This window comes from Lethenteron reissneri, chromosome 27 (genome assembly GCF_015708825.2).
Source record: "Lethenteron reissneri isolate LAM-NWPU_2019-01 chromosome 27, ASM1570882v1, whole genome shotgun sequence".
Lineage (NCBI taxonomy): Eukaryota > Metazoa > Chordata > Hyperoartia > Petromyzontiformes > Petromyzontidae > Lethenteron > Lethenteron reissneri.
In genome coordinates, this window is record NC_083805.1 from 15967738 (window position 1) to 16039826 (window position 72089).

At 50.2% G+C, this 72089-nt stretch overlaps 1 protein-coding gene across 1 annotated transcript; it reads right to left on the reverse strand.

Annotated features, from left to right (window-relative positions):
• Nucleotides 1-13573: 13573 nt before the first annotated feature.
• LOC133348648 (barH-like 1 homeobox protein) lies at nt 13574-46761 on the reverse strand. Its single transcript, XM_061561580.1, has 3 exons — nt 45884-46761; nt 25288-25654; nt 13574-19079 (listed from the first exon to the last, which is right to left on the reverse strand). Exons 1-3 carry the CDS (start codon nt 46650-46652, stop codon nt 18692-18694), a joined length of 1524 nt encoding a protein of 507 aa, XP_061417564.1. The 5' UTR covers nt 46653-46761; the 3' UTR covers nt 13574-18691.
• Nucleotides 46762-72089: the final 25328 nt, after the last annotated feature.

Genomic DNA, 72089 nt, shown 5'->3' on the forward strand with positions numbered 1-72089 from the left:
GGGCAGTGTTGAGTATATGGTGCAGTGCTGAGTCTATGGGCAGTGCTGCTCAATATACAGGGTAAGTTGAATCCAGTGGAGGGATGCAAGGAGAGAGAAAGGACGGAATCGGGATTGGGCACAGGCAGAATGAGGAACAGAGAGAGGGAGAGAGAAGCCAGGGAACGAAGATGACGAGAAGAGGGGGCATGGAAGGAGATGAGAGAGGCGAGATGAGGTGGGACAAGGCCATAGCGACGTTTAAAGATGAGCGTCACGGATTTGAAAAGACAGCGGTGTAGTCTACGGGAAGCCAGCGGAGTTCAAAGAGGAGAGGCGAAGTGTGATAATTGCAGGGAGATTGACAATAACTCGTGCAAGAAGCATTTTGCATTTGTTGGAGGGAAGCGAGGGCAGAGGCCAGGGAGACCGAGAGGAAGACAATTGCGGCGCCCCAGACGCTCATGATCGGCATGGCCCACCCGAGCGCCGTGAACCGGACAAGGCAGTTGAGTAGCCGTCGAGTGAGCGCAGGCGGTGCAACTGCGCCGGAGTTAACGAGGGCGCCCGCAGAGAGGCGCAGATCGCCTCGGCTACGAATATGGGAAGGAGCAGGGGGGGGGGGGGGATTTGACAGCGGCCCCAATTTAATTTCTTGCACCAGGGCCCTTGCCGACCACGCTAAGCCACTGCGACAGGGGCCGATTGAAGAAGTGTTTGGTGTATATATATATTGTTCTGTACACATTGGGTCAGTGCTTTTTAAGCAGCATATTAATAAGAATATTGTCGACGCAGCGCCCCGAGTATCCCGGGACATCGGTGTTAAGGGGCAGGTAGACTGACCAGAACGCGGGTGACATCGCCGTGGCCGGGTGAAATCAGCACACAGCGCACGCTGCGAGGAACACGCACGGCGAGACGATGTGTTGTGTGTCCAATTACATTAGCAGGCTGTGCAAAGGCCCTGGGGCTAGGGGCAATATTTTTATTTTTTTTAGCTGTTTTTTTTCTCCATCCCAATTATATTCCATTTGTGCCGCTATGTTGTCATGAGCGGAAAACATTTTCACTTCGGACCCCTCGCAACGAGCAGCGTGACCAAATCGCGCAAAGGGAGCAGCCCTCGTCGGTGTGTGACGTCACAAAAACCACTCCTCATTCACTGCCTTCAACAACACTGTGTAGCAAACAAACAAAACAAATACATTGTTCCTGTATAGTAAGTGTTATTTTCTAATTGCTTATGCCTCAAACGTAGAGAAAATGAGTATTATTCCCCACAAACTTTGCTTTTGTGAGCAGGGCAGTGATATTTGGAAATTTACCTATTTTCAATGAGAAAACGTGGTGTGCTATTGTGTCATTCCTTTCACGTAAAGTCCTGGTCACAAAAGCAAAGTTTGTGGGGAATAACAGTCATTTTCTATATTTTTGAGGCATCAGCAATTAGAAAATAACACTTACTACCCAGGAACAAAGAATCGTGTTACATCGTGAAATAACTCATCTGCCACTATAAGGACATACCGTGGAATTCGCTCTGTTAAGAGTTGACGCAAACTTCATGAAGTGACAAGACATTTTTAATGTCACGATGAGGGGGGGCGGGTGTTGTAAAAACATTGATGACCTGGTGACATTAAAAAAATGATGTTTAGTTGCATCTGTATATTTGTTGAGTGATTAGTTTACCTTTCTTATACTTTTCACTCCGATCGTGTTTTATTTGTATTGTTTGTTGTTGTTCCGTTCCGACCACGTGCCCCTACTAGACATCTATGAAAAAGATCTGCACAGCTCATCGGATTCCTCCAGTCCAATAAATATTCCGATTCTGAGATCATCCACTCGCTACACTCGAGAACCCGGTTCGATCACGGGGTAGTTGAGAGGGCCATACTCGAACCCAGGTTCTTAGCAATGCCGACTCGGGTGTGTCTGGCACAGCCACCACGAGCCCCCCACCCCCTGAGCTCGGTAAGAACACGTGACATGAAGTGACGAGGCCCCGGTGGTCGAGGCTAACGACTGAGTAGCAGCCAAAGAAACAATCGCGTCTCCGACAGGACGCGCACGCGTGCAGGCGCCAGACCAGGGGATTCGGCAACCAAAATAGCAAGAAGGGCCATTTTTACTTTCTAACTCGGTAACTAAAAAAAGAGCCGTATGGATTCCTGCAGCCACGAAAGCTTCAAATGCGTATGATGAATACGAAACGTTGACGCCTTAATAAATAACGCGGCGACGGCTTGGGAGGCCTTCATCCAGCAATCATGGGCGGTGCTGGTGATGATGATAATGAGCCACCCGGCCAACTATGGAGGAGAGGGCAGTGTTTGGAACGCGAGGAGCCTGCGTCTATGCCGTTTAGATTTCATCAAGGCCCAGAGTGGGCGGTGTTTGTACGGGAGGCCACGCGCGCTCCCAGAGGCTTGCGCGGGGTCTCGCGGTAGAGTTCGGAACGGGTCCAAGTGTAATGCGAGCGTAAACAGCCTCGCGGATATGACGTAACAGGGGGAGGAGTTGGGTCACGTGGGGAGAGAGGAGAGCTTTTAAGGGCAGGAACCGGAAGGGCTGAAGGAGAGTGTGGGAATAAAGACAGGAGGAGGCCACGCAGGGCAGGAGGTGGAAAGTGGCGCGATCGCCACAGGTCGAGACTCGGCACCGTTGGCCAGCGGTGTCTGGGCACGGAGGAGGCAGAGAGCCAGCAGCGGGGCTGCACGGAGAGCAGCCGTGGGGCTGCAGGTCGGGGACAGAGAGGCTGAGTGAAGAGCCAGCAGCGGGGCTGCATAGTGAGCCGGCAGCAAGTCTGCAGGAGCGACGGCAGCAGTGGGGCTGTCGAGCGGGAGACGGAGGAGACTCTGAGTGAGACGCCGTGCGGGCAAAGTTGTGCGAACCACAATAAAGGACAACGGAGACAGACCCAGTGCAAGAGTCCTTTATTACACAAGTACAGAGAGCTCCACCTCCAGCGGCCCAATTGCTGCTGGACAGCCAAGATCAGTGGCCATGGAGCCGTGCGTCATGCGAGTAAAAGTTCACCCCAGCGATTCCATGAAAGGTCAACGATTTGAGGCTGCCAGTTGATTCGAAATTCATCTTTTTTTTATGTATCACGATTTTAGTTTGTATTGTTTCTAGTTTTTTCCGTCCTGTTTGTTTCTTTAAGCCTCGATAGCGTGAAAGTAACAAGTGCATCGAGGTGCATACATGGTAGTCGATTAGTCGTTGTCCCTTATCTGGCCACCACTCCTCCGTCGTTAGTCTCGACCACCGTCGATTACCCCTTCCACAGAGACGTCTCCTGGTCAGGCCCCACGACTCACCGATCTGAACAATCGATGTTGACGCGTTTAATTTGCGTATGCTCTCTGAGTCGTGTGTTCCTCTTTCTGTCTCTCCGTGTAATTCTCAGGATGGACCTCTCCCTGAATTTTGTTGCACGATTTCGACCTTTAGTCCGACCGTTTTTGGTCAAAGTCCACGTGTCCACTTCTTATGCGCCTCGGTGTCAGAACCGATAACTCCCACTCGGTCGACCAGACTGACTGTTTCGTCTCAGCCACACTGTGTTCAACCACCGCACTGTAGGTCACAAAAACACATTCACACACCCACTAAACCACCCACCCACTCACTTACCCACTCACCACCCATCCACCCACTAACCACCTACCTACTCATTTACCCACGAACCACCCACCCATTAAATTTCGATTTAAAGCTTTCGTGACTGCAGGGATTCATATTATTGGTTCTTTCGGTAAAGTCACGTAGAAGGGAAATAATAAAATAATAAAAATAAACCAATAAAATAATTGCTGTAGTTTCACACCTGATGATGATTGTTTGTGTTGCAATCGAAACGTCGTGAGAATTTTTTTATTATGTTAAATTTTTATTATTTCATTATTTCCCTTCTACGTGACTTTACCGAAAGAACCAAGAATATGACAACCACCCATTAACCACCCACCCACGCACTCACCCACTAATCACCCACTCACTCCACCACTCACATACTCACCCTCTCACTCACCCACTCACCACACTGCAGGTCACAACGCTTATATTTCTACTACTTACATTTCACCGCTCCACTTTGGAATTCCTAAATTCTAACTACTTTTTCTCAATTCAAGATACGTATTAACCCGTATCTACTACACATTACATGATGCTATTTGTTGCTAGCCGCCTGGCATATGAACTCAGCAGCCGTGATGCAAAAAGACTTGTCTTTGGGGCACATTGGTATTTTGCTTTGCGTAATATTGTGTATGTTTCCTTCCCAATAGCACTCAAAACTGCTGTATTCCGCCTGTTCAATTTCCCTAAACGGATTCTATTTCGCCATAGCCGGAGCTTTTCTGACCATGATGGAACCATGACAACTCAGGTGGCACAATCATCGAGCTCACTATTGTCCGTCGGCATTAGACCGGGCCCCATCGCTGTCGTAACCTCATGCTTGAGACATCACTGTGACCACTCTGTGGAACGTCAACGATGTTTGCAATGGAGTCAGTCACGTGTGTGCGGAATTTAATTGGGGGGAGGTGGGAGTTAGGGGAGGTCACGTGATCGGCATTGAAATGGGCACCGGAGAGAAGTTGGTTTAAAATGTCAAGACCGGGAAACCCCTTCCCGACTCTTCATCATCAGGGTTCTGCATCGGAATGTTTATTCCTTCTCATTGAAGGAGTGCTTTGCATGTGTGGAGCGAACCAGAGTCCAGTACTTTAGTCGTAGAAAACCCCAGCAAATTATACACGACGGTGGTTTAAATCACTGCCGGACTTTTGTCGATGAACATTCATCGGTGCAATATGACGACAACAACAACAACGACAGCTTCAATGACAACGCCGTGAGGCAGCCGTGCAGGCGGATGAGTTGAGAACGAGAACAGATCGCGGGCAATGAGGCGACGCGGTGGAGTCGTGAAGGAGAATGGTGATGGAAGTGTCTTCGGGTCCACGCGCCATTGTGACATCATCGATATCATGATCTCCATCATCATCATCATCTCCTTGCAACGTGATTGTCGCGACTTCAGTACTTCCGACAGACAAACGCGTTTCGGGAATCGTCACAAGAAGCTACGCATGCGCAGGGTTATTCTCCCTTTTTTATACAATAATTCCTCGTTTAACGTGGAAGTGCCGGATTAAGCGAAAAACGCGTAAAGCGAGGAATTGCTGTTCCTGAATCACATCTGCGCTATGCAGTCAGCATGTGGTCATCCCATGGCGGGTTAAATAACTGAGATGAGGTACTGTATCATGCTGCGTACTGTATCGTACTGCTCAGCCGCGCACTTCAAGAAAGTAGTTCGTCGTCAACCGCTCAGAGACCACGTTACAATGGTGCATGTTCCCCATTATAACGACAGACTTGACTTAAACAACTTTTATTGCCGCCTGCAGCAAAAGCACTGGAGGCGATTTCGATATGAAATACACAAAGTTACCAGCAAACAAATGAAAATAAACGCTACAAATCCACGCGCTGTGGTGCCAAATGCACCGCGCACAACACGAAAGAAAAGTCACGTGGTGGTGGTGGTGGTCATCGTGCACGCCACGGTGACGAGCGAGCGCTTCAGAAGGTGAACACGAGGGTGCCGTCCACGCTGGTACAGAGAGAGGCTTTTCCGGCTCCCCAGCGTTCGAAGAAGACGTGCACATCACCGACTTATAACGACAGAAGAACCTCGTTCCTGCGGAATCGCGTTTTGTGAACGCGCATCAAGCGAGGACTCACCCGACTTGAAAACTTTGGCAAAATTTTGTATCTCTCTCCCCAGCCCACCGCGCACTCCCCCACCGCCCACCAAGCAAGATTAGGGCGTCCTTATTTACACACCAAAATAGAGTCACGCCTCATCTCCCACTTCATGGCCCGTGTTCGCGGCTACTGCACCATAACTCGCAACAGAGGGAGTCGCGCTTGTGTTAGGATAATGAGAGAGAAAGAGAGTCTGGTCTGGGGTTGGTTCAACTCTGCATGTGTTTGTTTTATAGCAGCGCTTAAACATCTTCATTACAACTCCTCTCTCCAGCAGGAGCCAGGCGTGGCGGAGGAGCCGGGAGGGTTGCAGGTAGGGATGAATGGCGCGCCGCGTAAGGAAATAATGACTCCGCTGCCGCCGATATCCCCCGAAAGGGCCTTGGGTTGGAATGGAGTCAACTCTTGAGTGTGGCGCGTGGCGGCGGGTGGCAAGCGACTCGTGCGAGGTTCGATGTTGTGAGCTCGGCTGGCTGACCTCCGACTGCGGAGTTCGCGCGTGGTCCGGGTTTTTTTGGGTTCCTAGTTCAGGTTCGTGGGTTCGTAGTCAATCCAGGATTGTGAGTTCATAGACCAGGTTTGTGGGTTCGTGGTCCGCCCATCAGGATTCTCAGTCCGGTTTCTGCAGCGTGCAGGGTGTTCATGGTGCATCGAGTATGATGTTAACAGTGCAGTCTGTAGGGTGTTCATGTTGCAGTGTGTAGGGTGTTTCGTGGTGCAGCGTGTAGGGTGTTCGTGGTGCAGCATGCTGGTCGACGTTGTGTTCATGTGGAGTGCACCGTGAACACCATCCGATAAGAAAAGCGTTGCTTCCTTTCCTTGTTACATTCTACGCGGGTCTCTTTGTCTTTGTGTGTGTCAAACTGTGCATTTCGGGGAGCAGTGGTGTGATGGTTAATGCACTATACCTTACGACCTCGATGCCATGCATTTTATTTCCCTGCCACGGTTAACATCGCTGGGTTCTGCGTTTCCTCTTCGCCGAATCAGCCTTACACGAGCACTTGGTGAAGTTTGTAAACATCAGCACTCGGGAAACAAAGACGGCCGTGCGTGGTGTTCGCCACACCACCTCAAACGCCATACCGGCCTTAATAGGTGCTCGCTAACAATACTTGCATCAACAGTCCGTACGGCTTAAGGGGGTGGGTCTATTTATCTCTGGGAGACTGTGTCAGTATATAGCCACGTGTCACAAATGCATGGTCGTTTCCACAACAACTTGGAACCGTGCTGTGCAGGCCCTGGAATAACAGCCCAGGCCATAGCTCATTACCCCCACAGAGAGAGAGAGAGAGCGAAAGCGAGACTGGGCACAGGGCAGCGGAGGGACGGCAAGAAGATAGGCAGCTTGTGACCGGAGCAGGCGTGATGGGACATTTAAGGAAATTAGAGAAGTGAAGGGGGAGCCAGTCCAAGCAGAGCTTTGAAAACAAAGGTGAGCGATTTAAAGAGACAGCGGTGATGGATAGGACGCCAGTGAAGGTAGCGAAGGAGAGGGAAGCAAAGATAGGTGAAAGGAAGGTTCAAGATGGCGCGTGCAGCTGAGTTTGGAATTTGTTGTAGAGGGGCAAGGGCCTAGGCACGGATGCCGACCAGGAGCGAGTTGCAATAATCCAGACTCGTGAAGACTAGGGAGTGCACAAGAAGTTTGGCAGCGATGATAGTGAGGAGGGGGCGAATTTCCCTGCTATTGAAAAGATGGAAGCGGCTTGTGCGAGTGATGTTGGCGATGTGGACAGTGAAGGAAAAGGAGGAATCAAAGGTGACGCCAATAATTTGGACGGAAGCGATCGAGGGGAGACTGAGCGGGGGGGAAGATATTGAGGGGGGCAGGAGGGTGAGAGCAAGAGATGGGAAAGTAGAGCACGTTGGTTTTAGACGGGCTAAGAGAAAGGAAATATGGCGTCACCCATGCTTAGATGGCCAATCGGCAGGTCGAGATGTGATCGGAAAGGTCAGGGGTTAGTGCCTTTAAGGACAAGAAGATGTGCGCGTCGTCGGCGAATAGGTGATACAAGAGATTGAAAGAAGAAAGGATGGGCTCCAGGGGAGACGTGTAAAGGGAGAATGGGAGAGGACTCAGTCAGATCCTTGGGGGATGCCAACCGTGACGGGGGAGGAAGAACCATGGTTAACATAGACAGCAGATGAACGAGAAGTGAGGTAAGAGCAGAGCCAAGAAAGTAGGGTGCCGGAGATACCGAGGTTAGACAAAGTGGATAAGCGGATGGGGGGCTCAAGGATGTCGAAAGCCGCAGACAGATCGAGCGAAATTAGCACAGAGAATAGTACCAAGTGACATGAGATAGTTAAGTGGTTGTGCACGTGGAGGAGAGCGGTTTCCGTGTAATGGAGTTCGCGGAAACCCGACTGGTGGAGGGGATAGACTTGACTTTTAAACAACTTTTATTGCCGCCAGCAGCAACAGCACTGGAGGCGATTTCGATATGAAATACACAAAGTCACCAGCAAACAAATAAAAATAAGCGCTACAAAGCCACGCGCTGTGGCGCTAAAAGCACCGCGCACAACACGGAATAAAAGTCACGCGGTGGTGGTGTTCATCGCGCACGCCGCGGTGACGAGCGAGCGCTTCAGAAGGTGAACACGAGGGTGCCGTCCACGCTGGTACAGAGAGGGGCTCTTCCGGCTTCCCAGCGTTCGACGTGGAGGGGATAGAGAGAGTGAGAAGCGACGTAGGAAGATAGGCGGGTGTGATCTAAGCATTCAAGGAGTTTGGAGAAGTAGGAGAGTAAGGAAATAAGGCGATATTGTGCAGAGATGGAAGGATCTATGGAAGGCTTTTGAGAAGGGGTAGGATAATAGCGTTTTTTAAAGGAGTTGGAGGGAAGATGTCAGATGAGAGGGAATGGTTTAAGTGAACCAGGAGGAACGGGAGGATAGTGGAGATGGCAGATGGAAGCAGGGAAGGCGGTAGGCGATCAAGGGAGGAAAAGGTGGGGTGAGTTTTGGTGGCGATGTTTGACAGCTCCAAGATTGAAGCGGGGGAAATGGTATTTAAAGTAGATGAAGAAGTAGGGGGAGGAGGAGAGGGACAGGTAGGTATGGTGCTGACAGGAAGGAAGGGAGGTAGTGAGGTGGATAGAACTAATTTGAGTAATCTTACACTATGAGATCTCTTTTACCAGTGGCAAAATATAGTAGTAGGTTTTTACCCTTTAAAACTGGTACAAAACTGACACCTTTATTCAAGGCATCATGTTTGCAATAACCACAACACAAGTCAAAAAAGCAAACAAAAAGAAGCAACTCTGATAATGACTGTGTTTGAGTTATACGCCTTCTGGTGTCATCTGGTCCAACACCAATGGGGACTAGGCTCTAAAGAAAGCCGTCTCGGGTGTGGACCAATCAACTTCAAGGACAGTGCATATTATTATCATTATAAGAGTTGCTTCTTTTTGTTTGCTTTTTTGACTACTTGTGTTGTGGTTATTGCAAACATGATGCCTTGAATAAAGGTGTCAGTTTTGTACCAGTTTAAAAGGGTAAAAACCTACTACTATACTTGAGTAATCTTCTCCAACAAATAGTTGTAGAGGACTACAGGGGAGGGGGCAGAAGAAGAAATGGCAGGTAAGAGTGGAGAAAGATGTAGCAGAGTATTTAAGGTAGAAAAAAGCAGAGCACGGTGCACGGAAAGGGAAGAAATTAGAGATATAAAATAGGATTGGCAAGTGGCCTCCAGTGTAGAAGTAAAATCGGAAAGGAAACGTAAGTAGAGTGGGAATCAGGCGTGGGTAGGGTCTTCCAGGTTCGCTCGGCTTTGCCTACAAGGCAACGGTGAATCTTTAGCCCAGGTGTCAGCCAAGGCCTAGGAGGATGATTCGTAGGGGTGAAGGGCAAGCAGAGGGGCAAGAACGTCGAGTGAATAGAATGGTGCAGAATGTAGGATGGATGATGCTTTGTCTGGGTGGAGGTCGGCGAAATCAGATAGGGGTGGAAGGTAAGCGGAAACCAGAGAAAGAAGTGCAGAGTCATCAACGGAGCGTAGATTTCGGCGGAGGCGAGGGGAGGTGAAGGAAGGGCTCGAGAGTGAGGGGGATGGAATTGAGAGTGTCATGGTTAGTAATTGGTGATCGGATGGAGGACGAGATATACTAGGGCATGGGAAGCTGAGCAAGCAGAAATGAAGATAAGGTCAAGCGGAGGAGAGGAGACAAGGTGTAGGTTGAAGGAGCTCGTGGGAGACAATAAAGTCGAGGACGTAGATGGGGAAGTAAGGTTGAGGTTCAAGTCTCCCAGAAGAATCAGCGGAGATGAGATAGGAAGGATTGTGGAAAGAAGGCAACCCAAGTCGTCGAAGAACGAGGAGGGCTGACCAGGGGGGGGGGGGGGGGGGGGTAAATGATTGGAAAGAAAAGCGTGAAGAGAAAGATAGTTGAAATTCGAAAGAGGGAAAGGATGGAAAGGCAGCAGATGGAGGCGAGGGGTTACAGGTGGAGGAGAAGAGCAACCCAATGCCACCACCGAGCTTGCCAGAGGGTCATGGCGAATGGATTAAGTTGGTGCAGGATGTGGAAAGCGCAGCTGGAGTGGCAGTGTTCAATGTGGATATGCAGGCTTCTGTAATTGCTAGGGCTTGAAGGGTTTTTTTTAAGGCGTCTAGGGTGGATGCGGGCTTGTTACAGACTGAGCGGGAATTCCAGAGGCTTAGGTGAATGGAGCTGATGGGTGGAGGGAGCAGGGAAGGGGAGTGGGGGGGCAGGGGTTGTTCAGATCGTGGGGGGATGGCGATGAGTTTAGAGTCACGTTTCGTAAATACGGGTGGCGTATAGAGGGTGGCCGATGGCGGGGACGGGTGGTAGGAATTTGGGGATATAAGGGAGTAAGCGATTTAGGCGGTGTGGCAGTAGCTGGTGAGGATCGGGGCGTGGAGTGGGCTATCTGCAGCGGGAGCCATCGTGCCTTGTGACGTAGTGTCTTGTGACATCATCTCTTGTGACGTCGTGCCAGCGAAGGGCTTGCAGGTTCATGCAAAGGCACGTGGAGAACAAGCGTATTTCGGTGCCGCGGTGGCAAGATGTTAACTACCTCACCTGGTATACAGGAGGCCGTAGATTCGATCCCTACCATGATGCCTGTATATTAGGAGTTTGCATATTCTCCCCATGGTCGCGTGGATTTTTCTCCGGGTCCTGCTATTTTTCCATCCGCATTTAGAATCAGCATGTGTTTAGAGTTTTTGGTTGCTATAAATGTTCACATGAAGGGCTACTTCGTTGAGACATCTTTTGTGGCCAGGTATCTTCTGAAAAAGAGCTACATAGGTTAGTGGGCCTTCGCCTGGTAAAATAAAAAGTTAAGTTTATACAAAATAGTTTTCGTTTTTAAAAAATTGTTTTAGTTGAAATCTCACACGCCCATGGGTGGAATTCTCACTAGATATTTTCTGGAATGCTCCTTCTTGGTTGTTTCGGTAAAGTCACGTAGAAGGCAAATACTAAAATAATAAAAATAAAACAATAAAATACAAGAGAATTATATTTTATTATGTTTTACTTTCATTATTTCCCTTCTACGTGACTTTACCGAAAGAACCAAGAAGATGAATCCCTGCAGTCACGAAAGCTCTAAATCGAAAAATTCCGGAATGCTGCTAGGCTGGTGTGGAATAGGGATAATCAGTGCAAAGTATGCTTATCTATAGTAATCCTAAATTATTGTACCCTCTATTCCTACAATCCCACGAACACGTTCGTAAAACATATATACATATATACGCAGTTTCATGAGGACAATACAAGGCGAGATGGATGTGGCGTGCCAAACATACTTCCCGCGATATCATTCCCTACTGTTCACTTTATACATGCACTTTACGCGCGCACTAAGTCTCTGAAGATCAGTACGAGTTCGGATTGCCTGGGGCTGTGCAGCAGTAGCAATAATTGCATCAACAACTGCGGTAATAGTGACTGCAGAAACATCTACTCCTACATTGTCAACAGCGTCGGCTTCTACATTATCTGCAAGACAATTATGAGCTGCAGAAATTGCATATGAAGCGGCAACATTTGCAGCATTAGCGGGATCAGCAGCAGTAACCTCAACAGCGGCATCAGCAACATCATTTTACGTAGTTTTTTTTCAGTACGGTAAGTGGCGGAATGTGCCCGTTATAACGTGGACGGTGCCCGTTATAACGCGGTTTTGGAACAGTCGACGACAAACTACATTCTTGAGCTGGTATCACACAGTACGCGGAATGGTATCCCTCTCTCATCTGTTCCTCCAGCTGTGTGTGTGCGTACATCGTATCTCGTCAAACTTAATAATTATAACGTATTATACATTATTCATGGGGAAACAGTGTTAGCTTAATGCGTGTTTCGCTTAACGCGGCCCTTTTCAGGAACGCATGTACCGCATTAAATGAGGACTTCTATATATATAAAATCTCGAATCTGTCTGTCTGTCTGTGTGTCGCCGGACCATACGCAGTTTCATTGGACGGCGGTTGCCCCTGGCAATGGGTAGCGACGCCTTCGCCGCGGGGTGGACGCCATTTTTAATTCCCGTTAAAAATAGGCGCACGCATTAACACGCGACTCTGAGGTAAATTCATCAAAGTTTCACGTCCTCTTCACTCCCCCCCCCCCCCACCACAATGTGTGCAATTACTATTATAGGGTCGGTAGATTATAAAATTATAGCGATTAGACAGTATTATTGTAACGCGGGGGGGGGGGGGGGGCGGCACCCGTACCCAGCCTCAGCCGAGTGAGCAATTTAGGCGAGGCCGGAGGCTCTGCACGGTGCTAGGCCTCGACACCCACCACGCGACTCTGAGGTAAATTCATCAAAGTTTCAAGTCCTCTAGAGAGTGGTGAGGGAGGGAGAGTGGTGAGGGAGGGAGAGTGGTGAGGGAGGGAGAGTGGTGAGGGAGGGAGAGTGGTGAGGGAGGGAGAGTGCTGAGGGAGGGAGAGTGCTGAGGGAGGGAGAGTGGTGAGGGAGGGAGAGTGGTGAGGGAGGGAGAGTGGTGAGGGAGGGAGAGTGGTGAGGGAGGGAGAGTGGTGAGGGAGGGAGAGTGCTGAGGGAGGGAGAGTGCTGAGGGAGAGTGGTGAGGGAGGGAGAGTGGTGAGGGAGGGAGAGTGGTGAGGGAGGGAGAGTGGTGAGGGAGGGAGAGTGCTGAGGGAGGGAGAGTGCTGAGGGAGGGAGAGTGCTGAGGGAGGGAGAGTGGTGAGGGAGGGAGAGTGGTGAGGGAGGGAGAGTGGTGAGGGAGGGAGAGTGGTGAGGGAGGGAGAGTGGTGAGGGAGGGAGAGTAGTGAGGGAGGGAGAGTGCTGAGGGAGGGAGAGTGCTGAGGGAGGGAGAGTGGTGAGGGAGGGAGAGTGGTGAGGGAGGGAGAGTGCTGAGGGAGGGAGAGTGGTGAAGGAGGGAGAGTGGTGAGGGAGGGAGAGTGGTGAGGGAGGGAGAGTGGTGAGGGAGGGAGAGTGGTGAGGGAGGGACTCAGCCTCAAAACGAGTAACTGGTGTGGCGTATTAACATCGCCACTGAGGAGACAAAGGCAGCCGGGCGTGGTGGATCCAAGTCCCGGGCGAAGCCGGGTAGTACAGCTAGTTACTGTATAAAATTCAGGAACAACAAATGCAGCAGCGTTGACATAGCAGCATCATCAGCAGTAAGCCGCTGCCGTGTCCCTTCCCTTGAGAATCGTTGAGGTCCCGCACCGTCGTGGAGTTACACGTGGACAAGATCAGATAAAGAAAGAGAGGCGACCACCAATGATGAGTTGTACACGCTGCAGTTTATTGGACGAGTGCGTGAGCGCCTCTTGCGTCTCACTCATGGGGCCCCCACGTGCGGCTGCGATGAAGAGTTCGTGACGCAGAGACTCATCATCAGCAATACAGAGCCACGTCGTCAGCAATACAGAGAGAGAGCAGGAACTGAAATCACGAGCTCTCTAACAAACCCAGGGGACCACGCATATGCCATTGATTCATTCATCCAGGATTCAAAAGAGAGGCGGTGGTCAGTAGTGTATCGCTTTGTGGAAATTCCGAGGACATTCTGGCTCTTGCCGTAGGAATGTAGAATTTCCACCGCTGCTTTGAGGCGCAAAAGGGGATGAGTGCCACCATACAACCATTGGAGGAGGAAGGTGGGAGATCCACATTTCACATTCTCGTGGCGGGGGCTGTTTCATTCAGAGGACAACCAACGGTTGGGCTTCCCGCAAAAAGGTACTCGTTTTAATGGCATTAACGGACTCATGGGCCGAGTACATCTTTGAACATGACCACAGCCCCAACATAAAAAACTGATAAACACCAGTCGTTAGTTTGACACATTCAGACACGGCGGCAGTAAACAACTCTCACGCGTATCACGGGCATGAGAATCAGGAGGTTTTTAACATCGAGATACCTGGTGTACCGGGGCTCACACAACCATGAGTCAATCTCTCGCACTGCCCATCGTTCAGCTGGAGTTGTCTCTTCACGGTTTGGTCTTCATAGCGACTGAAATGCGACTATGACTTAAGCGAGAATCGATGCACATCCACCCCACCCGCCCCTCTCCAATCCACCCCCTTGCGATTCGATGCCACGTTTCAATGATCGAATCGATAATTATGTTCTCGTTATGTGTTTGGATGTCGTGTGGGGGACACGGCCAGGGTTGAATGTCGGGGTCATGCAAGGGACCACGCCAAGATAAATAATTAAATGAAGGCGCTGGGAAAGAAAGGTGCGAACAAGGAGATTGGGGGAGAATCCCCAAAAGATACAGAATGGCGGGAAAGAGCAGTGAACTGGTGACGATAGGTCCACTACCTCGTACAGGATGCAGCAGCTCGTGGGTTCGATCCCGACCCTGACCACCTGTTGTATATTTGGAGTTTGCGTGCCTCTCTCTCTCATCATCATCATCACGGTGGCTAGGATATGTTAACTACCTCGCCTGGTCTACAGGAGGTCGTGGGTTCGATCCCGACCCTGACGCCTGCTGCTGTATATTTGGAGTTTGCGTGTCTCTCTCTCTCTCATCATCATCACGGTGGCTCGGAGATGTCAACTACCTTGCCTAGTATACAGGAGGTCGTGGGTTCGATCCCGACCCTGACGCCTGCTGCTGTATATTTGGAGTTTGCGTGTTCTCCCCGTGGATTTTTCTGCGGGTCCTCCGGTTTTTCGCTCCAAATTTAGAATCAACATCACGCGTTTAGAGTGTTTTGGCGGCTATACATTTACAGGTGATCGGCCACTTCATTGAGCTATCATTTGTGGCCAAGTCGCTTCTGAAAAAATAGCAATATAGCTCAGTGGGCCTTACCTGGTAAAATAAAAAAAAGAGTTTATAGGTGAGGGACAAGGGCTCGGGGCTATGGGAAGAAAAGGCTAAAGTCACCCATAGTGTCCGTGCCCTGCACGAATCCTCGCTGTGCCTGCCCTGCCCTGCGAGTGTTCATGTTGTTGGTGTTGAACGGAAACAATCCAGCTGCCTTACCAGGACTACTCGTGTGGACTGCATTTCAAATGCATTGCCCGTCTCGTTTAAGACTGTCTCGTATGTACTGTTGCGTTTGTGTCGTCTTGTTTCATCGTTTGTACCGTCTTGTCTGTATCGTCTCTATTCCCGCTCGTTCGCCCACTCATTCGTTCCAACCGTTAGCCTGAAGGATTCTTTTCCCTATATAGTTTTCACCGAATCGAAAATAGTCAATTCTTACACCCACGATCTGGTGTGCGTATCGTGAGTATAATAACCGACTGCATTGAATGCATCAATTATACATTAATACCTGTGAGTTGACATTCAGTCTCTTCGTGGTCTCCTGCTCACCACCGCCATCAATGTTTTGGCTTCTCTGCCCACTCTCTTTCTCAGTGCGTGTGGAGTCTACGCATTGACCTGTGGTATGGACGGGAGTGAATTGATTGTGAAGAGTCTATGCACCACACGTAAGTCCGGTCCAGAGTCGAATCACGCACCTGCTCATTTCTGAGTCAAATCAAATGTTCTGTGGGGTGGATTGAGGGGACTTGAACCCAAGTGCCAAGCTTCCAAAAGACCCATTGGTTTCATGGTTCGTAGTTAGATCACGTCGGGAATTCACAGTTCGAGTTGCACCAGGCGAGAGTGGCGGTGCTAATCCGCTCAGTCACTGCTGCGTCACCATTCGGAGTGATCACCAGGGCTTTACGCAACATTTTGTGTGCGCGTGTGTGGTTATCTCTGACTGACGTGGAGTGGGGTTTCTGAGCTTGTATTGGTGCTGCAGTTGAGGTCACAAATGTCCCGCATCAGTCACCATCCAGCAAAGTTCCAAGGGGATGGCCCCGTACCGATACAGAGCGGTGCCTTCAGTTGCAGGGCAGCGCGTGCTGCAGAGGCCAAGAGTGGCCAAGAAGTCCGCGGTTGTCCGTACGTTGTTTCTGTTGGAGCGGGTGGAGCACAACCTCTTGTAAGCCTGTGTCCTGATGTTAACTTGTTGACCGAATAAACACCATCGTGACCTGCACCAAACGTTACCGACGTTGCGGCTTGTATGAGCCTGCTCGTTGCTTTATGCAAATTCAAATCGAAATCTACAGCAAATCCCAAATAACTTAAGACATTTAATAACGACCATCACATCTCGAGTCCCGCATAATGTGAAACAATCTACAAACACTACCCCCTGCTTACGAAATACACTCATTTTAAATTAAACTGTTCAAACATAAGTTGACGGTTTGGTGTGTAGACCCTAAGCATATATGTACCCAAGCATATATGTAGCACGGTTGGCTACGTACGGCGCGAAAGAAGTTCAACATACATACATACGTACCCGTACTGATCGGCACCATGTTACGGCGCCATCTTTGATGAACGTATCTTGGTTACCATTATGAATCTATGTACACATTTGTGTGTCCTTCGTCAATGCTGTACATTCCCTTTGCAATACAATTGCCAACTTAAAGGAAGACGCGACCCATTAAACTGCCAGCTGTTGTTTTACAGACAGGCCTGCACATCTAGGCTTTGCAGCCTTGGCTGCCTCGCGGTTTAACGTTCTTAATGCGAATACAAAACAAAAAAATTCACAGCCACGTGCCTTTCACGTGTCTAACGCCCTCTAGTGACGTCACAGCCGCAATCGAGCCCCTCGTCGCCTACGTCAGGATGCTCGCTGCATGCTCCACGTTCGTCTGCCGAGCCCAGCTCAAGGAGGGGAATTTGAAACCCATACTCATGGCACACGGAGATGTGTCCGGATTTGATGATTTTTTGGGGGGGTTATTTACAAAGCAGATTTCAACCACCTTATTACCACGAGTAGACATGGTTACTATAGAATAATACAATAGACATTTGGGTTGGGTCTTCCTTTAAATCAGCTATGATATATTCAGCTACATTACATCTGGGCTAATGAGCTGTGGGGGTAATGGCCTGGACTAGGCTAGACTCGCTAGCTAGATTTGAAACGCGTGAGTCACATAAATAGGCTACACATCGACACAGAGCCCAAACAGACAACGTAGGGTTGGTTATGCTAGAGGCTACGTCATTACCATCACACACAGGACCACACACACACCAAACTCTATATTTTTCTAGATCAACTAGGTTACACTATAAATCTTTTAAACATATATATTTTTTCAAGGGTTACACGTCCAATTTACAGCTTCAATACACTTGAGAAATTAATGTCGCCCAATGTCCAGGGAAGTCTCACCAAATCTCAAGACTTTTATCAGGAAGAGCTTGCATTGAGATGCTTGGCCAATTCCAATTTTAGTCTCGCAGAACGCAGTGCCATGCTTATGTGTATGAATATAGAGTAGAGCTGGCGCTATAGTTCATTTTTCAAACGGGCCAAGCCTTCCTTGAGCGAAATGAGACCTCGTTGACACCACGCCAGGTGGAGCGCGGCTCAGCTGACAAGTTAACAATAGCCCCTTAGGCCAGTATACACATCATCATCAGTAACTATCACGTATATTCCCACCACTAGCTCCTCCAGAAAATTCTGATTTCTCTCCATAGGACGATCACTGTTGACTTCCTGCAGCATAGTACGTTTTTATCGACCACAGAGGGATGATGACGGGTTGAGTCGACACTCGGCTGATATTTACACTCGTGATCTTCAGGTTGTGAGCCGAGTGCTGTTACCGCAGTGCCGCCCAGCCGCGTTGTAACTTTTAGGGCCAATGTACCAGCTACTACTATCGACGCACCTCTGCCTCACCGATCTGTCCTCCTCCTCCTTGCAACCTTGAGTTCTCACACTCCTTGCCCATTTTGCGCCTTATAACCATAAATACCAAGCCCATTCCCTCTCCATGACATTCACGGGTGACGTGTCCCAGTCACGAAGTCCCACGTTGCTGCCGAACACATCTCCTGGGTGTTGGCACTCGACAATGAGAATTAGTCGCCTTTTCATGCATGGGCTTGCCCCCTGCCTTCATCTCTTCCCCTCTCTCATTTCGCTCTGTCCTTCCAGTGCCACTGTCGTCCAGCAATTAAGGCCTCGTCTCTAGACCCTACCAGTCAACATCTGCTCAGTGGATGATGGTTGCTCCTTCGCTTCTGCTGCCCCCTTTCTCTGGAAGTCCCCTTTTGATCGTAATTCGAACTACACCCTCCACGATTCAAGTCCTGGCTCGAGAACTTCCTCTTCTGCACCTACGATTGTACCGCCTCTCCAACCAATGTCGTCCGTGCTATTCTCATTGCACCGTAGCCGTGCCCTTCTCGTGTCTGCCTCCGTGCTCCATCGCCCTCCTCCCAGTCCTCCCATTCGCCAATTCCTCCGCAGTAACGCACGGCGCTCCACGCGAATCCACGCGGTGCACCGTCGACCGCACCGTGTCGCAGTGTTACCGTGTTCTGTGTTTTAAACAGCCATCGCCGTACAGTGGCACTGAGCGGGCCTGTACCGTCCCGCTAGTGAGGGTGCCCGGGCAGGTGGCCCAGGCCCGCGCCATGGATGAGGACACGGGGCGAGCCGAACATGGGCCGGTGTCCCAGGTGCACATGCGCCGAGTGCTGCGCCTGGGCGTGCGCGTGCGACACGTGCTGCTGCTGGGCGTGCGATGGCCCGGCCCGGTACAGGTACATGGCCGCGGCGGCCGCGGCTGGGTCCATGGCGGAGAGGTGCGGTGGGTAGAGCTGGAAGGCGTGGCCGCCCGCGATGGCGGCCGCCGCGGCCGCGGCCGCCGAGAGGTTCGTGGCGGCGCCGGGGTTGTTGGGGAAGAGGCGCTGAAGGGCGCCGTACGTCCCGGCCTCGGCCAGGAACTCCAAGCCCACGGCCGTCTGACGTTTCCACTTGGTCCTGAGGGGCAGCCGGCAAGGGAAGGAAAGAAGGAAGGTGGACATTTGAAACAGCGATGGTCGGTTGCGCAGCAAGGTGATTGGAACCGCGCACTCGGGATTGCGACGAGCTGTCATCGTTCAAAAATGTTGCACGCGGATGAAATACGTTCCCGAAAATCACCGAGCCGATCGATCGCTTGAGTAGTCAATTCTGTCTCGACTGCAATCAACTGGTTGTGCAACTGCTTGCAACCGGTTATGATTCATTTGCACTCAACCAATAATGATTGTGTACGAAATATTCTTATTTGTTACGTGGAGAAACAGATATGTGATGGAGACGTATCGTATGCGTATATATTTGTTACTTATATTCCCCACAACTGCGCGAATGGTGCTTTCAACTGATCGTTACGGTGTGGAAACCCCAACTTTATATGTTGGAGAACCAATCAGGTTTGAGCCCAGCACTGGCACACACCATCACCACTCCTCGCCTTTGATTTCCAACAATTACACATTCCTGCAGAGGGAGCTGGTAGGAACGTTGGGTTGCTCAGTCAATGGCCAGGGTCAACGGCAGCGTGGTGTATTCCGCAAATATGGCCGACTGTGAGGGCGGGCACAAGACGGCGTGAGGAGGTTAAACGTTGAGTTTTATAAGGGCACCACCGGGTGACCAGCCCCTCCCCTCCCCACCCAGCCCTAGCCCTCCCACTCCCCACCCAGCCTCACCATCCCCACCCAGCCCCTCCCCACCCTCCCTTCCCCACCCAGCCCCTCCCCACCCTCCCCACCCAGCCCCTCTCCACCCAGCCCCATCCCTCCCATTTTTGGATGCACGACGGACGGACAGACGGACACAATAATCCCCTGTGGGCTGGTGGAACCAGGTGGTTCCTGCTTGATGACAGAGGCTTGTGTTGCCTCGGAAACGTCCTGATTTAGTTATGTTTATTTTATTTTCACCTACGTGACTTTACCGAAAGAGCCAAAGAGTCTGGGTAGCCAAGATCATTCATGAAGGTCATTGGGCCAAAACTGCAAATGTCCTTGCTGTGGCAGCACCAACGTTTTGGAACAGCCTTGTATCCTCCCTTAACATCATACATCTTCCTGCAATAATATTATGAAGCAGTCGATTAGTGCCAGATAAAAGGCACCATTTGCCAATGTGATTTGTAACTTTGATCCTTCACCTTGTATCGATAGTTACATTTTAATGTGCAATATAATTGACAAACTGTGTTGTTGTCTTGGTGTGGTCTGGGACTGTTGTTGTTTTGCTGCCTTGCCCCAAGCATGCATTCTGTGTTGACAAATCGGCAGGAATGTATGTGCTTGTGCAACTTGTACTTCTAGACTTTATATTCATTTATCTTCAGTGACCTCACTTTTTCTCTATCTTGCTCTTCTTATATAGTTTATTTTGTATTCTTTGTTGATGTAACTTGCTGACCCGCCCCTACTGGACATTTGTGCAAACGAGCTTCCGAGCTCATCAGATTCCTTCTCCTCCTCCAATCTAAATGAGATTATGAAAATATGATAAATTCTGGCTTGTACCCAGATGTTAACCTTGAGTGTAGCGAGTTGATGTTCTCAGCCCCGTGGCTGCACAAATAAACATGGAACATTTTCGATTTAAAGTTTTCGTGACTGCAGGGATTCATATTCTTGGTTCTTTCGGTAATAAAATAATATAAATATAATATTAATAATATAAATATTATATTTATATTATTTTATTATTTCCCTTCTACGTTACTTTATCGAAAGCACCAAGAATATAAACATGGAACATTTGGTTTTTCGTTCATGTTGTCTTCTCGGAGTAAAAAGACAAGCAGTACTCTGATGTTGATTTACGAAAGCTCCGCTGAGTCCCAAGGCAATTTTTCAGAGGGGATGGGGGGGGGGCTCTGCATTGGGATGTTTGGCCAGTTCTGGAAAACAACCCAACTCGCGAATGAAAGGGATAACATTCAAAACTGCTGCACAGACCTCCTGTCCGCCTTGCCCAGACCATTGGGATTGGTGACTTTCACAGATCTCTACGTGATTCAATAGAGTGCTGCGATTCAGGGTCACAGTGAATGCGGATACAGTAGGTTCGAGTGGCTTTGCAGTGGTCACGTGAACACATTGCACACGAACTAATATGGGAAACATTGATCCGGCTGTTACAATGCCATAGTCCGGTGGTAGGGAACAGTCTGTCTATATGACGTCCACTGTTTACTCACAAAAGTGATCATCGATGTGTTGACCCTGAAGCGATGCTGGTGATAATGATTGAGTATCCCCCGATATGGTATTATAACTCATAAACCTTTCGATTGTATCGCTCTAAGCACAGTGCACCCAGACACGCACGCGCACAGCTTAGCAAATGTCAAAGTGTGAGTGCGTGTGAGACAATGTGAATGCATAGTGGGGAGCGGTAGTGCAGTGGTAAGCACACTGCGCTACGAACCCTGCCACCCAAGTTCGATTCCCGCTCACGGCAAACATCGGTGACGAATATCTGAACCCATCGTCGACCTCACCTAGGTCGACTCAGCCTGAAATGAGTACCTGATGCGTGATACTGGCCACCCAACGCCCCTCGTACGCCGTGCGAGCCTTCGTAGGTGCCCGCTAACAGCACTTGCGTCAACTGCATTTGTCGGCTACATGGGGGATATTTGTCTGCGTTTACATGTGTTGAGGAATGGAGTGCTGACGTCAGGTCACACTCGCCTCTGGGGGAATGCCGTCAAGGAAAAGTGACGTCATGCCCCCCCCCCCCCCCCGGGGTATTTGAGGGGAGACCCGTGACGTAGACGGGGTCTTCGCCGTGAGCCAGAGGAGAGTGAGTGGTAGGGGAGTAGGGGGCTCCGGGATAGAGGGTAGAGAGCCAGGCTAAAGGGGGGGCTGCTTTACCCGGCTGGCCGAGTTGGCTGAACCCTCGGCCAGTGCTGTGGGAAGAGCCCGATAGCCTGGTGGGGTGTAGGGAACTCCCAGTACCCTTCCCCTGGGGAGATTAGTTACTAACTCTGTGTTAACCCCTTCCCCTGGGGAGATTAGTTACTAACTCTGTGTTAACCCCTTCCCCTGGGGAGATTAGTTACTAACTCTGTGTTAACCCCTTCCCCTGGGGAGATTAGTTACTAACTCTGTGTTAACCCCTTCCCCTGGGGAGATTAGTTACTAACTCTGTGTTAACCCCTTCCCCTGGGGAGATTAGTTAAGAACTCTGTGTTAACCCCTTCCCCTGGGGAGATTAGTTAAGAACTCTGTTAACCCCTTCCCCCGAGTTAGGCGCAAGCCCTTAAATAAAGAGTTGGCGTCAGCCCCTACACGACTGGCTTCAGCGTCCTTCTTACCACACAACACATGTGAGGGGCAGTGGAGTGTGTGTGTGTGTGCGTCAGGGCTGCAGATGACACGGGCAGCTCAGGTACAGGGAGCTCAGATAGGGGTGAACTCGATGGCTCGGTGTTCAGCGGCTTCACTCGACTGATGAGAAGTGCGCAAGGATTGAGGGGAGAACATTGGGTCACCGCGGACTCGGAACGCTCGGAGCTGATGAGAGTGAAACAGCGGCTGCGAACGTGCGCCGTCTCCGCTTAGAAAGTTCAGAAACACGAGCCAGTTCCCCATCTTTATATCCCCTGATTTTCATAACCGGTTCGGCTTATGGTTAACGGTGTGTGTGCGTCACAACGTGATATATCTGGCCCGCATATTGCGTCAATAAAAATACATGTTTAAAAAAAAGCGTTCAGAGGCAATAACAACGCAGAGACACTAAGCGCTATAAAACTGTGCAAGGATTATGCTAATTATTCACTCAAGAAAAGGCCCAGCCAGGGTTTTTCAACTCGGGTTCTGAATTGCAATATTTGGCCAAATTCATCAGTGAGTGTTTGGCCTCACGTGAGGGAGCAAACAGCAAACCCCGGAGAAACCTCCAGCCATGCATCAGAGGGGATGACACTCAGCGCTGGGTTCATCTGACCACATCGCAGCCCCACAGCCTACAACGACTGGCAATCCCTGTTGGTCACCCATCCCAAGCTCAAGCTTGCTGTAGGTGTGAACACGTGGAAAGGTGGCGTAGACGCTCGTTCGTCCAATGAGAGGGCAGGGTTCTGAATATGCATGAGGTCGAACCCATAGACCCCTCCCCGCCCCCATTTATTCACAACTGATTTGGGGATTATCCCCAATGAATTCACAGAGACTCCCTTCAATACCCCCCACCGCCTACCTACTACAGTTGCAATGGCACGGCCCACTGTCACACACACACGATGGATGCTCGTGTTTCGTGTGTGGAGATGTATTCGTTTGTCGTAGGTCTTGAGTCCAACGCAGGCAGACGAATTTCATCGCGAGTTCAATGCTAGAAGACAGCTGTGAAAAGTGGTTGGTGTTGAACCGAGAACTTCTTTCGCGCCGTACCTTGGCTCCTCCCACCCTCAGCCAGTATATATACAAATACGGTTTTCTTGGAATTTCTCTCACTTGATACAGCTATCGTGCTGTGACTGTTCCACCTGAAGACGGAAGCTTGTGTTGCCTCCGAAACGTCGTGATTTTATTTAATTTTTAGTTTACTTTTATGAATTTTAAGTTTTTTACCTACGTGACTTTACCGAAAAAACCTAAGAATATGAATATATATCCACATTTATTTGATATTTTTCTTCTGCAGTTTTGATTGAAAATGCAATATTTGATATCTCCAAAACCTGATGCGATAGACAAAAACTGATGCCAGATTTGGAATCAGCACCCCAAAATTACCTTAAAACCGTTGGAATACCCTATGCCAGAAAAAGTGTGTTGACCAGTGAAATCCACAGTTGTGCTGTACGATACTTCCCGCAGCTCTCTGCTCCCCCCGCGTTAACCAACCCACATTTAGCAGCGTGGTGAATAAATCCGATTCCACAACGCCGCCGCGCCAGCACGAGGAGACAAGAGGCCTTCATCCAGCAGTGGAGTGACACGGGGGTAAACATGTACACGCGTGCAACCCCCACTCGCGCTGAACAGGCCCCACCTGTGCCCAGCAGCGGCAGTAGCAACAACAGTCGCCATTCGCCACGAGACGTTCTTTAGATTGTTTCGCTGCGACACATTTCCACGTGACAAGCCAATTTGTGGCCAGGTTGCTTCGAAAAAACAAATTAATGCCTCGGTGGGCTTTACCTGATGAGATAAAACATTTTATTTAGTTGTATTTGTATATTTTTAAGCGATGCGTTTACCTTTACGATACTCCGATCGTGGTTTTGTATTGTTTATTGTTGAAACGTCCCGACCCGCTTCGACTGTATATATCTGTTTAAAGAGCTTATTAGCTCATCGGATTCCTCCAGTATAAAAATTCTGAAGTGGCGGTGACGTCACCATGGCGGGCCAGGTGCACTCCGTGGCCGCGTGTGGAAGGCTACCTGATAGGTCACGGGACTGACCCAGCAGGTGCCATGGGTTGACTGGTTTTAGCGCCCGGCGCTCCGCTCGTTGTTGTGAGCGTCGCTCCTTTGCCCTCCGTTGTTGTTGGGAGGGCGAATGCCTCCAACTGCCCAGTAGCGTCCTTCACGAGCCTCCTCCATAGAGGAGCACACAGATAAAGTCAAAGGTCGCCCGTATAGCCTGAACAGACTGTTGGGTCAAGTGCTGTTAGCGAGCACCTATGAAGGCCGGCACGGCAAACGAGGCGATGGGTGGCCAGCACCACACCCGGCCGCCTTTGTCTCCCGAGTGGCGATGTTTACATACCACACCAGGTACTCATTTGAGGCTGAGTCGACCTAGGGGAGACTGTACCGATTCAGATCGCCGTTACTGGTGTTGATCGGGAAATAGAACTCGTGGTCGCCGGGTTCGTAGCGCAGTGCACTACCGCACACGTGCACACACACGTGCACACACACGTACTCACGTGCACACACACGCGCACACACACGCGCACACACACACGCACACACACGTGCACACACACGTGCACACACGCGCACACACACGCACACACACGTACTCACGTACTCACACACGTGCACACACACGCGCACACACACGTGCACACACACGTGTACACACACGCGCACACACACGTGCACACACACGTACTCACGTACTCACACACGTGCACACACACGCGCACACACACGTGCACACACACGTGCACACACACGCGCGCACTGCACCCGCAGCGACGGCGCGTCACTCACCTGCGATTCTGGTACCAGGTCTTCACCTGCGTGTCGCTGAGGCTCAGCGAGCTGGCGAGCTCCATGCGGTCCTGCACGCTCAGGTACTTCTGGCGCTCGAAGGAGCGCTCCAGCTGCGTCAGCTGGTGGTCGCTGAACGCCGTGCGCGCCTTGCGGGGCTTCTTGGCGCGCGACTCGCGGGGGCTCTCGCGAGAGCTGCTTGCGCCGCTGGTGCTCGAGATCTCGCGCTCGCGCTCGGCGGCAGCAGCAGCAGCCGCAGCAGCTGCTGCCCCGGCCGGGTGGGTGAGCCGCGCCACGCCAGACACGGCGGCCAGCGAGGATGAGGAGACGTCGCGGTCGAGCGGGTGATCGAGAAGCTTGGAGGAGCCTTCACGAGGGGGCAGGGGAGTGGCGCAGGTGGGAGGGAGGGAGGAGTGAGTGAGGAGGAAGAGGATAGGGAGGAGTGAGGATGAGGAGGAGGAAGAGGGGGAGGAAGGGGAGGAGAGTGATGGGGAGGAGTGAGGAGAAGGAGGAGGAGAGGGAGGAGTGAGGATGAGGAGGAGGAAGGAGAGGAGAGTGATGGGGAGGAGTGAGGAGGAGAAGGAGGAAGAGGGGGAGGCGCGCGCATTATTTTCACAATAGATCAGCAGAGACAGACAAGATGAGAAGCAGCATACCTATATTACGGACAGCGGGTGCAATTATATCTAAAAGATTACTTCGAAAAAGTCAGGGTTAGATGTATTGGACATTTGAATGCGAAAACAAGAGTCTGAATCTTAACTATGGCTCTGTTTGGGACAATTAAATGCACCACAAGAAGTCGGGGAAGACGGCGAATTACGTGACACCCTGAGCAGTTTGAACAACTGGTTGCAACTCGGAGGAGAACTAAAAATCAGAGAGTCTGAATATTTATTTATACTGGAGGAATCCAATTAACAACACAACTCTTTTTCACAGATGCCCGGTAAATGCAAAGCGCTTGAGCAAGACAGCTAAGTGGATGGAAAGCCATAAACACCGACGTCTTTGAGAAAAGACAAGGAGGCTCGCAGAGAGAGAGATCAGCAGGCAATTCTTGCCTGGTCTCTCCGCAGCATTCGGTCTCACGAATAATTACACTGGTCAACACAAAAATAAAAATGTTTCTGGCCTGGACTTTTGCAGATGTTTTAGACTAATTTCAGGGTGCTGATTCCAAATCTGATATCACATCTAATTTTATGCTATCGGCATACCCCATTTTCATTGATTTTACCCGAAATTAACTCTGTCACTTATGATTGCAAGTTGTTACGAGTCAGTGACTGCTTTAGTGTTAAAATATGGTGCTGCATTTTTAGGATAGTGTGTTTATAATATAATTTTATGTAGATATCCACATTTATTTAATATTTTTCTTCTGCAGTTTTTATTGAAAATGCAATATTTGATATCTCAAAAACCTGATGTGATAGACAAAAACTGATGGCAGATTTGGAATCAGCACCCCAAAATTACCTTACAACCGTTGGAATACCTTATGCCAGAAAAAGTGTGTTGACCAGTGTTATTCACAGTCTCCATTTCCATTATGGATCCACTACTGGATGAAGCCCCCCCACCCCTCCACCTCTCCCTCTGCTCTGCAGTGGTCGGTGTGGGGGTTGCTGCACCACACCAGCGGTCAACATCACGAGGCGCCACAGTGGCTAGGAGATGTTCACTACCTCGCCTGGTATACAGGAGGTCGTGGGTTCGGTCCCCACCCGCATGCCCTGTAGATTTAGAATTTGTGGTGTCTCTCTCTCTCATCATCATCACGGTGGCTAGGAGATGTTCACTACCTCGCCTGGTATACAGGAGGTCGTGGGTTCGATACCCACCCGGATGCCCTGTAGATTTGGAGTTTGTGGTGTCTCTCTCTCCCCATGGTCGCGTGTATTTTTCTCCGGGTCCTCTAGTTTTTCCCTCCACATTTAGAAATATGCCTTTAGAGTACTTGCCTGCGTTCAATTTCCACTTAATAAGCGACTTCATTGGGCTATCATTTGTGGCCAGGTGGCTTCTGAAAAAGAGCTATGTAGCTACCTGGTAAAATAAAATAAAAAGTCTAGTTTATCACTCGCGTCTTTGCGGAGAATGCAATTAACAAAATAAACAGGCAGACTGTGTTTGCTGAACTAATTTCACAACATACGTAGCCAACCGTCCTAATCGGAGGTGCAGAATTATTCACGCCCAAAGCTGTCTCTACACACAAACAAACAAACGTGTCCTTGGTTCTTTCGGTACGTGACTTTACCGAAAGAACCAAGAATATGAATCGCTGCAGTCACGAAAGCTTTAAATCGAAACAAACGTGTGTTTACACCCCCCCCCGCCCGCCCCCCACCATTAGCTACGTCAGGAAATGCATCATTTAACCGTGGACCGGTTCCAACATTCAGTATCTCATCAGCAGGACCAGTGCGGGCTGTTGAAGGTGGCACAGGAGGAGGAGGAGGGGTCACGCTCGGACCGACTCAGGTAGAACTCCCAAGTTAACCGTGACCTGCAATCGAACTCAGGTCAGCAGGGTTTCGAGTATTCGGCTGCGATAAATGCCCACACGATAAGCCACTTCGGTGAGCTATTACGTGTGTGGCCAGGTCCATTCTGAACAAGTAAACCCGTAAAAACAAAGTTTTTCACTATAAATCCTTTATATGCGTGGCATCGGGGCGGCTAGAGTCCTCTCGTCCTCTGGCTTGAGATGGCTGCCACCTATGGGTCAGATGATTGTCTGGCAGCATTAAACAATTCGTAATGAGATATTTATTTATTTTTCCCTAAACAGGGTAAAATTTTGGAAAAAAATTTTCACGAAAATGCATTGTCACGCACGACGAGTCTGTGTGCAAAATGTCAGCTCCATTGGATCACGGGAAGTGGGTTAAAAAACGACCGAAAGGTTTGCACGGTCCTAAGCAAGCAAGCGAACTTAATATAAAGGATTTAAAAAGAGCTTTCTATGTATCTCGGTGTGCCTTACCTGGTAAAATAACACATTGTTTAGTTCCACACTCGCGCCGTTGTGGAGAATATAATGAACAAAATGAAGCAGACGGTCCGCTTCATTCCCAGAGCTGCCAGTAATGCGGTTCGCCAAACACTGCGCCACCGCTCCCCTCCGCAGGGGAGACAAATTGAAGACGAATATTGGTTCTAGATTTGAAGCTTTCGTGACTGCAAGGAGTCATACTCTTAGGTTTGTTCGGTAAAGTCACGTAGGTAAAAATTTTAAATGAATAAAAGTGGCTGTGACGGTTCCACCTGAAGACGGAGGCTTGTGTTGCTTCCGAAACGTCGTGAATTTTTTAATTTGTTTTATTTTACTTTTATTAATTTACATTTTTTACCTACGTGACTTTACCGAAAAAACCTAAGAGTACGAATATTGGTGCCACTGAGGCTTCTTGGCAAGAGTCGTGCCTGACCCCCCACCCACCACTCCCCATTTAGCCTTTTAGAGAGCACAAATAGGAGCAGGTGCTGTTGGCGAGCACCTGTTAAGGTGCCAAGGTAACGCACGTGGGAGTCGTGCCGCCAGTCCACCTTTGTCTCCCCCACCCCGCCCCCTTGCGCTGGTGTTCCCACACTGCGACCAGCTTCTCATTTTAAGGCTAAACCCGACCTCGGGGAGACTCTGTGTGGCTTCCCACCACACGACATACTGATGTTACCTACCCCCCATAGACCGGAGCGCGCACAGCGTGAACCCCCAGCTGTACCGTCCAGCAAAGACACATCCTCCGTCGAGCCTTAACAGACTGTTGGGGCACGTGTTGTTATAGCGAGTAGCACCTATGAAGGTCGACACAATGTACGAGGGGGTCGGTGACCAGCGCACCACGCTCGACCGCCTTTGTCTCTCCGGCGGTGATGTTTACACACCGCACCAGGGACTTATTTGAGGCTGAGTCGACCTAGGGAAGGCCCAGGACCGGTTCAGATAATATTCACTGTTGTTGGTGGCCGTAAGCGGGAATAGAACTCAGGTCGTTGGGTTCGAAGCGCAGCGCACTGACCACTAGACTATAGCGCTCTCCACACACACAGACAAAGATCCCCCATGTAGACAAACAGGCTATTGGGGCAAGTGCTATTAGCGAGCAGCACCTATTTAGGCCGGAATGGAAACACGAAGCAGTGGTGTGGCCAGAGCCACACCCGGCCGCCTTTGTCTCCCAAGTGCGAATGCTACTCACGTTAAGGCTTGGTCGACCTCGGGGAGACCGAACTCCGGTTCAAGATAGTCGTGATTGATCCCAGCATGACAGTGTGTATTTATCAGAAAAGAATCCGAGGAGTTACTGTCGGGGGAAAATGCGTTTGCTCTTTGTTCTGAGTTAGGCCTTTAAGATTCTGGCAAGCCCTTGATGTCTTTGGCCGCTCTTCTATTGGGTAAATCCCTCACAGCAACACAACTTTATACGCCAATTCAGTTCGTAATAAATTATATATCTGTGGCTGTCTTCATATGTACCGCAATGGCAGCACTCGTGCCTCGAAGCAAGAAGAGCCTGGGTTTGATTCCCGACTCGGGCACCTTTCTGTGTCGAGTTTGTATGATCTCCCCCTGTTCTGCAGAGTGAGAGAGACGTGAGTGGAATTTGTATGATCTCCCCCTGTTATGCAGAGTGAGAGAGAGAGTAGAGTTTGTATGATCTCCCCCTGTTCTGCAGAGTGAAGAGAGTGGAGTCTGTATGATCTCCCCCTGTTCTGCAGAGTGAGAGAGAGAGTCAGGAGAGTTTGTATGATCTCCCCCTGTTCTGCAGAGTGAGTGAGTGGAGTTTTATGATCTCCCCCTGTTCTGCAGCATGATAGAGAGTGAGTGGAGTTTGTATGATCTCCCCCTGTTCTGCAGTGAGAGTGAGTGGATTTTGTATGATCTCCTGTTCTGCAGAGTGAGAGTGAGTGAGTGGAGTTTGTATGATCTCCTGTTCTACAAAGTGAGAGTGAGTGAGTTGAGTTTGTATGATCTCCCCCTGTTCTGCAGAGTGAGAGTGAGTGGAGTTTGTATGATCTCCCCCTGTTCTGCAGAGTGAGTGAGAGAGTGAGTGGAGTTTGTATGATCTCCCCCTGTTCTGCAGAGTGAGAGTGAGTGGAGTTTGTATGATCTCCACCTGTTCTGCATTGAGAGAGAGAGAGTGAGTGCAGTTTGTATGATCTCCCCCTGTTCTACAGAGTGAGAGAGAGAGAGTGGAGTTTGTATGATCTCCTCCTGTTCTACAGCATGCGAGATTGAATGGAGTGTGTATGATCTCTCCCTGTTCTGCAGAGTGAGAGAGAGTCAGGGGAGTTTGTATGATCTCCCCCTGTTTTGCAGAGTGAGAGAAAGTCAGGGGAGTTTGTATGATCTCCCCCTATTCTGCAGAGTAAGAGAGAGTGAGTGAAGTTTGTATGATCTCCCCCTGTTCTGCAGCATGAGAGTGAGCGAGTGGAGTTCGTATGGTCTCCCCCTGTCCTGCATGTTTTTTTCTCCGCGTTCTCCGGTCTTCTGGCATAGCTAACACAAAACAAACAAACCATACAATGTAACTGGTGTTGGCCAAACACATTCCCAATGCTGAAAAATGCCCTTCAAATGACTCAACGGGGATTCTGGTTAATCGCCTGATGGGGATGGTTATTGTGATCACCAGCGAAACGTCGACATGTAAATGTTGTGGGTTTACTCTCCAACACACCGGTGTGCTGAAGTAGTAACTAATTAGCACGTTTTGTTTACGTGACAAACCTTCGTAATTGTTTGCGTTGCGTGGTGGTGGGTTTAACGAAATATTTATATTTACGCGCCCTAACCCAAGTTTTTTTATTTATTATGGATAATTTTGGTCGCGAAAGCCTCCTTCTACGCGTTAAACTCAACTGGGCTTACACACACACACACAGCAACAACATCGCCCCCTACTGCGACAACATTGGTAGGACCCTCCTTAAAAGGAGTTGTGGTACTCTGTGAGGCTTTTCCTGGCTCACAACGACGCCGACGATAATGATGATAACAATAATGGATAGTCTGTGCGAGATACAACGTGTTGCACACAAGACACGCTGACAGGACCGGAGCTCATACGACATTCACGTTTGCAACCTATATTTGAAAGCATTTTTTCCCTAAACACGTCTTAGAGTATGGTTTCGCGATTCGGAAATCGCCACGTCGAACGGGAACAACTGAAAGGCCGCGTGGTCGTGCGGAGTCTGGAAAACCTGCCCCAGACTCGACGCGAGAGAAGAGAGCGAGAGAGAGAGCGACATGGAGTAGTAAGAGAGAGGGTGGCAGAGAGGGGGTAGAGGAGAGCAAAGCGAAACATATTTGTGAAATATTTCATTAAAAAAGGGGGGAGGAGGGTTACGTAAAGCAAAACATAAAAAACCGAAATGATGAACGAAGCAAAGTGCCGACTACACCGATCATCTTCTTGTTTCCTCTGATCGTAAAAAAGAGAGAGAGCGAGTGATAGGCAGAGTCTCCATTGCGAGAGCGGCTACTGCCGCTGTTGCTGCTGCTGCTGCGATTAACACAAGGCGCTGGCAGCAGTACAGGTGAATTCCATAGTCACAGGTGAATCACACAGAATAATCTCACAATCCCAGGTGAATCTCAAAGGTGAATCTCACAGGTGAGTTTCACAGTCACGGGTGAATCTCATAATCCCAGGTGAATCCCAAAGGTGAATCTCACAGGTGAGTTTCACAGTCACGGGTGAATCTCATAATCCCAGGTGAATCCCAAAGGTGAATCTCAGGTGAGTTTCACAGTCACGGGTGAATCTCACAATCCCAGGTGAATCTCAAAGGTGAATCTCACAGGTGAGTTTCACAGTCACGGGTGAATCTCATAATCCCAGGTGAATCTCAAAGGTGAATCTCACAGGTGAATTTCACAGTCACGGGTGAATCTTACAATTCCAGATGAATCCCAAAGGTGAATCTCACAGGTGAAGCCAACAGAGACGCAGGTAACTCTCGCAGTCACAGGTGAATTCCACAGTTGCATCCCAGTCACAACGCCACCCCGCAAATAAAACCAAAAACTTGCTAACGGTAGCAGTCTCATGAATGGACCTGCCGCCGCCATGGCAATGTGGAAATCCCTACAATTGACTCCAGTACACAAATGGAGATGCGCGCCGGCCCAATGCGCACCCGGTGCAGCACCTCAAGTTGGGCCGGATTCACACGGCGACACCAAAACGGGCAAGTTGAGCCATCGATGGCCCTTGAGATGTTTCACCATCGTGTGTGATGGCTGATGGAGACGCCGGGCGCGTTGTCGTCCAGAACTCGTCTGGCATAGGAAGCAAGGGTGGCACAATCGGGTTTTTCACAATCGGGTTTAATTGTCTTTTTATATTAAACCCGATCATCTGAAATTGGGAGAAATCCGGTTGAATTGGTTCTAATTGCAGAACCGCACTTCGCCAACTTCTCAACGATGGGCTTCATCCATTCCAAGCTAAGGAACTCACTGGCGCCCACGATTGTGGAGAAGCTCGTGTTCATCAAGACCAACCTGCCCGCCGCATTCTACGACTACCCCGTGCCCGACGGCCCCCCGAGTACGATAGCAGCACCGACGAGGAAGCAGCCTAAGCCTTGGATCAGAGTTTCGTATTCATTAAACCAGGTTTTAATTCCCCCAAATCGGGTTTAATTGTATTAAAGAAAAAACCCGATGCCTGCCGCTGGAAAATTCGGAGTTTTTTCCACCCATGATAGGAAGGAACGTTCGTCAACAACGGGTGACGCGGGTCCCAGAGTGTCGTCAAGTTGGAGATGAGAAATGTTTCGGCGACAGATAGAATGTCACGCAGCAGCCTTCCTGGTGTGTCCGCAGGGTGCATTTAAACGCGTGCGGTTGCAGTGTTCATAGTCCCGCAGGGGCTGGCACACGGACGAACGGACGAGGTGAGAACGTGGCCACCCTAACTCCTGACTTGAAAGTTTGGAAAGTGAACTTGACACGGTCGAGTTCCAGAAAGTGAAAAGTTTAGACCGGTGCCGCGTGACCAAATGTCCTCTCAGACTTCAGCAGCAGCAGCAGTAGCAGCAAAAAAACACAAACACCTTTCATTTGTGACACCAGAACGCACCGTGCAATGAAAGTCACAGGCAAAAAGTAAACAACAACAACAACAAGAACAACAACAGAGAGAGAAAGAGAGAAGCAATCTCCTCTGCGCAGTAACGACCTTGTTAGAGAAGGCGGACATGAAACGCCGCGGCGCTATCAAAGTCACAGCGGAATATATTGAGCTGCGAAACACAATTTGGGAGAACAAATGGGAGAGAGGCAATTCCATATAACAACAAAAAGAACACAAATCATAGGCAGTAACAAACGCATGGAAGTTGTGAATAAGAAACTGTCACATTGATTATATCTAAGCCGCACATTTTTTTTTCTCTCTCTCTCTCGGAGGAGGAGGAAGAAAGGTGAAAGCTAATGCGATGGAGCCTGCGGAATGAAAGTGCGGTGTCATTTTGGCCATAATCTCTCACCGCGGAGCCAAATCCATAACCAACAGCAGTGTAACTCAACTGTGATGACGAGGGTGGCGCTTTCTGTTGCAAATATTTGTACCGTTGTGAAGCATGCGGTCAGTCGAGCGAGGGTGGTCGGTGGGGAAACCCAAGCCAAGCTACGATCAGCCGTCCTCAGGTGAAGAACAGGTCTGTCTTTCCGACAGACCTGTTCTTCACCTGAGGACGGCTGCTTGCGTTGGGGCCGAAACGTCGTGAGAATTGTATTTTATTATGTTTTACTTTTATAATGTTATTGTTTCCCTTCTACGTGACTTTACCGAAAGAACCAAGAAGATGAATCCCTGCAGTCACGAAAGCTTTAAATCGAAATTCAAGCTACGATCGTTACCATTAAAGTTGAGAAGAGGAGGTGGCGTCTGAGTTGAACACGTGTACAGGGTGGAGCAGGATCAGGATGAGAATCACAATATGTATTTATACTGGAGGAATCCGATGAGCCGTGAAGCTCATTTTTGCACGGGGGAAGAAAGCAGCTTGCAGGTTTCCGAAACGAGCGTGGCACGAACGCGCAGTGAACGCTGTCGGCAAGAGGGAGGAGGTGGTGGTGGTGATGGTGATAGTGGTGATGGTGGTGGTGATGGTGGTGGGGATGGTGGGACACGTGGAGATGAAGGCGGGCGGCAAATCTTCCAACACGCGTTGCATCGGAAGGAACGTGGCTGACGCGGGACGTTGCAAACCCGGCGAACTGTGCGTGTTTGTTTGGTTGGCTTCCCAGTCACGGCTCACATCAGTGGCGAGAGAAGTGTGAACAGGTCCGGGATTCTTCTTCCCCCTCCCCTCATTCTGTGCCCCCCCCCCCCCGCCGTCCCTCAACGCCTTCACCAACCAGTATGTGGGGGCCTTCATCCAGCAGTGTATTGAACTCGCGCCGCAGGTGATAATATTGTTGCAGTTATTATCACAATGAAAAGGCGTCGGGTGACAGAGCCGCGGAATTCAGCTCACGCCACCCGCAGCAGACCAGACGAGGCGATTGCCCCACAAGTGCTGAACATTCGCGCTGGATGCTGCCACATTTGCAATATGCTGCTTTGATTGATACCTGTGTATCAATCGTTCAATTTGAAAGTGCCATTTTATTGTGTGTTGTTGTCTTGCTGCGGTCTGGGACTGTCTTTGTTGTTGGTGTTGTTGTTTTGCTGCCTTGCCCAAGCGTGCATTTAGTGTTGAAAAATCAGACTTACGTAATTAAATTATATTAATAAAGTACATATTTCCTGCACATGGCCAGATCGATTGTAAACTAAACTACTTTTTATTTGATCAGGTAAGACCCACTGAGCTTCATAGATTTTTTTTCAGAAGCGACCTCACCACAAATATATAAATCCAGCCAAAGACTCTAAACGGATATTTTGAAATGGTGGAAAAACCCGGAGGACCCGGAGAAAAATCCACGTGACCACGAGGAGAGAGACACGCAAACTCCAAATATAGTTAACTAGCTTTACTACCCGGCTTCGCCCGGGACTTGAATTCACCACGCCCGGCCGCCTTTGTCTCCCCAGTGGCGATGTTCACACACCACACCAGTTACTCGTTTGAGGCTGAGTCGACCTAGGGAGGCCCAGGACCGGTTCAAATAATTGTCAGCGGTGGTGGCCGTGAGCGGGAATCGAACGCAGCGCGCTACCCACTACACTACAATGCGTTACGCTTCCACATGCGCGGGTCACGTGACAGATGTGACGTCACAGCTCACTTGCCGTGCAAAAAATCAATGCATTATTGAGCTCCCCCCCTCCAAAAAAAATACAAAAGTGTATTTTAATCATGTTTGCATGGCGTACAGTCTAGAAAGTACCCACATGGCAAATTTCAAGTTTGTCGCATGTCGGGAAGTACGCTAAACATTTTGAACAGACACACATAATCACAACTTTGCTTTTTATGTATATGGAGATATACAGCAGGTGTCAATGGCGGGATCGAACACACGACCTCCTGTATACCAAGCGAGGTAGTTAGCATCTCGCCACCACGATGCTCGATCCGTGGCTCACACGGAGCTTAATGATTTATGTCTGGTGACCTTGGTTTAAAGAGAGGCGCCTGAAAGAAATCAAGCTTGATTTTACACCAGATAATTGTGTTTTCTCGAGGCAATTGTGGCCAGGAGATAGCAGACGTGGAAGGCCCTTTCCCGTAACTACCCCAGTTTTCCTGCCACAACAAAGTAAAACCACTCGTCGAGAGTGGAAACGGACAAACATCCCAATGCAGAGTCCTCGTGACAAATCTGTATCGGATGAACGCCACTGGGCGCTTTGTTTCAGGACAACCAATGACCAGGTTCAAAGTTTGCTCGTGTCCATGCTGCCGAAATGGATTTAAAATCCCGCTTTGCGCGCGGGCCCATGCATCTAGCAGAGAGGGTCCTTGCCTATGAACACCAGCATCGGTTCATGAGAGCATGGCTCTGCTGATGAGATGGTGAATGTCAAAACCAGTGCTTGCCTACAAACGTTTGGCAGTTATACTCTTAGGTTTTGTCGGTAAAGTCACGTAGGTAAAAAATAAACTTTAAATTAATAAAAGTAATAATAGAAATATTAAATAGAATAATTGATTATTTTATTTTATAATAATAAAAAAAAATCTTTTTTTTTCTATTATTACTTTTATTAATTTTAATTTAATGTTTTACCTACGAAATAAAATAAAATAATACATTATTTAATTCTATTTCTATCATTACTTTTATTAATTTTCATTTTATGTTTTACCTACGTGACTTTACCGAAAAAACCTAAGAGTATGAATCCTTGCAGTCACGAAAGCTTCAAATCTAGTCTGGCAGTTAACCAACATCAGTTCATGCAAGCCTCACTGCCTGACTGCTGATGAGACGATGCATGTCGAAACCGCTCCTGAGTCTTGCAATGTGTTGTTGAGCCAGCTCTGCTGAGATCACGCAAACCCAGATCTAATTGGGAGCAGAATCCCGTGATGCATTCATATCACACCGACACAAAGCGGCAGCCACCACGCACCGCGTGACTGTGCCGTCACTAGAGGGCGCAACGCCACGAGGCTGTTGACATTTCATTGACGAGGGAAGGCAGATGTCAGACTCGAATGCCGCGTCGCGGTTGGGCAACGGTTGAATGGGCGACCCCCCCCCCGCATGCACAACCAGGTCGTTACAGGCGACTACGTTGTGCCCTGGTGGTCAACAGGGGGTAGTGCAGCTAATTGTTGTACTATACTTTCTATGCCCCCCCGCGTCTACCACGTTCTCTCCGCCTTCACCGACCCGCACTGATGGCAGCCTGGTGACGCGTGTGGACGATGAACTGCCACGATCCACGGCCACGTGGACAGGCCGTCATCTGGCAGTGGATTGAGAGGACACGACTGCGGACGTGTGCATGTGTCGTGCAACGGTGACGCGAAACCGGCGACCCGAGTTCGATTCCCGCTCACGGCCACCGACAACAGCGACGAGTATCTGAACCGGTCCTGGGTCACCCCTAGGTCGACTCAGCCTCAAAAGAGTACCTGGTGCGGTGTGTAGACATCACCGCCGGAGATACAAAGGCGGCCGAGCGTGGTGCGCTGGTCACCTACCCCCTCGTACAATGTGTCGGCCTTCATAGGTGCTATACTACGAGATATGAAGAGTTTGTGTCGTTTTGCTATTCCTCCTCCATTGAAGGAATGCAGACTACGTACAACGGTTCAATTTATTCTCAATAGATTTGGTTTTGTGACCACAATCCCACCACTGTGGCTTGCCTTTAATATATCAATACGTATGTATGTCTATGGGTTTGATATGTATCAGTATGAATATACGTGTGTCTATGTACCCCTATGTATCTCTATTGGTCCCGCTGTATGGGTATGTGTCTGTGTGTTTACTATGAGAACCTGGTGCGGTGTGTAGACATCGCCACTAGGGAGGCAAAGGCGGTCGGGCGTGGTGCTGGCCACATCTCGTGCACCGTACCGGCCTTCATAGGTGCTCGCTAACAGCACTTGGCCCTACAGTCTGTTTAGGGCCACACGCTTTAGAAGCGCGGCCCGAGTGAGAGGGCTGGATGCGAGTGGGGGGATCAAGGGAGGGAGGGAGGGAGGTGGTGGGAGGGAGACAAACGCGGTCTTCTCCCTCCCCCCGCCCGCCCGCCCGCCACCGCCCCTACCAAGTGGCGTTCTGCCCCGGTGCGCAGTGCCGCTGCCGGCGCGACGCCTTCTGCTTCATGCACTCCGATGAACTGACGCGATGATAAAGGCGAGAGAAGGGAAATAATGAAATAAATAACGTCCCTCTGCAAATGAGGACTGCCCCCCCCTCCTCCCCCCCCCATTCGTCCCCCCTTCACACACTACTCGCGGCACGGAGGAGCAGCATCACAGCCTCGCGCACTCTTACTTTATTCATGACCAATTTACTGACAGAGTGGTCTCGGTTAGCCCTGCCGAGTGAATGTAGACCCCCCCCCCCCCCACCAATAATTGGCCAAGCATCAAAAATGAGACGACCCTTTTTTATTCGTTAGCGATTTTAAGGAGGAGAATTTTGGGTCAGTCCCGCTGAGCGATTCGAGGTCCTTATTATTGTATCCGGGGTTTTTTTTTCATGAGAAAAAAATATATATATTCTTTACGGAAAGGAGGCTCAATGGCTACACCACTTCTATGACCAGAAAAATCGTGATTATCTATCTGCCCCATCCGTCAGAAGGCACTTCAAAGGTTTATACAAAGACTGTCGAAACCCCGATAACAATTCTTGCCGACGATGGCAATATAATCAGAAGCCATGCGCCAATGTCGAGATATGAAGAGTTCGTGTCGTTTTGCTATTCCTCCTCCGTTGAAGGAATGCAGACTACGTACAACGGTTGACTTTATTCTCAATAGATTTGGTTTTGTGACCACAATCCCACCACTGTGGCTTGCCTTTAATATATCAATACGTACGTATGTCTATGGGTTTGATATGTATCTGTATGAATATACGTGTGTCTATGTGTCCCTATGTATCTCTATTGGTCCCGCTGTATGGGTATGTGTCTGTGTGTTTACTATGAGTACCTGGTGCGGTGTGTAAACATCGCCACTAGGGAAGCAAAGGCGGTTGGCTGTGGTGCTGGCCACCCGCCTCCTCGTGCGCCGTTCCGGCCTTCATAGGTGCCCGCTTCGAGCACTTGCTCCGACAGTCTGTTAAAGCTACACGGAGGATCTTTGTCTTTTGAATTTACTCCATGGAGTTTACTATGTGATCAACAGATTGGGTTGCATGGCCACCATCGCACTGTGCTTTGTCTTTAATGTATGTTCACGCATCTATGTGTGTCTCTATTTATAAGTCTTAATGCAAAATGTGTATATGTGTATCTATGAGTCTGTATGTGTCTGTATGGATTTACTATAGGGTAAACAGTTTGGTTGACATGGCCACAATCACACTACTGTGACTTGCGTCTTTCATGGTCCATTGTGTCCCAACCCCTACATCGATGGCTGGCAAACGTACCACACAGATCGACAAAGAGCAATGTTTCTGGGCACGATTCGCAAAAACAATTCGTGCAAAGATTCGTTTCATTTTTTTTACTAAATAATTATCGTTCTGCTGTGTCAACCAGCGCGCCCAACGGCATTCAGGGCTGCTGTCTTCTTAATGGACTGGCAATCCACTTCGTTTGTACCAACGCTGCCTCCCTCCTTCCTTCTTTCTTTCTTTCGTCCGTGGATTTCGTCTGAACATCGCCTGCGCTTGTAAGAGCCCGCGGCTGATTATTTTAATATTTCATTGTTGTGGTTGTATCGCCAAAGCGGAGCTCTGCTCAAACGAGCATTAGAGCGGTGCACCGCGAGTTTGCTGGCTTGTGCCAATAGTTGAAATTCCACGTTCACAGGGCGAGGACCATTCTCCCCACGTAGGACGACTACCGATGACTCCCCACTAAGTGGCACATGGCTGAAATTGTATTTGAAGACCCACACACGACGTGGGGAGGCCATCCGCCAGCGGATGAGCATAGGGCTGTAGCACGATCTTATTATAATGATAGTGAATAACAATATGAAATTAGCCCATCACGGTCAAAGTCGTTAAGCGCAACACCACACGCCTTGTCACCGCCTTCTACACTCCGACAGATACGCCCCCCGCTGCTCATTCGAATACGCGACTTCCAAGAATTCTGCCCTGTCAAGTCTCCCACCATCTGGTCTTGGGTCTACTCTTCCCACTTACCAGCCACGTTCTCTTCCGGACTTCAGCGCTGTTCAAATGTCTTCATGGACTCGCACGTGGGAGATGACCCGGGGACATGCAGCCTGGGTGTGTAGCCTATACGGTTTATAAAACACAAATGACGCTATAATAGTCATCATTATTAGGTTCGTATTGTTATAATCTATAGCCCCTGTGTCAATCCACCGCTGGTCGAAGACCTCCCTCGCGCCGGGTCGGACATGCGGGTTGTTTGACCCTTCTTCACCACGCTGGTCATTGCGGGTTGGTGAAGGGAAGGTTGTGGCTTGCACAGGAGTTGGTCAGACATTACTCGCCACCGGGTTTCACAGCGCAGTGTGCAAACACCTGCACTGCCGCAGTGGATAGACCATGGCTCGTTACGATGATGGATGATGAGATGGTGAGGGTGACACAACTTTGCGCGTGCCGAATACCTTAAATAAACGTGTATTGATATGTGATGGTCTATGTAATGGTGATCAGATTTAAACAGACACACATATATACAGGCGGAGAAGCGAGCGGGAATCGAATGAGCGCTAAATGAGGTCATCATAACATTGTATATATGGGGATGCGTTTCTAAAACAAACAGCGTTATTTTTCGATTTAAAGCTTTCGTGACTGCAGGGATTAATCTTCTTGGTTCTTTCGGTAAAGTCACGTAGAAGGGAAATAATAAAATAATAAAAGTAAAACATAATACAATAATTCTCACGACGTTTCGGCCACAACGCAAGCAGCCGTCCTCAGGTGAAGAACAGGTCTGTCGGAAAGACAGCGTATTATGTTTTATTTTTATTATTGTATTATTTCCCTTCTACGTGACTTTACCGAAAGAACCAAGAAGATAAGCAGCGTTATTGCTTTCGTTTGAGCAATATATGAAGGCTTCATTGGGATATCGACAATAGCGCTAATAGTAATACTACATATGGTAAACATTATGTCATGAATAGAAAATGAGAACTTATTTTAATAGCATCAGTATAGGGTTATAGACCTTCTGAAAACACGGCTAAGCTCTGCCAAAACCAACGCATGGAAGTCTCGCGTCTGGCCTAAGTGCACTCACCAAAGTTCCATTAAGATTTTCACTTTTTTCGTTTCGTCTAAATGCTTTAAAACATCGACGGACACGAACGTGAGATTCACACCTCCGCATACAGCCTCTCACTCAGCACCAGGACACATACTATGACACTCACATCGTGACACCGCTTCCCACTCGTGCTACATCTGCTGCACGTCTGGCAATCGAATTCGTGTCGCCGCCCAGGGGTGCAGAGCACAGCGGCGCTGACCACTCTACCACCGCTCCGCTCCACGCGTTTCATTTTCTATTTCACGTCATGTAGGACACAGCGAGTGAGCGAAAACACATCCTTGTTGTAATTATTATTGTGTATGCAAGTGCACTGATTTACACCGCCATGGCTAATTGGATACCCAGCGATTAATTAAAATTCACCGCAAGCAGCGACTTGTCCTGACAAGCAGCAGCAGCAGCAGCGTGGCGACGATTGCTTTCTGTTGATCTCAAAAGTCAAATCGCGAGTCACGGAAGAAGTCTCCCCGCTCAAGCGACACGTGGCAAGCGGCTGCTGAGTCGGCGATGGAAATTCCACATTGCCATGGCGCACACGGTCAGCTCCTCCGCAGGACAACCACTGCCGACCTCTCCGACACAGTTGGTACGCGTTGTGCGGAGGGTGATGACGGGCTGAGTTCATCCCCCGGAGTGGGAATTGAATCTGAGTCGACCGCAGGGACACAGGCTGGCTTATGATAGAGCCCTTTATCAACCCACTACTGCATGAGGGCCTCCCCACGTCGTGTAGAGAGCGCGGGAGGTTATTTGTAAATACTTCATCACGCTGGTCAGTGCGGGTTGGTGAAGGCAGAGGGGCATAGACGCACGGCACAACAATGGATTCGTCCGCGCTGCCCTCTGTGCTGCTCACGATGTAACCCCGCAGCCTATAACACCTGTTTTATACATCGTGGCAGTGAGCCAGCAGGAACCCCCCCCCTCCCCACCACCAAGCTCTGTAGTCCTCTAGATATGAAGGTGTTATCGGCAATTCATGAACGTTTACACGTGAGAAGAAACCGGAGCACCCGGAGAAAACGAGGGAGCAACACCATATCCCGCACAGATGGAACAGGTGGAGTCGATATTTTTGCTCGACTACATTATCCTGGCTCGTGGTAATCCACCAACCCTCGCTGCTGCTGCTGCTGCTGCTGCTGCCTCCACAATGCCTGATTACAGGCAGCCACGTGCCACCACCACCGCCACCCGGTGTGATTGCCGTGCGACGAACGCCTCTATACCTCGGCACGCGAGATGATGTAACGCATCGAGTCTGGGATACGAGGTCATTTGAGGCACCTCGGAATGAAAACCGAAAATAAAATAAAGTATTTTATTTACCAGATAAAACCCACTGAGCTACGTAGCTCTGTTTTCAGAAGCGACCTGGCCACAAATGAGAGCTCAACGAAGTGGCTTGTCACGTGGAAATGTTTAAGCAGCCAAATAATCTAAACGCGTGGTGATGTTGATTACTAAAAGTGGAGGGAAAACCGGAGGACCCGGAGAAAAATCCACGCGACCACACGGGGAGAGAGAGAGAGAAAATGCAAACTCCAAATATACAGCAGGCGTCAGGGTCGGGATGGAACCCAATACATGCTGTACACCAGACGAGGTAGATAACATCTCGCCACCACGACGCCCCAATTGTTATTGTTAATCATTATTATTTATTCGATTCCACTTTGAGGAGGGCGCTTACGACGACCCATGGTGATGTCTCGATGAAATTATGCGAAAGAAATGTTCCACTGGAAACGTCTTCATCTCACGAGTGCTGTTCGTTTCCGGCTGCCTGGAGTTTTGGGACCGTTTGGGTTTGTCCCTTAGATATGGTGTTAAATAAATAAATATATCAGGGCCATTGGATTATAAATAAATGGTTAAAAAAAATCCACAGAACCTGTTTCCGACATTTCACCGGGCACATGAAATATAACCCCTAACCCTCATCCAACAGATATCTTCTCAAACTGACTCTCACCTGATTATAAACACAGGTTATCTGTGGGCTGGAGGAGCGGTGGTGCAGTGGTTAGCACACAACGCAATGAACTCGGAGAACTGAACCGGTCCTTGCCCCCCCCCCCACCCACCGTTTCCATCAAACCCTCCACCAACCCGCACTGAGAGTGGAGTGGGGAAATATGGTCAAACAACCCCAAATGAACCACAAGGCGTGGAAAAGCCTTCAACCTGTAGTGAATTTACAAAGGGCTGTACATTTACATCTGTTGGTGAACAAGGGAACACACTACCGGCTTAGAGTGGCCGCTCACAGCTTCACCCATGATGTGATAACACGTGTGTATGTGTGTGTGCACACGTGTGTCTGCGTGTACACGTGCGTGTGTATCCGTGTCCTAGGCCATCCCCTAGGTCGACTCAGCCTTAAATGAGTACCTGGGAGACAAAGGCAGCCGAGCGTGGTGCAGGCCACCCACCCCCTCGTGTGCCGTTCCGGCCTTCATAGGTGCTACTCGCTAACAGCACTTGCCCCAATAGTCTGTTAAGGCTATACGGGGGATCTTTGTTTTGTGAGCCGATATGCACGCGTGTACTCACGTGTGTACCCATGTGGGTGTGAGCGTGTATCCGTGTGTCTGTACTCCTGTGTGGGGGAACGGTAGTGTCGTGGTGAGCGCTCTGCATTACGAACCCGGCGACCCGAGTTCAATTCCTGCTCACGACCATTAACGGGTGGCGAATATTTCAACATATCCAGGGCCGCCTACCCTAGGTACCTGTTACGATATTTATAATAATATCAGCACTGGGAAGACAAAGGGGGTCGGGTGTTGTCTGACCACCACCTCCTCGTGTACCGCGCCGGCCTTAATAGGTGCTCACGAACACCACTTTCCCCAACAGTCTGTTAAAAGCTACACCGGGATTTTTGTTTTGTCTTCGTATACGTGCGTCTGTGTGCCCCTTTGTGTGTGTGTGTGCATGTGCGTATATCTGCGCCCGTGTGTGCTCCCGTGTGCGGATCTGCTATGTATCTGTTCGTGTCCCCGTGTATGAGGAGTGGTGGCACAGCAGTTAGCGCACTACACTGCTACGAACTCTGACCGCCCGAGTTCGATTCCTACCCATTTTAGCCATGAGTGGGCATCGGCGAACATTTGGTCCCGGTGTGGTCTGGAAACATTCGCGATGGGGAGACAAAAAACGACCTGAAGCAATGCTGGCAACCCACCCCCTCGTATGCAGTGCCAGCCTTTATAGGTGCTCGCTAACGGCACTTACCCTAACAGTTTGTTGAGGCTATGGGGGGGGGGGGGGGGTTTGTCTCTGTACCTATATACGCGTGGTGCGTCTCTATTGACTTATTCCGATGTGTGCACGCGGCTGTGTGTGTGTGTGTTTCCGTGTGTCAACCTGGCGACGTATCGATTGCGCGTGTATGCGCGTGTTTGTGTGCATCTGTGCGTGCAAGTGCGTGTCTGTGCACGGCGCGCGTGCAAGTGCGCATTCGTGCATGGATATTGCCTTCTACAATGTGTGAGACTAGGCGTGTGTTTGAGTGTTTGTGTGGGTGGGTGTTTGTAATCATGCATTTATGCATACATTTGTATGTCTTTGCGTGCTGTTCTTGGCTTTTGTTAAATATATATACACACGCAGTTATATACACGGTATATAGACACTTCGTAGGTGCTAGATTAATACACATGCCCCAACAGTCTGTCAAGGCTATCCGAGGGATCTTTGTATTTGCGTGATATATATGCGAATGTGTGTGGTGCCGTTTATACTCTATGCATTGTATGCACGCGTGCACGCGTGCGTGCGCGTGTGTGTTTGCGCCGCATTGGAGAGCATTTAGTGCAGCGCTTTGCACAGCGCGCGCTCCGAAACCGGCGATCTGAGTTCGATTCCCGCTCACGACCAGCAAACATGCGGTGAGAGAACATCTGAATCGGCCCCTGGCTTCCCCTAGGCCGCCTCGGGCTGCAACGCTGGCTAACCCACCTCCGACCTGAACACGCGCTCTCACAGCACTTGATCCCCACAATCTGTGTTGCAGGCTAGCGGGTGGATCTTTGTCTTTGTGGGTGTGACTTTGCAAGTGTGTGTACACATACTATTCTTTGACTGAATACGGGTGTATATCTGTGTGTGTGTGTGTGCAAGCCTAAATGAGCACCTGGTGTAAACTAGGGAGACAAAGGCGGCCGGGCAAGTCCTGGTCACCCACCCCTTCGTGTGCCGTTCTTGCCTTCATAGGTGGCTTTCTGTTCTCGCGAACAGCATTCCCCCCAAAAGTCTGCGAAGGCTATACGGGGGATCTTTGGCTTTGTGTGCGTGTAAGCGAGCACCTTAAGATATACGGGGATCTTTGTTTGTGTGTATGTGGGGTGTGTGCGGTGTGTGTGTGCGATGTGTGTGCGGTGTGTGTGTGCGTATGTGTGCATGTGCGCGTGTGTGCGTACACGTGTGTGTGTGTTTTTTTTATGCGGTGTGTGCTCGCTAACATCACTTGCCCCAACAGTCTGTTAAGGCATACGGGGGATCTTTGTCTTGTATGCGCGTGTGCGCGTGTGCGCGTGCGCGTGTGGGTGCGCGTGTGTGTGTGGGTGCACGTGTGGCTTGGGTGCACGTGTGGGTGCGCGTGTGTGTGGGGGTCACGTGTGGGTGTGGATGCGCGCGCGCGTGCACGTGTTGGTGCGCGTGCACGTGTTGGTGCGCGTGCACGTGTTGGTGCGCGTGCGCGCGCTCACCTCTGCACGTGTCGACGCCCCCCTTGCACCCCGCGTTCCTCGCCAGGGCCCCCGCGGGCCCCGCGTCCCCTCGCGCGTGGCCGCCCGCACCCCCGGCGGCCCCGTGCGTCGCGTAGGGCGGACACGTGGCGAGCGGCTTCGCCTCGCCCAAGATGTCCCGGATCAGGAACGAAGACGAGGAGGAGGACGAGGAGGAGGAGTTGAATGCGTTGGTTGACGGCAGCGTCGACGATAACGACGACGATGTCGTCGAGGTCGTCGACGAGGAACCCATGGCGATGATGGCCGACGATGGCGATGACGTCACAATCATGCCGTCTCCGGGCCCCGGGGGCGGGTGCGCGGGGGGCGGCGCCGCCGCCTTGAGGAGGAGCCGCGTCCCGTGCGCGTCGCAGTTCGAGTCCCCGTTCGCCGCCGCCGCCGCGGTGGCGGTAGAGAGCATGGAGGAGGGCGAGAGGAGCAAGGACGCGGGAGGCGACGGCAGCGAGGCGAGGCGAGCGCCCGAGCTGAAGGGAGCGGCGGCTCCGACCTGCGCCGTCTTCTGCGCGAGGCCGCACTGAACCCCGCGGAGCGCCGCGGCGTTCTCCGCCATTGAGGCCTGCTCGACGCAGCACAGCCTCGGGCTCGCCTGCTCGGACGTCGGGCTAGAGGCCGTGCTGCCCGGGCTGGGCGGGCTGGGCGGGCAGGGGGGGTGCCCGGTGTCCTCGCGGGGAGACGGCTCCGATTTTCCAGTCAGAATTCGATCGATGCCGAAACTTGACCCCTCCATGGAGCCGCTTACACCGCGCTCGGTCCGTTCAAAGGAGACGTTCTCGCTCGGGAAATGTGTGTTTCCCGATATATTAGAATATCTGATCAAAGTCGGTAGAGAGAGAGGGTGGAATGTGGGGGGGGGGGGGGGGGTCCTTTCCCTTATTAGCTCACCGATACAAAACAGCCGACTCGTGTTCGATGCAATTGTAACGTATTCGGTGAGTTCTCGCATAAGTTACGCATTTAAATAAATCGTCCTATGCTGGTCACTCATTCTAAATTGTTTTAGCAACAAAACATTTTATTTATAATGTTTCTTGAAAAAAATCGACCGCCATGAGTTGGACATTTTTGATGAATTTATGTCAATTGCTGTAGACAAAATCGTCGAAACTTAAAATGCCGCTTGTATAGGCTTCTAGATTACTATCGCGACTGATGATACATTTTGCATCGTCTCGAACGCTTAACCGCCGCGCGCGTGTGTATTCGTTGACTTAAGCCCCAACATTTACATTTTAACATCAAACAACGGAGGCGAGACGCGACCGATGAATTGAGCTCAGGCACCCCACACACTTTGAATCAAAAAAAAAAATTATTTTTAAAAACAAGCCAGTGCCCGTCCTAAGATCGTTCGCGCGTCCACGCCAATTGTTCGTCGCAAAATGTCTCGGGAGGTTCCCTCGTTAACCCGCGCCAATCATCACGACGACGACGACGTTAACCCGTGACCTAGACGGCTGCTGGGGGAGTGTTGGGGTCGTCGATACGGTGAGAGCGAGAGAGAGAGAGGAGACGAGAGAGAATAGAGAGAGGAGCGCAATTTATACGGAGCACGGCGCAATATATTAAATCCGGCAATTTAGCCGCGCGCTTTGTACGGCAAATGGAGCCATTTTATTGTCTGGATCGCGGAATGATATTGCAGTGGACAATCCCTGGCTTAGCGATCGCGGAGCGCACGAATCCAAATCCTAATTTTCTTTTTTTAAATCTTCTAAGTCGTCATCGTCGTCGTGGCTGTGGGTGCCCATTGACGTGGGTGCCGTTGACGCGTCATCTCCCCCGGGATGATGCCTTCGGTCTTGGTGGAGCGGTGGGCAATCACGCGAGATGTTTGCTTGTTTGTTTTAAAATAGATGGCGGGGGCGGGGGGCACCTTGATTGTTTTTCACGAAAGAAGAGGATCGATTTCAAATCTGGAAAGAGGAAAGCGAAAAAAAATGCTGCATTTCGTTAATGCCGCTGTTGGTGCGTCCGCAGTAGTGCACAGGGACAATTAACAACAATAAACTCAACACGTTCATCAATAACACCGCACGCACATGTAGACAAAGATCCCCCGCGATATGTTTAAGGGATGGGTGGCCAGCACCACCGCCCAGCCGCCTTTGTCTCCCTAGTGGCTATGTTTACACACCGCACCAGGTACTCATTTGAGGCCGAGTCAACCTCGGGGAGGCCCAGAACCGGTTCGTTTTTATGTGCCACTGTTACTGGTCGTGAGCGGGAATCGAACTCGTGTCGCTGGGGTTGTAGCGCAGCGCGCCAACCAGTGCGCCACCGCTCCCCGCTGTGCCACCCCTCAATGCATACCTCTGTATGTGTAAGCATGTCTACATGAATACATACGTACATATACTTAACACCCATACACACCTATATACACTCACTGTTACATATATTAACATTCTAATACACACATATACACTGCCCAAATACAAGCGTAAATACTGTACATACATTAATATACTTACACATATATACTGCCCAAATACACACCTACATACATATATAGCTACACATACATATAGCATATACATGACTGCATATATGCCGCAAACGACACATATACCGAGTATCAACACGGCAACTCATTCACTAACATGCACGCTCATAAATGCATTGCATGTATACATACCGTCCTACATATACTGATGCACACAAACCAATACGATTTATATTCGTATATATACTGCACATACACACGTACCCGTGGATATGCGTGCACGTGAGTGCGTGTTACGGCACAGGGAGGAATACAGCTGATGCATACGCGAATCATCTCAGTCGGTCAACCCCGTGGCACGACCTGGGGGCTCGTTCCCGTTTACCTCCTGCCAGCGAGCCTTCGACACTTCACGTGGCATCATGGTGCACCTAGCCTGGCACAAGCGACGTGGTGATGTCACCGCCACTTTGTGGCAAACGGCGGTTGTTTGCAGCGCGTAAAAATAATTTTTGAATACAGTATATATGTGTGTATATATATGTATATATATACGTGTGTATACGCAAAGGCGGTCAGGCGTGGTGCTGGCAACCCACCCCCTTGTACCATCCCGGCCTTAATAGGTGCTCGCTAACAGCACTTGCCCCAAGTCGTGTAAGGCTATACGGGGTATCTTTGTATATATGTATGCCATTCAGGTATTAACAGACTGGATGGGGCAAGCGTCGTTAGCGAGCACGGATGGGTGGTGTGCCCACTACTATTCCCGGCTGTCTTTGTCTCCCCCAAATGCCGATGGGATGCTCTCTTTATTTTTACACACCGCTCCAGGTGCTCTATTACTCATTTAAGGGGTATCCGACATAAGGGAGGGTCCAAGAATCGAACCCAGGTGTCGAGCAAACAGAAACGTCGTCGCTCTCGCGACCAAAGCGAAAACACAGGTGAACGATAAGCTTCAGTCTCAGACGGCTAAGGGGAATCCTGCTTGCGAACAGCTGGTCACAAGCGCCCCGTACATAAACAAACACAAAGGTGCCCCGTGTAGCCTCAACAGACTGTTGGGGCAAGTGCTGTTGGCTGGCACTTATGAAGGCCGGGACGGCACACTAGAGGTTCGGTAGCCAACAACAACGACTGGCCGCCTTTGTCTCCCACACCGCACCAGGTACTAACTTGAGGCCGAGTCTACCTAGGGGAGGCCCAGGACCGGTTCAGATAATCGTTACTGGTGTTGTCCGTGAGCGGGAATCGAATTCATAGCGGCAACCCGCTAACCGGTACGCGATCGCTCCCTACACTAAGCAATCATCAAAGACGCACACATACACATATCCCCAAATGTATCATCATTGTACATGCTGCTGGGAAAAGTCCTGTTAGCGAACACCTATTAAGGTCGGAACGGCACGCGAACGAATAATGTGGATAATACCACGCCCGACCGCCTTTGTTTACATATTTTTTAATTTCGCGCATCGCACCAAGTGTTTATAATTTCAGGCTGAGTCGACCCAGGGATGGTCCAAAACCGGTTTGGATAATCGCTACTGTTGTTAGCCGTGATCGATAATGTAATCAAACTCTGGTCCCCAGGTCGGTAGCACAGTGCGCGAACCACTTTGCCACCACTGCTCACACACACAAAGACATCCTCTCGTTCACGGTGTCGGAATTAATAGGTGCTCGCTAACTTTTTCACACACGCACATCCAAAGGCAGCGATCCCCTGTGGAGCGTGCACAGACAGCTGGGGCAAGTTCTATTAGCGAGCACCTAGTAAACACAAAACAGAGATTCCTCCGTATAGCCTTAACAGACTGTTGGGGCAAGTGCTGTTAGCGATCACCTATGAAGGCCAGAACGGCACACGAGGGGGTGGGTGGCCAGCACCACGCTCAGCCGCCTTTGTCTCCCAGGTGGTGATGTTTTTACGCACCGCACCAGGTGCTTATTTTAGGCTGAGTCTACCTAGGGGTGGCCCATGATCAATTCAGATAATCGTCACTGCTGTTGGTAGCCGTGAGCGGGAATCGAACTCGGGTCACCAGGTTCGTAACGCAGCGCGCGAACCGCTCCACCACCACTCCCCACCACCACTCCCCACCGCCACTCCCCACCGCCACTCCCCACCGCCACTCCCCACCGCCACTCCCCACCGCCACTCCCCACCACCACTCCCCACCACCACTCCCCACCACCACTCCCCACCACCACTCCCCACCTATTAAACACACATGCACAGGAACACGCGTAGACTGAAAGCAGCGTTGTATCTCTTTGACGGGAATATGACAGGCACACCTTGAAGTGATTGAAGCATTCGATGTCACCAAACAACAATAGTGCCAACAATCGAAACTATCCAATAATATATAGATGCCAAGTGCCTGCTTCTCAATGCTACGAAGACGGACCACTGCCTGGAACATCGCAGGTGAAATATGTTTAAAGCAGTGTTGTCAAAGAGTGTTGACTTTTGCGTTTGCTTCTCAAACGAAGCGATTGGACAATGCTCATCTCCCATGCACGGTGAGCCTGAGCCAGCGGTACAAATTCCACATTCCTATGACGGAGCCGACTCCATCCAAAGCACGACCACTGTGTTCTTTCCACAAAGCGTTGTAGCCTCCTCTTCCTTTTTTTGAACAATCGACCAAGCAGAAATAATGGGTCGAATCTCGCCCGATCCTGGCGTTGAACTCGCATCTTTGGGCTTGTGAGTCGAGCACTCTGTGCCCCCGCGTCTCCACGCACCCAGCCTGATGGTGACCGACGACAGCTGGGCTAACCTCGCCCACCTACCCCCGAGCTCACCACCCCAAGCCATCACCGGCCACCGCTACATCCGTAAGTCTTTTGCTTGCCAGCATCAGGTTTAATAAATAAAGTCCAGATCATAAAAAAAATCAAACGGACACCTTAACGCGAGCCCCACACTCGCCTTAGAGGGCTACGAGATGGCCCCGTGGTGCAGTCGGCAGCGCTGCAAGTAGGTTGCGTATCTATCTCGTGCGGAACTTTTATCGGTAGCCCCTCGGTATTGTCCGGGTTCACGAAGAGGATCGACCAACGCGGAGATGGAGCGATGAGATCGGTCCAAGGGCAGGACTGAGACTGCATGGGGAGGTCTCCATCCAGCAGCGGATAGACACTGGCTGCTGCTGATGATGATGTTGTTGTTTACTCCAGTCTCCTACCTCGCCATTGACATCGCTTCATATTGTAAGTGCACGTGGCCGAAGGTCCCAACTCAGAACTCTCCTGGCAAGGGGTCATGAGGCTCTGCGAGGCTTGCCGGGATGAATCAATTACTCAATCATGGTATTATTATTCGTTTGGTGGCGGTTGTTGCGGTTGTCAATGGATGTATTTCAGCCCGCGTTATTCACACCTAAAAATATCAAGCAGAGGTTCTGTAAAAGACTGGACATTGAAGTGATTTATTAACGTAATAACGACAGTTGTTTGGAATAATATTAGTTTTTTTTCTTTCAATAAAAACTAAATTATTCCAACGGCAAAATCTGAAGGAGAAAAAAAATCATTCGAAGAAATCTGGAGCAAAATCAGAAAGCCAAGAAAAAAAAACGCCCGCCGCAGAGAAATCTTTATAAAGCATCCACTCGTACTGTCTGCACCGCGCGGCGATGAAGCGACGTGAGCTCCGAGTGATTTGAGGAGCGAGACAAAAGTCATTCTGGGCTGCGAGTGATTTGAGGGCGGGGATTACAGCGTTGGGACATCGTCGATCATGATAACGACGATGATCAAGTAAGTACGTTACACGTCTAAGAAGAAAACAACTGAGCTTCAGCATCAAGGTGACCGGACTACTCTCCTCTCTGTGTCAGGAGACAGGAACTCTTTGATCAGAACTCGCGCGCTACGACCTCCTGCCGGGTCAGCTTGGCACTGGGGGGGTCACGATTCCCCATTCTGGATCAGTGCGACTCGCAAGGCCGTCACCGACTCACTCACCACGTGCGTGCGATGTGACAAACATTTGCAGCTCAACCGTCAAGCAAATGAAGACGAAACAGATATCCTTTAACAGACTGTTGGGGCAAGTGCTGTTAGCGAGCACCACCTATGATGGCTGGCACGGCACACGAGGAGGGGGTGGGTGGTCAACACGCCCAGTGCTGATGTGTTTTACCCACCTCACTCACCGGGTACGAATTTAAGGCAGAGTAGACCTATAGGAGGCTCGCTTCAAATATTCGCCGATGTTATTAACCGGTCGTGAGCGGGAATCGAACTCGGATTTCCGGCTTCGTCACGCAGTGCGCTAACCACTCCGCCACCGCTCCCCCCGAACCGTAAACTAGACAGCACTCTAACTCGCGTACAAACGCGCACTGATAAGTCTACAAACACCTCAAATGATAACATTACATCGATTTAATAAGAATAATACATACATGTATATATAAACACGAAACAATTATCGGAAGTTCATTTGCAAAATAACGTGTTAAGATCGTTTCAAACATCTGTGTATATATCGTGTCGTGTGTGCGGGTTTAGCTGGCTCGCTTGCGACATCGCCAGCGGTAACTATAACAATTATTGTTTCCTAGAACCACGTGCCAAACGAGGCCTGTGTAATGGGACGTCATTACTACACCGGCGTAGCGAATTTGCGCAGTTATACAGCGGCCTTTTCAGTCGGCACTTGCATTGCGCCTTGCTTTGTGCGAACCAACGGCTCAGGTTCACGGTTGGAACCGCACCGAATGTTCGTGACATGGTCGCTGTCTTTGGTAACAAAAAAGACAGACATCCCGTTATTGCAACGCCGATTGCCACGTGCACGACAGCGGTGGTGGTGGTGGTGGCGGCGGGGAGCGGTGGTGTAGCGGTTAGCGCTACGCTGCGCTACGAACGCGCAAGAGCCGGGTTCGTTTCCCGCTCACGGACACCAACACCACCAGTGACGATTATTTGAACCGATCCCGGGCCTCTCCTAGGTCGACTCAGCCTCAAATGAGTACCTGGTGCGGTGTGTAAACATCGGCACTGGGGAGACAAAGGCGGCCGGGCGTAGTGTTGGCCATCCACCCCCTGGTCTGCCGTGCCGGCCTTCATAGGTGCCCGCTAACAGCACTTTCCCCAATAGTCAGTTCGAGACTATACGGGGGATCTGTATCTTTTATTGACCCATATAATCAAATACGAATGAACATACTTATTTGTGAATCGACCGTGCAGTCGAATACGTGTACATACCCGAGCATATTTACATATAGCACCATATAACATGCAATTAAGTAAACTTAACACATTCGTAAATAAATACTGTGGCCTTAAAATCCCAACATTAATATATAACATGCGACGTTTCGGGCAATGGCCCTCAATCATAGCACATATATTATCACATTAAAAAACATATTTTATTAAACGTTAATATATATTTGTTTCACCCCACGGCGATGATATTAAAACGATCTTAACAATGAAAACATATGGGTCTTTCCGTGTAACATTAATCCGATGTGCGATGACGCTTTTTTTTGCACGCATGTTCAGTGCAGGCACGTGGGTGTGAGGGTGGTGGTTAGCGCGCTCGCATCGCAGTCAACAACAAGAACAGAGTTGGAAGCTCGGACCGGGGGTCTGCGATTAGCTCCTCTTTCTAGGATGCTGAAGAATGATTTGAGACGCAAGTTGGACACCCGTTACGATAAATATCAAAATATACCGACAGTGTGCTGATGTGTCGTCTTGCATATACTTTGGGAGATGTTTATACACATGGTAAATGTATATATATAAATTGATCAATTAACATTTAATAATGATACTCTTTTCTTTATGTATATACCTACACGGTTAGCTGGTACGTTAATACATTTTTTTAAAAAGGATGTCATGCATCCGAGTTGGATTTCACGAGCGAGTTTACGTACGGAGAATGAGTGCGCAGCGTGACGAAATGTTTAAGTAAATCATACATATTTGCGTGTGTGTGTGCCCTGAAAACACACTGACAGATGTCACGCGTTCACGTGAACTACACAATTGACACAAGCTGTATACGTGTGTGTATTTGTGTATATTCGTATGCAGTAAATACTGCGGTGGTTAAAATCGGGTTTTCGTTGTTGCTGCAATACCGGTAACCGTACGGAATGTAACCGATATTTTTTTGAAACATCCGTTCCCGGGAAATGATGCATATACAGAGCGTTAAACAAAGGCGACTGTCAAAGTGGCTGTACGAGTCGGCTGTACCCGCGCGGTTCGATCCTATCTCCCCGCGCGGCAGTCAAAAACAATAGCGCAAGTTTCTTAAATCACGCCCCCCCCTCCCCCCGCACCAGCAGCTGTATGAAATGGTTAGTGGTGAGGTGTGGTGAGGGTACATTGTGGCTACTACCCCCTCCCTCTCGACCGATGACAATTTGCACTGGATACGATGACCGGCCGGTTCCTTGTTCTGTGAAGCGACGCGGTTTGTCGATTTTTTTTGACAACGGTCACCGCTTGGCAAGTATACAAGCGCAATAATTGCACAATGTGCGTTTGCATATTAATGTTATATTACATTAAAACAAATTTGAAAAATATTCCGCCATAAAGTTGTGAGCGGACTATTGGGGGAAGGTTTGCTGCTGGCGAGCAGCGTGATTGAAGGCCGGCACGGCACACGAGCGGTGACGTTTATACGCCGCACCAGGTACTCATTCGAGGCTGAGTCGACCTAGGGGAGGCCCCAGGACCGGCTCAGATAATCGTCACCGGTGTTGGCCGCGAGCGGGAATCGAACTCGTGTCGCCGAGTTCGTAGCGCGACGCGCTGAGCGCTACACGACCGCTAAATTCAGGCTACGCGCGCGGATAATGCGCGTGGACATGTTCGTGTTATTACATGAACAAAAAATCGATACACATAAATAATGTTCACGTATATATTAGTGCCATTACGTGAAAACGATCCTACGTACGCGTCCATATACAATTCATGATGCATACAATGCATATTCTTCATACATTGCATATGTGAAGACAATGGCTATTTGCGTGTATACGAACAGGCATGCCATGCACACGCACACGCGTACACTGAAGTAAGTGCATACATTTGCTTCATAATATACACCAACATATGCGGCAGGTTAACACGTACGCAAATACAAAACAATATGTGCGCGGATACATACATATTGAAAAAAAAGATCCCCCGTACAGCCTGAACAGACTGTTGGGGCAAGTGCTGTTCGCGAGCACCTATGAGTGGGGTTCGAACTCGGGACACGAGGTTCGTAGCGCAGCGCGCTAACCGCTATACCACCGCTCACCACCACTACATACATGTAGCACACACACACGCACGCGTACATATGCACAGACATTGCATGGCACGGCTGAGCCGGGGGTGAATATCCGTGCATACATTTACTGCTGGCGAAATCCGACCGCGGTCGCGAGGCATGCAAATACACACAGAATAAAAGCAAAGGTCCCGCGTCTCGCCTTTAGCAGACTATTGGGGCAAGTGCTGTTAGCGAGCACCTTGTGCGCGCACACACAACACAACGATCGCGCCCTGGTGTTAGCGAGCACCTATTAAGGGCGCTGGCGTAGCACACAAAGGCAACACCGCACGTGCATGAATATGCACACAAAACACACGGACGAATATGCACACGCATACATGCATACACAAGACAAAGATCCCCCGTATAGCCTTCAACAGACTGTTGGGGCAAGTGCTGTTAGCGAGCACCTTTACAGGTGCTCACCTATACGTGAGCGGGAATCGAACTCGGGTGGCCGGGCTGCGTAGCGCAGCGCGCTAACCACTGCGCCACTGCTCCCCCCCCAAAAAAAAACCACACACACGGAACAGACAAAGACACACTCACAATACACGACACTCACTCCTCACCTGGAGGGCATTGTATCCGATTTGAATAGAGGGCTGAGTCTTCTCATCCACCCGCGTCAAAGTGCGCGGACCCACCACTCTCCACCCGGCCAGCAGAGCCCCCTCGCGTGGGAGCGAGGTGGTGGGGGGGAGGGAGACGCGGCGGCGAGGGGAGGTGGGGAGGTTGGTAGGTGGGGAGACGACAGCGTCCCGCGACAGACGAGCGACGCGACAGAGGAGAGCCAGCGAGCGAGTCACAGAGAGAGAGAGCGAGAGCGTGCGGCACGACCACCGCCAACACCATATGTCACCGGCAGCCCATCCACGCCTGGCTCCACATCTCAATATCGGTTACGGTTTTGACCCGAACAAGCCCCGTTCGTTTGGTCAAGCAGCAGGTTATGCGTTGCTAGCGGTGGAGGATTATGCTGTCGCTGCTTGTCATTGCGAATGATAGTTAATGGTGGTGGTGGTGAGTGTTGTTGTTGTTGTGAGCGACTCGATGCTCGCAGGATCGAGACTCGCGCGTCCCGAGCGCGCGCAGCCGCTAATGATGAGCGCGCGGGTCGCGCGCGCGCGCGCCTTCTCCGTGGGGGGTGGGGGCTACGGGGGAACCCCCCCCCCCTCCGCAACTCCCCCCCCCCATACCACCCCCCTCCTCCTCCACCCACCACCCTTACAAGGCCCATCACAGCCGGCCAAGCCGCGACATAAGCACTCGGATATATCGGCGCTCCTCCCCCCGCCGCCTCCAAATCCCCCCCGCCCGCCCGCCCGCCCTCGCGATGTAAGCGAATGGACGCGCTCCGCTGCGGACGACGACGACGGCGGAGAGGGAGGAGGGAGACTTTTCACTCCACCCGCCGCCGCCGCCGTCGTGTGACCCAGCAAGCATCGTGGGTGGAGGCGGGCGACGCGCGGAGACAAAGGGGAGGCGAGCGAGCGGGAGAGCCGCTGTGGAGGCGGCGGTGGTGGCTTCCAGGATCGCCAGCGAGCACGGTGGAGGGCGGGGGGGGAGGGCGGGGAGGTGGTGAAATTGCTCCACTTTTAAATTGCCAATTCGATGGTTTCGCTCGCTCTCGTATTCACTGCGTCGCTCTCATAAACGGCGAAGCGGGGGGCTCTGTGCGTGTCTCCGTTGCTTTTGGGCGGCACGCATTTGTCAAAATGAGAAGTTGAATTGTGTGGGTTTTTTTTACTCTTTCGATATTGGCAAAACTCCTTGCCCTTGGATAAGCAAGCGCTTGTGGATAGAGCGGTGGTGCAGCGGTTGCGCATTCACGGCTAACATCAGTGGCAAGTGATACCAGGAACCGATTTTGTACTTTTCACGTCCTTGCACCAACTCGCACTGACCATTGTGGGGAAGTATGGTCAACCCCAAACAGAGATCCCCAGTATAGCTGCACTTGACTATTGGGGCAAGAGCTGTTATCGAGCACCTATGAAATCCGACACGGCACACGAGGGGGGGGGGGTGTTGCCAATATCACTCACGGACGCCTTTGTTTCCCTTGTGGCGATGTTTACATCGCACGAAGTACTTACTTCAGGCTGAGCCGACCTAGGGCAGGCCCAGAACTGGCTCAGATCATCGTCATTTGTGTTGGCCGGGAGTGGGAATCAGGTGCCTGACACTCAAACATAAAATAACAAAGTGGCAACCAGGCGATTTGGAGCAGTGATGAAGATGCGGCAATTAACAGCAAATGGATTTTTTTTGTGTTCAAACCGAACTCAAAAATAACAAACCAACAGACACGAAACACTTCACAATTCCATTTCGCCCCGCGTTTCACCACGCGCACGCTCGACGCCCACGCATTTCACAGTCGGTCGTTCCTTACAGAGACCCCGATGTCGCGGCGTCGGCTCTTAGCGGAGGTTTATGCCCTCGCCAGGTGTTAATGAGCCGATTCGTTCGATGGCTAGCCGCGCTAGGGGGCGCCAGGACATCTGCGGACTCTGTACGCCCCCACGCTGCCCGGAGTCGCTGAACCCCCATTGCATTGCTCAAGCCCAGGAATCGACAACCTTTCAAAGAACACGAAGAAGAAGAAGAGCCGTTTATTTTAGATTTGAAGCTTTCGTGACTGCAAGGATTCATATTCTTAGGTGTTTTTCTGTAAAGTCACGTAGGTAAAAAAAATAAAATTAAGTAAAATACTGTATACATTTTTACTTCAAATTTTTTTACGTACGTGACTTTACCGAAAAAAACCTAAGAATAAGAAGAGCCGTTTGTTTCTGCTGCTGTTGTTGTCTTTGACAAATATAGTTCACCATTGGAACCTCATTTGCCAGAAGAAAAATATTATAATTGTATTTTTTACCCTTTTATCTGGCAACAAAACTGACACCTTTTTTACAAGGAGTCATGTTTGCATAGACCACAATACCTGCAGTCGTAATGCAAACAAAAAACACAACTCTGATAATCTTAATTTTGGAGCTTTCGTGACTGCAGGAATTATTCTTTGGTTTTTTCGGTAAAGTCACGTATAAAAATAAAATAATGAATTAAATAATAGCATACTACGTTTCGATTGCAACACAAGCAATCATCATCAGGTATAATGAAATAGCGACATAGAATATAACCAGAAAACTATAGACAGACATATAAGCAGACAGATATCACCAGGATACATAGAGAGAGCAACCCAGGTCCAGAGAGAGGTGATCGTCTCTGTGGGGTGGCCTTAAATAGACAGAGGGGGGCGGAGGCAGAGAGAGGGAGGGGGTAGGGAAAACATTTACATGTCAATGAGTACGAAGGGAGGGGAGTAAGGTAAGCAGGCTTAGAGGGAGACAGAACACACTAAATTAATTTGCTCGGTTATTTAATTTAGTGTGTTCTGTCTCCCTCTAAGCCTGCTTACCTTACTCCCCTCCCTTCGTACTCATTGACATGTAAATGTTTTCCCTACCCCCTCCCTCTCTCTGCCTCCGCCCCCCTCTGTCTATTTAAGGCCACCCCACAGAGACGATCACCTCTCTCTGGACCTGGGTTGCTCTCTCTATGTATCCTGGTGATATCTGTCTGCTTATATGTCTGTCTATAGTTTTCTGGTTATATTCTATGTCGCTATTTCATTATACCTGATGATGATTGCTTGTGTTGCAATCGAAACGTCGTATGCTATTATTTAATTTATTATTTTATTTTTATACGTGACTTTACCGGAAAAAACCAAAGAATAACTCTGATAATGTATGCACTGTCCTTGAGGTTGATTGGTCCACACCCGAGACAGCTTTCCTTAGAGCCTAGTCTCACAATTATCATATTTTTTCTTCTGGCAAATGAGGTTCTAATAGTGCAAATGCTTACCCCGAGCTCTCATACTCTGATGGTGCGTTGCCTTTGAGTTGTGCGCCTTTTGGCGTCATCTGGTCCAACACCATGTGAGACTAGGCTCTAAGGAAAGCTGTCTCGGGTGTTGACCAATCAACTTCAAGGACAGTGCATACATTATCAGAGTTGTGTTTTTTGTTTGTATTGTGGTCAATGCAAACATGACTCCTTGTAATAAAGGTGTCAGTTTTGTTGCCAGATAAAAGGGTAAAAAAACAATTATCAAAAATAGTTCAGAGAGCCGCATGAGACGCAGAGTTACTTGTACGCAAACACAACCGCAGGCATACAGCTGATGACATAAATTCTGACTTAAATAAACTAAATTGGTCATGGAATAAACTGCGTCTATTTAGTCCCCCCGCCCTCCTCAATTATATTTTAACTCGATAGTTTGACTGTTGTACATGTTGTTACCGCCAAGACATTCTGCAATGACCCGTTCCCTGTCAGATTTAATCAATAATTCTCAGATTAAATTAACGTCGTAAGATTTCTATCTTTTTAAACGGTCTGCCCGCAAAACGGGGCAGCCAACGAGCCGCAGGTCTCCGATCTCTGCTCATAGACGAACATTTCGTGTTCACCGACCGTCCGAGTTCATCCCAGGGTGACACTGCGCGTCGCAATGTGCGGCCACGCAGAGACGTCAGTGAGCACCTATTAAGGTTGGCGCGGGGCTCGTCACGGTGGATTCCCTCCAGTCGTCTTTGTCTCGCGCGATGTTCTAATAATCACGATGTTTTATTTTATCCACGAAGGCCACGCAGATGTCGTGAAACTCCCTTCACCGCGGGCGTCGGGGAGGTGCCGTACCCTGGCTCACCAGGAGAAGGCAGGACAGCAAGTGGGCTAATGTCCAACTGTTTCCATCTGTACGGGGGATAGAGCGTTGCCCCCTCGCGCAAGGCGCGGGGTTTCTCCGGGTGCTCCGGTTTCCTCCAACACGTGAATAACAACAACAATAATAATTAATAAACACGACTCAACATGAACTGGCTGTGAAGATCTTACACGTAAATAAATTAACAATGTATCTGGTCCCTCCTACAAAATAAATATTGGACTCATCGTGTTGATGTTTACACGTGACTGTCTGCAGTGACCCGCACTGCGCCCGACCTCACGTGCTATCAAAAGCTAAGCGGGACTTGAGCCTGGACAGTGCTGGGATGGGCGACCACTGCGCATGCGACAGCTGCTGCTATCAGAGGGCAGCCGAGCAATGTCCACTGTTGTACTGTACTATGATTACTGTCTATGATCGCCGCGTACACAAAACCGTCCCGGCCAGCGCGCTGAAACAATCCACCACGACCCGCGCGGCGTGGGGAGGGCACTCATCCAGCAGTGGATCGGCGAAGGGGTCGTCCGTGTAGATGCACGCGAACAACACCGTCAGCTACGGATTTAAGCCCGAGCCGACCTACGGGAAGGGATGTCCGAGACGAGTCGTGCCGTACGCATGACCCAATGAACGGGAACCTCGCCGATGGTTGGGCAGGTTCATCGCGCCGCGGTGTCACTCACCGCTGCGCCACCGCTCCTCCTCCGCGCTCACTCGCTCGGAGTCGAGGGGGAGCGCGGCACTCTCTCCGCTCTCTCTCCGCTCTCTCTCCGCACTCTCTCCGCACTCTCTCCGCTCTCTCTCCGCACTCTCTCCGCTCTCTCTCCGCTCTCTCTCCGCACTCTCTCCGCACTCTCTCCGCGCTCTCTCCGCACTCTCTCCGCACTCTCTCCGCTCTCTCTCCGCACTCTCTCCGCACTCTCTCCGCACTCTCTCCGCTCTCTCTCCGCACTCTCTCTCCACGCTCTCTCCGCACTCTCTCTCCGCACTCTCTCCACTCTCTCTCCGCACTCTCTCCGCACTCTCTCCGCACTCTCTCCCTACTCTCTCAGCACTCTCTCCGCACTCTCTCCGCGCTCTCTCCGCACTCTCTCCGCACTCTCTCCGCACTCTCTCCGCGCTCTCTCCGCACTCTCTCTGCACTCTCTCCCTACTCTCTCCGCACTCTCTCTGCACTCTCTCCACGCTCTCTTCGCACTCTCTCCCTACTCTCTCCCTACTCTCTCCCTACTCTCTCCGCGCTCTCTCCGCACTCTCTCCGCACTCTCTCCGCACTCTCTCCGCGCTCTCTCCGCACTCTCTCCCCGCTCTCTCCGTCTCCGCGCTCTCTCCCTACTCTCTCCCGACTCTCTCCCTACTCTCTCCGCACTCTCTCCGCACTCTCTCCGCACTCTCTCCGCACTCTCTCCACGCTCTCTTCGCGCTCTCTCCCTACTCTCTCCCTACTCTCTCCGCACTCTCTCCGCACTCTCTCCGCACTCTCTCCGCACTCTCTCCCCGCTCTCTCCGCGCTCTCTCCGCGCTCTCTCCGCGCTCTCTCCCGCGACATGCGCCAGCTGCCGCCTCCACCCAGCTCCCTGCGGCATCGCACCGACTCACCCGCCCTCCCCGCTAACCCCGCTCGCTCCGCACTCTCCTTTCTCCCTCTTTCTCTCCCCATGCCACGCGCGCTCTCACACCCCCCCCCCCCCCCCACCACCTTTACGCTCTCCCTTTACTCTGCGGTCGACTTCCTGTGTCACTTCCCGCCCCTCCAACCCCCCTCTCTCCGTCCGTTCGCTGGTCTCAAGGGGCCTTCACCTGGCTCTCAACAAAGCCCGGCTGCTGCGGAGAGGGCTGCGGCAAAGGTCAAGGTCGGAGTCGAGAGTTGACCGATGGCCGCGCGAGTGAAGTGGAATGCAGCCCCCTTCGGCGGTCACTAACGCAAATTCAGCTTCGTTATGGCGAATGGCATTCACGTCCAGAGGACAATCGCCGTCCAGTCAGTCACAGAAGGTGCTGGGGGGTTTGCGCCTTATCTGAACCACGGTGGAACGAACCAAAGAGCACGGTGGATTGCCTGTGTATTTTAGCGGCCACGGAGACGGTGGTGGAAATTCCACGTTGCTCTGGCGGGCGCGCCTGTGACTCCACAGGACAATCCCGAGGATGAGTTCGCACAAAGACAATAGAATTGGTATTTGTTTTTACGACCCCCCGGTACTGATGTTTACACACCAAATTACAAAGATCCCCCGTGTAGCCTTCAACAGACTGCAGGGGCAAGTGCTGTTAGCCAGCAACTATGAAGACCGCCACGGCACACGAGGGTTGGGGGGGGGACAGCACCACGCACCGGCCGCCATTGATGTTTACACACTGCACCAGGTATGTACTCATTTAAGGCTGAGCCTACCTAGAGGAGGCCCAGGACTGGTTCAAATAGTCGCCTCTATTAATGATTTGGTCCTGGGAATCGAATTCTGGTCGTCGGGTCCGCAGTCCAGTGCGCTAACCACTGCACTACTCGTGACGTCACCACGGCACTGGTGCCAGGCTAGGTGCACTTTGAGGCAGCGTGAAGTGTCGAAGGCTCGCTGACAGGAGGCCGCGCGACAGACCCAGCAGGTGCCATAGGTTGACTGACTGAGATGACTGGCAGATGCACCACCACCTGTGCCCCCTACTGTGCCAACTTGCTGTGTTTTATCCGCCCGGCGCTCCGCTCGTTGTCGTGAGCGTCGCTCCTCCGCCCTCCGTTGTTGTTGGAGAGCGACTGCCTCCAACTACCCAGTAGCGTCCTTCGCGAGCAACAACAAAGACAAAGATACCCCTATAGTCTTAATACACTGTTGGGGAAAGTGCTGTTAGCGAGCACCTATGAATGCCGACGCGGCACACGAGGTAGTGGGTGGACAGCACCACGCCCGGCCGCCTTTGTCTCCCTAGTGGCGATGGTACACACCGCACACCAGGTACTCATTTGGCCGTGAGCGGAAATCGAACTCGGGTCACTTTGCCCGCAGCGCATCGCGCTAACCGCTACACTACCGCCCCCCAACACAACAACAAGCCCACAGACAAACACGCACACCAGATTTGAAGCTTTCATGACTGCAAGGATTCATACTCTTCGTTTTTTCGGTAAAGTCACGTAGGTAAAAAATGAAATTTTAATTAATAAAAGTAATAATAGAAATAAAATAATAATAAAATCACGACGTTTCGGAGGCAACACAAGTCTCCGTCATCAGGTGAGACCGTCACAGCCAGATTAGCTGTATCAGTAAATCTAGCTGTGACTTGATACAGCAAATCTAGCTGTGACGGTACCACCTGATGACGGAGACTTGTGTTGCCTCCGAAACGTCGTGATTTTTCATTATTTTATTTCCTTTATTAATTTGTATTTCATTTTTTACCTACGTGACTTTACCGACAAAACTAAGAGTATAAACACGCACACATTCGCTCCACCGGAACTAATTACTTCTGCGGTGGTGGCGATGCGCGGCCGTAATCCAGCGCTTCGGAGGTGACGGGGTTGGTGGGCCACGCAGAGATTTGCGAAGCTCGTACCCTCCCTCGCTCGCGATCGTTTCGCCTCGGGGCTCTACCGTTGACTCGCGAATGTGAATGAACCACCTCCTGCCGTCAGGGGAATCGGTCAAACGTCTCAATGCAGGACTCTCTTGAACAACAGTCTTGAGACTCAGCGAGGCTCTGAGTCCCTTATTGGCTCGAAGGGGGGCAAGGGGGGGGAGTGAAACTGGGGGGGGGTGTGAAAGTGGGGGGCGTAAGTTCTATGATCGCAGCTCATAAGCGCAGAGACAGTGCCGTGTCTTCGAGCTTCCAGTTTCAATCGAGGGATCAGTAGCAGCTGCCTGGCGTCCGTGAATCAAAGATCACGCAACACGCACTAACAATGTGGATTGTAATAGCGCCTGCACACACGTTAATCCCACGACTCACTTGCCTGGGCCTTCCTCCGCACCCTTCACCACAAGGCCGGAATTATAATATATATTGGGGATGGGGGGGTGACACATCCCCCCCCTCCTCCCCAATATTCAAATATGCTCAAAATGTGCCCCCCAATCTATTGCTATAAAATAGATTCCTGTTTATATGATTGTGGTTATGGTTGTACTTTATCAATCCCTAATTTCTGCCATTATGCCATTACATACAATGAAACAAGAAAAGGCACTCAGAGCAATGTAATACAATACACTAATAGACATTATTGTAAATAAAAAAAAGTCCATCCCATGCGTTAGTGAATTATTTTTATATTTTAGGCAGAAAATTAGTTTTCAAAATTACATGTTTTTTTCTGGGGGGGGGGGCAGACCCCCTGGAAGATTCCCCCCCCCCCAATGTTGACTCCATGGCTTCGGCCTTGCTGCACCAACTCGCACTGGCCTAGACCCGAGTTCAACTCCCGCTCGCGGCAACCAATACTAGTGGCAAATATTGGAACCGGTCCTGTGTTCGACTGAGCCCTATTATTGTTGTTGTATTGATGCCTTGCCAAAACTTGCATTTGGTGTTGGAAAATCGGCAGGAATTGAAAAACTTCATATATATCATTTCAATTTTTTTGTTTCGCAACTTTAGTGACTTGCTTACCTTTCCAATACTTTGCACTTCCAATCGGTTTTTGTTGTTGTAACTTTCTGACCCGCCCCTAGTGGACATCTGTGAGAAAGAGCGTCACAGCTCATCTGGATTCCTCCAGGAAAAAAAGAAAGATTCTGATTCTGAGCTGGTGCAGTGAGTATAAAACAGGATTGGGGAGACAAAGGCGGCCGGGCGTGAATAGTGTCCATTGGTGGGAGCTGTCAGTCGGGCAGTAGAGTGTTCGATACAGGCGCCTCCGAGTTCTTCTTCGATCAACTTCAATGCTCGTTAAAGTGACGTCCAGCATTACTGCTCATTATTGATTCGACTATATTTGCGGGGAGGAGGCGGGGGGCATCAGATAGCGCCATTGAATTGTGCGTCGTACACCCTCCACCACCCGACGCAGCCAATTGATAAACGAGTTGTCACGTGATGAACACACGTGCCCAGTTTATCGCCGCTTCAGCGCAAACGGCAATGCTGGAGAGCAATGCACACACACACGCACACACGCACACACACACACGCACACACGCACACGCACACACACACGCACACACGCACACCCACACACGCACACACACACACGCACGCATTTAACACTTTGGTCCCACGTTATACGTACCCAATCGGACCCATGAAAAGGGGTAATTGCCCGAAACGTCACCTATTATACATTTTTTCTTGTTTTATTTTTTTACGGTCACCGTTATTGACGCACGTGTTGGGGTTTTTTGTTGTTGTTGTGGACCTGTGGAATACGTCCCCGCTGTGACGTCACGAACACGCGGCGTGTCAGACGACTCGAGGCGAGAGCGATTTCGCATTGACGAGCCTCGCTCGCTTCGGGTCTTCGGCGGCGGCGTTTGAAGCTCCGCTCACGAACACGGGCGAAGATAAGAGCCGCGTGTGTTTCTGCGTGCCTCTCCCATTAATGACCACGATAAAGAGTGCGACCACATGCGGTCTCTTCACTTGCACGCGAACAACATCGCCCGTGTTATAATTCGAGTTCGAACGTCCAAGCGTCGTCGCGTTCCAACGGATAACGGCGACGCTGCGGCAGTGCTGGTAAATTCCACATTCCCATGGCGGGAGGTCAATACGAACCCACAGAGCGACCCACTTTTGAATTCCCGGAACACGATCGCGATCGTGCCGGCCCTACACGGAGGGAATCACCGTGCGGAGATGAGTGTGTTTGTACAGCCCCTTGTCATCCACTGTTGGATGAAGGCCTGAACTCCCTGGGGGGGGGGGCGTTGTTTGACCATACTTCACCACGCTGGTCAGTGCAAATTGGCTCAGGAATGGTTCAAAACGCAGTGTGCCGACCGCTCCATCCCTAGTTCGCGTATGCAAATATAAACACGTTCTAAGTAGCATTTAACAAAAACTGCATATCTCCGGAGTTTGTTGTTTCTTGCGTAATCTATTCTCCTCTGACCCCTTTCTCAATTAATTCTGCAGCTGCATTACGAGCGACGGTGCGGGAGCTAAGCTGCTGCTCCATTATCCGGGCCCCCTGCAGACACAAAGAAGCCACGTGCGGGAAGAGGAGGGGGTGGGGGGGGGGCTGGGAGGTGTGTGGGGGGAGGGATGGGGGAGGCATTGCCCCCGGGTGAGTGAGCGCCGCGTGGCGGCCCCAGCGCCGGTGTGGAGGCCGCTCTGAGCGCCATGCTCGCGCGAGTTACGGGGCCAGCCGTGTGCTCATCTCTCTGTCTCTCTCTCTTGCGCTTTCTCGATCTCTCTGCCGCTCTCTTCCGTGCTCTCTGTAATGGGCACGCCTTGCTCCGCAGATGTCCTTCAGGGGCCGAGTGCTCATCGCTAACACCCTGGCAGCATCCGTGCTGTGGCACAAGACCAAGGCCATCCAGCCTCCTGCTTGGCTACTCACCAGAGTCAACCGCTCACTCACGCACCTCGCCTGGCACGGGAAGCACTGGCTCAGGCCGGGCGTTCTCTGCCTGCCGGTGAGCGAGCCCCCCGGCCAAAGCGACTCCGGCAAGCTACTGAAGTTCCGAGGCTGCAGGAACGTTGCCCCTCAAGAGCGCCCCGAACACAGCACTCTACACGTGCTGCGTCAAGGCGCTCTGCACGTGCTGCTTCAAGGCGCTCTACACGTGCTGCGTCAAGGCGCTCTGCACGTGCTGCGTCAAGGCGCTCTACACGTGCTGCGTCAAGGTGCTCTACACGTGCTGCGTCAAGGCGCTGCATTCCCGGGACCTGGCCGACCTACCGGACACAAAAATAAAGAAACTGTTTCTCTCCCCTCTTTGCGGCCGCCTCTCAGTGGAAATAAATGTACAAGTCTCCCGTAGCCAAACGCTACGGTGACCTCCAGTAAAGATTGACACACTGCACGTTGCCATCGGCCGTGTGGCTCAGCCGAATCTCACTTGTGCATTTCCTGCAGTGCCAGGGAGGATCTGCCCCACCGGTAGTTACGTTGCCAGCGGCTCAAACCAATGTTCCGCCTTCTGGGGGACATCTTCAGGAACTGGGACTGCCCTTGTACAACAGCAGCTTCGCATATGGGGTGCCTTAACTGGCTAACAAGCGCCATGACCTCGCCAATTTCGCCTGTGCTCAGGCAAAGATGGCGATGTACAGAACGAGAAAAAATATGCTGGAGGGTGACACTGACGGCTGCTCTGTGTTTCCAGTGTTCAGGGGCCTGCTCAAGGCGCGGCTTCGGCGCACGATGACCACCACCACCACGTGGCTTTTCTTTTGTGTTGTGCACGGCGCATTTAGCGCCACAGCGCGTGGATTTATAGCGGCTGTTTTATTTGTTTGCTGGTGACTGTGTATTTCATACCTCCAGTGCTGTTGCTGCTGGAGGCAATAAAAGTTGTTTAAAAGTCAAAGTCTCTTTCTCGCTTTCTCTCTCCAGCGGTCTCGCTCTCTCTCGCTCTCTCACTCGCTCGCTCGCTTCTACCCTGCCAGCCTGCACCGGCAATTTGATTGATATTTGATAGGAGCATCTTCGTGTGGCCCATGATGGTGATGATGATGTCGTTTGGAAATATAGCCCCATTTATAATAGTAATGATAAAAACTTGTAACACTGAGCCGGCGATGCCACACAGTATCCACTCGCTCTCGTAGAGCGAGAGGGGACGAGTCAGAGGCGCCATGAGGAGGAACAGCAGACGAGCAGGAAGTCAGCAACAGCAGCAGCAGCCACGCGGTGAGAAGCCGACGCTACCAACCATTGCCCAAGCTCTGATGTCCTCTCTGCATTAAGACGTTTTCCCCTAATTCCTGAATGCTTCCATGTGGGAGGAGACCGAAGCGCCCAGAGAAACCCCACGCATGCAAGGGGGATACACTCTGTCACGCCTTGGCAAGCGAAGGTATGGCACATGGCAGCGCCACGTTCAGGGTTGATATCCAGTCAAGAACAAATAATAGCACGCGAACATGTGGACTGCGCGTAGGAAAGAAACACGCGGCATTGTGCAGACCACCAGCTTCCAAGAACTGCATGTGGGCACACGTTGCAATTTTCGACCAACCAACTCAACAAATTGAGAAAGTAAAACGTAGTACCCGTAGCGGCACACCACGGGAAGACGAGTAGCGTCGAGGATGTAACGCACGGGGGAGAAAAAATTAAAAGGGGACAGGAAAGGAGAAGAGGATGGGACAGGGATGGAGAAACGGGAGCAAAGGGTTCAGGAGAGACGAGGATAAAAATAGGCTTCACCCGTTCTGGCAATGAAAAATGTGTCAAGATGTTCAAACACAAAATAGATACATTTTTGAAAGGTTAATGCAGACTCGGTGCCTTGCAAAAGGTATCTATTTGTTGCGTGACCATCTTAACGCCTCCTGTTTTATTTCCAGAAAGGGTAAAACCTATCCTTCTCAGAATTTGTGTTGATGCTGGAGGTATTCGATTTGCTGTGAGGGTCGTTTACACAGACGTACAGCGTCCAAATGATGGCCTTCACTGGCATGGCCGCTCGGGCCCTCTGTGCCCCCCATCCTCCCCCCGTCCCCCCCATCCTCCCTCCATGAGTCGCTGAATGCCGAAACTTGTGCAGAGTGCTGCTTGTGCTGAATCAACACTGCTGCTGAAATCGTGCACTTCAAGAGGGCCGTACGACGGATGGGCTGTATAAGAAATATGTTTTTATTTTATTACGCGGAGTGACGGGCGTGTGAAAGAGACGTATTGTGTGCTTATCTATTGTGTTAAGTATCAACAAAGATCAGATTAAGACCCTGGCGCGCATTTTTAAGCCTGATCAAGCGTTTCCCATTACAAGTACAATGCGATAAAAACGAATGCCCATCGGGTTTATTGAATCCATATTCTCACTTGATTCGGTGAGGCTATTATGGAGTAGTGAGGAGTGGTGGTGCAATGGTTATCTCACTGCTCTTCGAACCTGAACAGGGCTAAAATAAAAATCTAAAATTTTACTTTTTTTATGTTACCAGGTAACGGCCACTGAGCTATACAGGTCTTTTTCAGAAGCGACCTGGCCACAAATGATATCTCAACGAAGTGGCTTATCATGTGAACATTTATAGCAGCCAAATACTCTAAACGCGTGATGTTGATTCTAAATGTGGAGGGAGGACCCGGAGAAAAATCCACGCGACCACGGGGAGAGAAAGAGAGCACACATCAGGGTCAGCATCAAACCCACAACCTCCTGCATCAGTGATGAGTGAAGTCTGAGAACCCGTCCTGCCCCCCCCCCCCCCCATCAATGACAGACACGGCATGGGGAGGCCTTTATCTAGCAGTGACTTGGCAAAGGGCTGTCAATTAAATTGTTATTAATAATATTAATAATTATTATGAATTAGTAATAGTATTAATAATTAGCACTACTTGTGAATAATAATTAGCGATACTTATGAATAATAATTAGTAATACTTATGAATAATAATTAGTAATACTTATTTATAACAATAATTATTACAATAAAGGGCCCTCCTTCAAAAAGTAAATCTTGGGATTCAGTGAGGCTTTCCCGGAATAATAATCACAGCGACACATGTCCTCATGCTCTGCATCTCGGGGGGGCGGGTGTGTTGTGAGAAGGAGGTCAAGCCATGAATTTGCACAAGCGGAGCGAATTTTTTTTTTTATGGTCGCCATAAACCACTTTGGAACAGTACAGAGAGGTCAACTATCCTTGTTAAGGGATGGGTGTTTGAGGCAGCAGTAATGTCCTCATTGCGACACGGGTCAGAGTGCCGGACCTTTACAAAAGCAACTTTGGAAATAATAAGCTTCTGGGCCTTTGGAGAACGCGAAGAATTTCGTGGAAAGTAACGGGGTGAGCCCTGCACGCTTGGCCGTTGCGGAAGAGGACACGGCGAGGAAGAGGCTTGCTCTGTGCGTTGGGACTGGTAAGAGGCAACTGCGGAGGATGTGCCGGGTCGAGAGGACTACTCGAGTCATCACACGGTGTGCAGTAATGCACTAATGCACTTTTATCATCGTCGCTATTAACTTGATTGAGAGTATTTGGATGAGTTGATGAGTTAATGATGACGTCACCCTGCTGCTGCTCTATATAAGAACGGGAGACAGAGCAGAGCCTCACCATTCTGGCGAATTAACCGATGATGCTGGATCCAATTACCAGCGAAACGTCGTACTCAAAAATTGTAAATGTTGTGGTTTCACGCTTCAACACACCGGTGGGCTAAAGCAGTGAACTATTTGTCTTTTGTCAACGTAACACTTTTTTACTGATTGGTCGTGTCGGGTGGTGGAGGGTTACGACACATTTTTAAATAACGCGGCCTAAACCCAAAAACGTTGATTATGAGTATTTGGCTGTTATAAATGTCCACATGATGTAAGCCACTTCGTTGAGCTGTCATTTGTGGCCAGGTCGCTTCTGAAAATGAGCTACATAGATTTAAAGCTTTCGTGACTGCAAGGATTCATACTCTTAGGTTTTTTTCGGTAAAGTCTAAAAGTAACAATAGAAATAAAATAATATATAAAATAATATTCTTTTATTTTATTTCCATTATTACTTTTAGTATTTTTTATTTATTTTTTTACCTACGTGACTTTACCGAAAAAACCTAAGAGTATGAGCTACATAGCTCAGTGGGCCTTACCTGGTAAAATAAAATAAAAATTGACTTATTTAGCTTTGTTTTTAGATTTATTTAAAATGCGTAAAATGCATGACCAGCCACGATCTACCTCCTGTCAGTGACCTCATTTGTCTCGTGGCTTGTCTGCACTACTCTGTTTTTTAAACGATGCTATGTTTTGCTCGGTGCAATGTTGTTGTTAATTAGTGGCGCATTTATGTAATTTATATATATAACATTTTATTGGAGATTGAAATTTAGCGTTTCTTTGGAAATGAACGTGTTTTACGACTGCCACTTTTTATGCCTGAATCTTGCACTTTTTTGATTCCGTAATTAGCTCAACATTTTGCAAGATACATTTTATATTTGAAATTACATACTTTCTTACCCTCTTTTTATTTATTAATTCATACTGTTCATGTATTATCCTCGTAATAGCTACTTAGCTCACCGGGTACTTCAAAATAATCTGAACTGAAATATACTGAACTGAAGATGAAAAGCCTTTCCAAGCCGAGGCCAATCTCACAATCTTTAGATGCAACGATCCGTCCAGCCTCTGCCGCCGCCGCCGCTGCTGCTGCTGCTGCAGCCCGCGGGTTGTCCTCTGTGAGCCCAACTGCGCTACGAACCCTGGTCCTTCGGGTCGACTCCGTGACACTTGCACGGACTACTCGAGAGCCAGGCACTGCGGTGTCTGCACATCAGCACGTGGCAGACAAAGGCGTCCGGGCGTGGCGCAGGCTACGGCACCGACCGTGAGCGCACAGTTTTCATCATTCATAGGTGCTCGCTACGAGCATTTGCTCAAAGGTCTTGCTTGTTAAAGGCTTCGTCTTTGGTCACTCGCATGGACAATTCTAGTAAACTTCGTTTCATCAGAGAGGGAATCAACATTGACCCATCCCATCTCGCGGGAGCCACACACAGACAAGATAAAGACAAAGA

Bases quoted from the DNA above. Each gene is read 5' to 3' on its own strand.
- LOC133348648 (XM_061561580.1), bottom strand. From the start codon at position 46,652: ATGGAGGGGTCAAGTTTCGGCATCGATCGAATTCTGACTGGAAAATCG. The intron at 25,655-45,883 runs GTGAGCGCGCGC...CCCCTCGTGAAG, and splicing joins GGGCGTCGACACGTGCAGAG to GCTCCTCCAAGCTTCTCGAT. The intron at 19,080-25,287 runs GTGAGTGACGCG...GCTGCCCCTCAG, and splicing joins ACCTGGTACCAGAATCGCAG to GACCAAGTGGAAACGTCAGA.